At 41.9% G+C, this 72,089-nt stretch overlaps 1 protein-coding gene across 2 annotated transcripts; it reads right to left on the bottom strand.

The window, feature by feature from the left end:
• Positions 1-26,036: 26,036 nt before the first annotated feature.
• On the bottom strand, positions 26,037-59,150 carry ERCC4 (ERCC excision repair 4, endonuclease catalytic subunit). Of its 2 annotated transcripts, XM_059693207.1 has the most exons (11): positions 58,828-59,149; positions 57,219-57,399; positions 53,809-54,004; positions 52,464-52,671; positions 50,059-50,239; positions 48,957-49,085; positions 47,218-47,328; positions 44,047-44,644; positions 42,207-42,299; positions 35,124-35,236; positions 26,037-30,404 (listed from the first exon to the last, which is right to left on the bottom strand). In XM_059693207.1, exons 1-11 carry the CDS (start codon positions 59,032-59,034, stop codon positions 29,671-29,673), a joined length of 2,751 nt encoding a protein of 916 aa, XP_059549190.1. In that variant the 5' UTR covers positions 59,035-59,149; the 3' UTR covers positions 26,037-29,670. The 2 variants fall into 2 exon arrangements, with proteins under 2 accessions (XP_059549190.1, XP_059549191.1); XM_059693208.1 differs by lacking the exon at positions 48,957-49,085 and having other exon boundaries at positions 58,828-59,150.
• Between the last annotated feature and the right edge of the window lie 12,939 nt (positions 59,151-72,089).

The following is a 72,089-nucleotide window of genomic DNA, read 5'->3' as shown; positions in this document are numbered from 1 at the left end:
AGAAACCATCATGAAAAACCACCATAAAACCAAATCTCCAAACACGCCTGGGTCTGAAGCCCACCCCAGCCCAGCAAACGAAAGTGGCTCACCTTCGAACTACTGAGTCCCTTCCAGAACCCGAGGAGAGGGGAAGGGATTTATGGGTCGTCTCAGAGTTGTAGCCTCTGGCTTGCCCCCAGGATGAGTTCATTATTTATTCTTAGAGACGGACTCAAATAAAAAAAAACCAGGGCCTATAAATAGAGCGGGATACACTCAGCTCAGTGTCACCGAAAGGTCCTTTCCGCAGGGACAGACTCGCGTAAGGGATGTTCTCGAGTTACCCTGGGGATATACTACGTGGGGTAGGGTTGTCCCCCCTGTGTTTTAAGTGTGGTCCAGGAGCGGTGGGGGAGAAAGCCAGGTGAGTCAGACACGGGGGTTCAGCCCGATTCCGTCTCCATCTCTTTTTCTAAAGGTTCATTCACGTTATAACCGAGGAGCCGTGGAGGGAGGGTGGTACTCTATCAACACCCTGGCGGGGCCCTTTGGCAGCTCCCCCTGGGAATGGCTCCTGGTTCAGGCTGTATTTGACACAGTGTTCTGGCCTCTTAGATTAGATTGCAAACTCCCTAAGGGAAGGGACCAACTGGTAGGATCTCCTCTTGGTTTCCTCCATGTTGCCAAGCACAGCGATGTCTGGGCAACATGAATGAAAAGGACCTTCTTTGGCATGGCCATTGTGTTCCAGGCCTGGGGTGGCTTTGCTCTGAGTGGCACGGAGAGGTGTGCTCGAGGGGTGATGTACTCACCTCACCAAGATGGACGAGGGGAAGGAGGGGTAGTGAAGACACATGGAGTGATGGAGCAACAGAGTCAACAGAGTAACAACAAGAGCTGCCATCACCCCAGCACTTGGCCAGGTCATTGTAGGCGCTATTCTAAGCACTTGGGGGAAACTCAACAATCTTTCCCAAACCCCTACAAGGTGGGGACCATTATTGTCTCTATTCTACAGCAGAGGAAACGGAGGCACTGAGAGACTGTGTATGTTGCCTAGGTCACACAACTGGGAAGTCGGGATTGGAAGTCAGGCAGTTTAGCAGCAGAACCTGGTGTTTTGTAGTAAAAATGAAGCATTTGGGGTACATATCTGTTGGTTTTACTGCCTGGTACCCACCAAGCTCATAACTCCCAATCAATGAGAGTCAGGCAGGCATGGCCATGGGAGCTGGGTCAGGCCCGTGACAGTGGACCTCAGACTTTGCTGGGAATGCTGGGATGGAGACTAGTAACTTCCCTCTGGATTTGCACTGGAGGCAGGCGGCCTCGGAAAGGGCCTGTGTGCTACCCCAGGGGAGCCTGGCTGAGCGTTAAATCAGCACTGGGAGAAGGAGAAGCTGAAAAACAGATCCTGGTGACATCTGAACCCTGAATCCAGCGGGTCCCAATACTGGACCCTACTCTTCCATTTTGTACTTTCATAAGCCAATTGTTTCCCCTCACTGTACAGGCCGTTCAAAGCTGATTTTCTATCACTGGCCGCTGAAAGATCCCTAACAGAGAGCCTGCCTCATAATCAGACAGGATTTTGAGAACCCTGTTGGGTTTCGTGTTCAAAAACATGGACCCTCCTGCTTCCTTCTGTTCACTGAAATCCCAAATACCACCTCCCTGTTGGAGCCTCCTCGGGTTGTTCTGAGCCAGAATTACCTACCACTTCATTTGTTGCCACAATAGAGAGAGTATACACTGATTTAGCACTGGTTTTATTCTGCCTTGAAACACAATAGTTCTTTACAAGTCATTCACCAACACATATTAAACACTCTCTAGGTGTCATTTGCTCAGCTAGGTGCTGGGGATTCAGAGCAAATCAGATCAGCATAGATCTGAGGTGTTTTTGTGTCAGGCACTCTGCTTAGCACTTCACATTCAATGATTACATCATTGCGTCTCCTAAAAACCCCACAGGTAAGTATGAATAGGGAAGTTCTCCCCTAAATTAGAAAGTGAAGGTGAGACACCAAGATCAAATAGATATGAAATTGCAAAATGAGTTACCAGATGAAGATGTAGCTTTAAAAAAAAAAAAAAAAAAAGCAAATACTTCAGAACTAGTTTTGCAACTCTAATCCTTGCAGTTTTGCAATCCACAAAGAGGCTATCAAAGACTCAACAAGTACTAAGAGGGGGTTTTAGGAAGACTTTTTTGTTGTTGTTGCAAATCCCATGCTGTCATTCACCTGCCAACACACACACACACACACACACACACACACACACACACACACACAGTGGAGATGTTTAACCTATTCCTGAACCTCATAGCCAATAAGAGAAGCTTCTTTGAGATCCTATGGGGTTTGATGAGTGGTCCCTGTAGCTGGAGAGATGGAGGCATAGGGCACAGGGAACTGAGCGGTCTGGAGGGTGAAAGACGTGGCTATGAATCTGATGTCAGCTGGGCTTGCACACTCAAAGCTTGTTCTGTGGAGAAGACCATGAGTGTTTCCTACAGATCATCCATGGACCAAGCCAGCCAATGGATCGTATTAGATAGTGTCTCACAGGGTGACCTAGAGGGTCAATGAGCTCTCATCAACCAGAGGCTGGAGGTGAATCACCAGGTGCATAGGAGCACGAAGGGGCTGGTGGTGTGAATAGTGCTGCCCCAGTGCGGGGGTCTTCCTAATACCTGCCTATTACCCCATGGAAACTTTCCCTGAGGGTGCAATGCCAGCCTTAGACTAACAGCCAAGTAAGTACTTTCCTCCCTCTCTCCTACTTGCCTTGCATTTTCTCTCTTCCAACCCCGTGCATGTGTATGTTGGGTAAGATAGCATCTATTTCCCTCTTTCCTGAAGGCCTGCTACTGTGGGCCACAGACGGAGGGAGAGGAAACAGGCTTACCTTTAAATAACGTTTGACGAATTGACTAATATATTGGATGGGCCTTTCTGATTTTAGAAATGAGACTAATTTGTGATTTAGAAATCATAGGACTTAAAAAAAAAGTTGTCAAAGGAAGATGGTGGAGCTTACCTGAAGTTTTCATCAGAACCAGGACAAGGACCTACCCACTGAAACGGTAAAGAGACAATAGGAGGCAAAACTAAAGCTGCCTTGGTCTCGCCTTGTGAGTTCTCCTAACCAGTGGTGGCGAACCTTTTGAGCTCAGCGTGCCAGCATTTTGAAAAACCCTAACTTAACTCTGGTGCCGTGTCACATATAGAAATTTTTTGATATTTGCAACCATAGTAAAACAAAGACTTATATTTTTTGTATTTATTTTATATATTTAAATGCCATTTAACAAAGAAAAATCAACCAAAAAAGTGAGTTCGCATGTCACCTCTGACACGCGTGTCATAGGTTCGCCATCACTGCCCTAGACAGAGGGCCAGGAAGGTTGAGGGACCTCCTCAGGGTCCCGGAGCTGGTGAAAGGGTAGAACCATGTTCTTAACCACAGCACGATGCTGTTCCTACCCTCCAGGAAAAGACTGTCTCTCCTGTCACTCACTAGCCCATTCTTATTTGATTCTCTCACTCATCATCTTCTTTTGAATTCCCTTCCCTTTCCCCAACTAATCATACATGGCCCTGTACCAGTGTTGACAGAAGTAGGGCATGATGACAGGTGGGGAAGGGTATCCAAGGGTCATTTCCATCAAGAATATGATTCAAAGGCCAGCAAATCCCTGAGAACCAAGTCTGGAGAATTTCCTATTGCCATCTACCCGAATGCTTTGATGATGACTATACTGGTATTGGTGTCATTAACACAATCACCTAGGCTCGCCGAGTTCTAAGCACCTTGCTATGTGCTCTTCAGACACTTCCTGAGTAAATCCTGGCATCCCTGTGAGATGGATTCTTCCCGCAGGAGGGAACTGAGCTTGGAGAAGCACCTCGCACAAGTTTCTAAAGCCACTCAGCAGAGCCAGGTCTCCAAACCAGGTCTGATCCTGGAGCCTGTGCTCCTGGCCACTGACTACACGGCCCCCAGCGCTTGGCTGTGGGCCAGACACCACGGGCACCCTCTGTGCAAGGCACCGAGCCTGCCGACGGTTACCTGCTGCAGTGTCTTATTCACGAACATGGAGCCTCCCCCAGTGTTTTTGTTGCTTTCGAATTAAGTTTATTTTGTCAGATCCAATCACATAGGGCTCTTAGGTCTTGAGTTTTTGAGAGCAAAAACATGGTGCATATGTGGCGGGGGTGGGGAGAAGGTGCAGAGGGATACGATTTGTAGTCAAGAAAAAGGTGACTTCTCTACCAGGGGTCTTCTCTTCCTTTTAGGAGACGGTTACCTGGTGCCTAAAGCAGGCACCGATATCCAGTAGAACTCGGTGACTATGTTGAGGATCTCTCTAGATCTATGATCTACCCACTCTGGGTCAAGCAGAGTCCTTTTCCCCGACTCTCCCAGTGGTGATGCCTCAAAAATCCATCTATAATCAATAGTAACAGGGAATACAAGCTTGATTGCCTTGGTTCAGTTTATTAGCTATGTATCCTCCATCAAGGCACTCGGGCTCTGAGCTCTGGTTTCCTAATGTGTAGAAGAGCGATGGTTGTACCTTCCTCTTAGTAGTTGTGAAAGGCATTCGTCTATTCACAATATTTCAATTATGATTTTCATCCCCTTTGAAGTTAACCATGACCATATGACTTGCTGGCCAGCGACATAATAGGGAAGGTGATTTCTTGCTACCAGGTAGAAACCTTCAGAGTTGGTGTGCAGTTCACTTTTTAACTCCAAGAGTTTCCAGCAGCCTGAGTCTCTGGATGTCTTTGCTAGCACTGCCCTACCTCCCTGGTTCTAATGATTGCTGGACAGCTAGCATGAGTGAGAAATAAACCTTTTTTTGTTTGTTTTAAGCCAATAATGTTTAAGGTTTGTTTCTTACCTCAGCATAATCTAGCCTATCCTAATATAAAACTAAACACCAGGTAAAACTCAGATATCTCTATACACCCACAAGAATGGTTATAATAAAAAAGACAGATAATACCATGTATTATCAAAGATGTGGAGAAATTAGAACGCTCATATATTGTTGGTAGGAAGGTAAAAGGTTGCAGCTACTTTGGAAAACAGTTGGACAGTTTCTTTAAAAGTTAAACATAAGCTTGTTATACAACTCAGAAATTCCACTCTTAAGTATTTCTCCAAAAGAAATGAAGACATATTTCCACACAAAGACTGGTCAGTGAATTTCACAGTAGCATGATTCATAATAGCTAACAAGCTGAAATGGTGCAAATGCCCATCAACTGGTCAACAGATACACAAAATGTATATATTCATATAACGGAATACTATTTGGCAATAAAAAGGAACAAAGTATTGAGATATGCTACTATATAGACAAATCTCAAAATCATTACACTAAGTGAGAGAAGCAGATGCCAAAGATTTCATATTGCATGATTCAATTTCTATGACATGTGCAGAAAAGACAAATTTGTAGAGACCAAAAGTTCATTGGTTGCCTGGAATTGAGGATGGGAATGTGGATTGATTGAAAACAGGCTTGAGGGAGTGTTGGGAAGTGATGGAATATCCTAAAACTGGATTATGGTAATGGCTGTGCAACCTTATAAATTTTTTGAAAATCACTGAATTGTACATTCACAATAAGTCAATCCTTTGGTATGTAAATTCTATCCCTATTAAGTTGCTAAAAATAAAACTAAGCGCAAAATCTGGCACACAGGGGCAGCTAAGTAAATGTTTATTTCCCCCATCATTTTAGCAGTGAAATGCTAGGACTGAGATTCTGCAATGAACTGACTGGGACTGAAGATCTACATTCAGTGAAGAAGGGACCCCCCATTCTTCTGTCTCTAAAATTTTGTATTTCCTCTGTGCTGACCTCTGCCTACAAAAGACCATTGGATAGGTACACTGTCCTGCACCAAGTTCCCCCTAGAGACCAGGTAGCAGGGTCAGGTATCCTGGCCCCAGTCTACTCCTGTCCTCTGCTGAGGTTCCAGACAGCCTTGAAACTGAGTGTTTTCAAGACCTCATTGCAAGCAGACTTAGCCCACTCTGGCTGAAAAATGTGTTTCAGTCCCTACCGTATGCCTGTACTTGCACCTGTGCCAACAACGATTCATATTTCCAGTCAACACCCGTCACAGGCTCCCTGTCGTCTTTCTCTTAATGTTCTCAGGAGTCCTTGCATAAGTTCACCCAGAGCCAGAGAGCTCATTAAGGAGGTGAAAGTACGGGTGGGGAAGGCTTTTGTGCCAGGGTGTGGGAAACACACCCAGGTTGTGCAGCTGTCTGTCATGCAGCCATAGCATTCTCGGGTTGGCTGATGCAACTCCAAACAACCAGCATGGAGCCCCAGCCACCTCTCCCCCCACCCGAAGTAGACAAAAGTGATTCAAGGAGGCCATGAATCCTACAGGGAAGGATAAAGTTTGAAGGGTCACAATTACAGTATCACTGCTGGAAAGATGGCTTCCAGCCCTTCACTAGTGTTTTAGTCCTTTCCAGCTGCTATAAGAGAATATCATAGACTGATGGGTAGTTTACAAGCCACAGAAATAGATTGCTCACAGTTCTGAAGGTTGGAAGTCCAAGATAAAGGGGCAGGCATATTTTGTGTCTGGTGAGGACTCTGTTCATAGATAGTCATCCTTCCACTTTGTCCTGGCATGGTGGAAGAGATGAGAGAGCTCTCTGGGGTCACTTTTATAAGGGCACTAATCCCATTCATGAGGGATCCACCCCCATGACCTAATCACCTCCCAAAGGCCTCGCCTCCTAATACCTTCACACCGGGGGTTAGGTTTGAACATATGAATATTTTTAGGGGGAGGGTTGTGACAAACATTTAGTTTCTAGCAACTAGAGTTAGTATTCAGCAGGAAGCAACAATAGACAAGAAGTGATGCTTAAAGCAGCATTATCTCAGTAACGGGTGTTTTGGATGCATAACCAAGTCCCAACGCAGATGCGTGGTTTTGATTTTTTCTATTTCTGGACCCTCTCTCCTAGCTCAGATGTTCTCACAGTGCATCTATCTCTCTGGCTACTCACCGGAGAAAAGATATAGCTTAAAAGGTGTTTATTTATTTATTTATTTTCATTGTCAAGAAAAACTATTTTAAATATAATAATGGAAGTTGCCCTCTTAGCGCAGTAGGCAGCGCATCAGTCTCATAAATATAATAATGTTACATGCAATAAAAATTAATATTTCAAGAAAAATAATTTTAAATATAATAATATTACCCGAACTGTATTAACATAGTATAATGTCACAAAAGTTGTAGGAAATATTAAAGATCTGCAAATAACAGGATTCTTCTATTATGTTTTAAAATATTTTTTTTCCTCTGGCTCTATTTTGGCTCATCAGTTTATGTTGTTCATTATATTCCACAAATGAGTGAGATTGTGTGATATTTATCTTTCTCGCTTAAAAGGTTTTGCTATTAAATAAAAATGAAAAAAGGTCAATTAACTAAAAAACTGAGATTAAAAACGAATAAATCTAAGGATGGCAGAAGGAACAAATGAAAGATAAAAGCAGACATAAGCAAATTAGAAAACAGAAAAACAATAGAATTCATGATAAATCGAAGAGCTAGTTCTTTTAAAAGACTCATAAAAGAGACAAACCTCTGGCAAGGTTAGACTAGAAAAAAAAAGCCCAGATAACTAGCACTAGAATATAAAAGGGACCTGAAACAAAAACATGGAAGAAGATTAAAGTTAAGAGCATGCTGTGTTTAAATTTATGCTAATAAAATATTAACCAAAAGAAGGCAATAAAATTCACTCGAGAAGAGGTAGAAAAATCCCACTGGAGGGGAGATCCAAGATGGCAGTGGGCTAGGTGGATGTTACACTCACCTCCTCCAAGGACTAAACTGGAATTACAACTAAAATATAGAACAATCAATCTGAATAAGCAACGGAAGACCAGGTGAATAGAAGTTTTATAATGAAGGATTTACAGAAGAAGCTACATTGAGACTGGTAGGAAGGGTAGGGACATGAAAAGGGCTGGCCCTGTTCCCATGGTCAGTTGCTGAGATTCCAGAGGGAAAACCCAGCTGCAAAGGTTCCCCGTGAGGAGTATGGGGTTTTCAGCCCCATAACAGACTCCCCAGCCCAGAGCACCAGAGCTGGGTTCTTTATATACAGTATCATGTCATCTGCAAATAATTACAGTTTTACTTCCCCCTTTCCAATCTAGATACCTTTTATTTTTTCTTGTCTGATTGTTGTGGCTAGGACTTTCAGTACTATCCTATCCTAGAGGCCAGGTGCATGAAATTCGTGCATGGGGGTTGTCCCCTCAGCCCAGCCTGTACCCTCTCCAATCCAGGACATCCCTCTCATAATCCTGGACCACTGGCTCCTAATCGCTCCCCTGCCTGCCTGCCTGGTCGTCCCTAACTGCCCCCCCCCCCCCGCCGGCCTGATCACCCCTCACTGCCTCTGCGTACCAGCCTGATCACTCCTAACTGCCCCTTCCCTGCCGGTCTGGTCGCTCCTAACTGCCCCCACACCGCCGGCCTGGTCACCCCTTACTGCCCCCCTCTGCTGGCCTGGTTGACCCCACTGGCCCCCCGCCAGTCTGGTCACCCCTCACGGCCTCCCCAATGGCCTGGTCACCCCATGCAGCCTGCTGTTCAGTCGCTTGGTCGTCCCTCACTAACCCCTCTGCCGGTCTGGTTGCCCCACACAGCCTGCTTGTTCAGTCGTTTGTTCATCCCTCACTAACCGCCCTGCCGGCCTGGCCATACACAGCCATCTTTGTGAGGGCCTGAGGGTTAATTTGCATATTACCTCTTTATTATATAGGATAATAAAAGGGTAATATGCAAATTGCCCGAATGGGGCAACAACTGGTAGTTATGACATGCATTGACCACCAAGGGGCAGATACTCAACACAGGAGCATCAACACATGGGAAGCGCTGCTTGAGCTGAGAGTTGGTGAGCGCAGTGGCAGTGGCAGGAGCCTCTCCTGTCTCCATGGTAGTGCTAAGGATGTCCAACTGATGGCTTGGGGAGCGGGCCTAAGCCATCAGTTGGACATCCCCCAAGTGCTGCCGGACTGCGAAAGGGTGCAGGCTAGGCTGAGCCCCTCCCAGTGCACAAATGTCATGCACCGGGCCTCTAGTCTATAATAATAAATGCATAACATGCTAATTAGACCAGACGTCCTCCTGGATGACCTTCCAGATGAAGCCAGGTCTGCGAAGGAAGCCCAGATCCTAGGTGCCAGAGGGAGGCTGGTGCCGGCAGCTGGGGGAAGGAAGGCCTAGCCTACTCTTGCATGATTTTGTGCATCGGGCCTCTACTGTTGAATAAGAGTGGTGAAAGTGTACGTCCCTGTCTTGTTCCTGTTCTTAAGGGAAATGCTTTTAGGTTTTGCCCATTGAGTATGATGTTGGCTATGGGTTTGTCTCATATACCCTTTATTATGTTGAGGTATGTTTCTTCTATTCCCACTTTGCTGTGAGTTTTAATCATAAATGGGTACTGAATTTTATCAAATGCTTTTTCTACATCTATTGATATGATCCTGTGATTTTTTATCCTTCATTTTGTTTATGTAGTGTGTCACATTAATTGATTTACATATATTGTACCAACCTTACATCCCCAGAATAAAGCACACTTAATCATAGTGTATGACCTTTTTAATGTATTGCTAGATCCAATTTGCTAATATTTAATGAATGAGATCAGTAAAGTAGCAGGATACAAAATAAATATCCAGATATTAGTTTCATTTTGTACACCAGTAATGAACTATCAGGAAGGGAAACTAAGAAAGCAATCCCATTTAAAATTGCCTCAAAAAGGATAAAATACCTAGAAATAAATGTAACCAAAGATTTTAAAAGACCTGTATTTGAAAAATTATAAGACATTGAAGAAAGAAATTAAAGAAGATACAAATAAGTAGAAGAATAAAATTTTCATGGATAGGAAGAATTAACATCATTAAAATGTCCCTACTGGTCTGGTTGGTGTTGCTCAGTGGTTAGAGTGTTGGCCCACCCATTGAAGGGTTGTGGGTTCGATTCCTGGCCAAGGGTATATACCAGGGTTGCAGGTTCCCTGGCCCTGGTTGGGGTGCATGTTGGAGGCAACCAATTGGTGTGTCTCTCTCACATCAATGTTTCTCTCTCTCTCTATCCCTCCTCCCTTCCTTCCACTCTCTCTAAAAATCAATGAAAAAAATATCCTTGGGTGAGGATTAACAACAACTGTCCATACAAATGTCCATACTACCAAAAGCAATCTATAGATTCAACTTAATTCCTACCAAGATACCAATGACATATTTCACAGAACAAGAAAAAATATTCCAAAAAATGATATGGAACCACTAAGACCCCAAATTGCCACAGCAATCTTGAAAAAGAAGAGCAAAGTTGGAGGAATCATGCTGCTTGATATCAAACTATACTACAAGGCCATAGTAATCAAAACAGCATGGTGCTGGCATAAAAGCAGACATATAGACCAATGGAACAGAATAGAGAGCCTAGAAATAAACCCACACTTTTATGGTTAATTAATATTTGACAAAGAAGGCAAGAATGTGCAATGTAGTAAAGATAGTCTATTCAACACATGGTGTTGGGAAAATTGGACAGATATGTGCAAAAAGATGTAACTAGACCACCCTTTTACACCGTACACAAGAATAAACTCAAAATGGATTAAAGATGTAAATGTGACTTGAAACCATAAAAATCCTAGAAGAAAATATAAGCAGTAAAATCTTAAACATTTCTTGTAGCAATATTTTTTTCTGATATATCTCTTCGGGAAAGGAAAACAAAGAAAAAATAACAAATGGGACTAAAAATCTTTGCACAGCAAAGGGAACCATTAATAAAATGAATAGACTACTCACTGAATGAGTGAACATATTTGCTAATGATACACCTGATAAGGGTTAAAGAACTTACAAAACTTAACACCAAAAACCCCTCCCCCCAAAACAACCAAACAATCCAATTAAAAAATGGACAAAGGACCTAAATTAACTTTTCCCATAAGGGGACATACAGATGGACAATAAGCATACGAAAAGATGCGCAATGACATTAATCATCAAAGAAATGCACATTAAAACAACAATGAGATATCATTTCACACCTGTCAGAGTATCTACGATCAATAAATCAACAAAGAGTAAGTGTTGGCGAGGATGTGAAGGAAAGGGGACCTCCATGCACTATTAGGAATGCAGATTGGTGCAGCCACTGTAGAAAACAGTATGGGGTTTCCTCCAAAAATTTTAAAGTGGAACTGCCTTATGACTCAGTGATTCCACTTCTGGCAGTTTATTGGAAGAAACCAGAAACACTGCTCCAGGCGGCTTTATTCAGTGGTTAGAATGTTGGCCTGTGGACTGAAGGGTTGCAGGTTCGATTCTGGTCAAGGGCACGTACCTCAATTGCAGGCTCGATCCCAGTTCCAGTCAGGGTGCATGCAGGAGGCAACCAGTCAATGTGTCTCTCTCTGTGCGCCCCCCCCCCCGCCATCCCCCCACCCCTGTTGCTTCCATTCTCTCTAAAAAGTCAATGGGAAAAAATATCCTCAGGTGAGGATTAACAAAACAAAACAAAAAAACAAGAAACACTGATTTGAAAGAATATATGCACCCCTGTGTTCATTGCAGTGTTATCTACAATAGCCAAGATTTGGAAGCTGCCCGGGTGTCCATCAGTAGATGAATGTATAAAAAAAGCAGTGGTATATTTACACGATGGAATGCCACTTGACCATAAAAAAGAAGGAAATCTTACCTTTTGTGACAGCATAGATGGACTTAGAGAGAGTATTATGTTAAGAGAAATAAGCCAGTCAGAGAAAGACAAATACCATACAATTTCACTTATATGTGGAATCTAACAAACAAACAAACAGAAACAGGCTCATAGATACACAAAACAGACTGACAGCTGTTAGTGGGGAGGGGGTCTGGGAGGCTGGGTGGAAAAAAATGAAGGGATTAAGCAAAATAACCCCCAAATCCCCATAGACATAGACAACAGTATGGTGATTACCAGAGGGAAAGGGAGGTGGGGGGCGATAGAAGAAGGTAAACTTCCTTACTCTTATTTTGTAATCATTAAATAAAACAAAGTATGGAATACAATAATATCTTTAAAAGAATGATGTAACATGACTAAGTACAGCTCAGAAATCACAGGTGCAAGGATGCTTTGATATTAGAAAATTTATGGATTCATAGCATTCATAGATCAAAGAAGAAAAGCATACCAGCCAATAGAATTCAATTTCTTCTCTTCCTACAACCACCTTATCAAATTGGAGACAGAGGCTTAACATGAAAAATAATAAATCAAGAGTCTACAAAATAGCTAATTGGTCAAGTAATGGAAGCATTTCTACTTAAACCAGGATAAGGCAAAAATGCCGGGTATTCCAACACAGTACATTATTAAATTCTATAAGCTCTAGTCAAAGTGGGGCACACTGTGAGGCCGATAGTCTATATTTGACTTGCCTGGTTTTTTAAAATTTTGAGTTCATTTCCAACATTTAAAAAAAGAACTTTGGTATATCTCTTTAAGAAATCTGACCATCTGTCAACACCAGGCCTATTTTCCAAATGGCAGAAATTGGATGGAGCTGAGTAAGAACTTCCCCCTTTAGACAAGATCCGTGCTCTCTCATTTGCTAAAGACCTCCCCTGGCCCAATTCATTCGTTTATGCTATTGCCTGGGCCCATGGGCACCTGAATTCCTGAACACATGCTGTAAGACAAATAATAGAAAAAGAAGTATAATTATTGAAGGGGGACAAGACTATCAATACTAGTTCTGAATGAAGTGATGCCCTACTTGTAATATCCCAAAGAATCAACCAAAATACCACTGAAATGAAAAAGAATTCTGTAAGATAGTCAGTTATAAAATCCATAAAAATTAATAAAGCAGAATGACTAGGGTTTGGGAAGGAAAGAGAGTTTAGTCACGATTTGCACTAACAACAAATAACTTTGAACTAAATTAAGCAGGAAATGTGCAGCATTTACGACTCAAACTACAAAATACGGAAGAACATGAAAAATGACCTCAACACAAGTTAAACACACCGTTTTCCTAATATTGTAAGGATACCCATTATTACCAAAACAACATACATGCAATGCCAGGCCAATAAAAGTCTAACCTTTTCGGGGGGAAATTGGACCAAAAGAGTCTTAGCGGCTCATCTGGAAGACTACTTAAGGGTAGCAAGTTAGCCAATAAAAATTTCAAAGGACATAATAATAAGGAAGCATCTGTCCAACAAGTTATATGATAATCAGACGTATAAGATACAATTGTAGGAACAATCAACATAATAGGAACAAAATTGAAAGTATGGAAATGCATCCGAGTGTTCGCATAAATACAGTGTAAGACAAAGGTGCTAATTCAAATCAGCAGGGAAGGAAAATATTTTCAGCACCCAGTGTTAGGTTAACCATTTTGAAAACAGTTAGTTACATACCCCACATCACAAACAGACCTAAGTTTTCAATGGCACAGAAATTTAAATATATATAAAAAAAATGAAACGCGTACCAAAGAACATTTAGGTGAGTTTTATATATTCTTAAATAAAAAATGATTTTTTAAAATACTGAGCAATTTGACAACATATAAAATTTTAAAAATCTGGAAGGCAAAAGCATAGAAAAAAAGACAAATTTTGAAAAACATATGACACTTGTGAAACCCCTCAAAGATATAATTCTCACAAATAAATAAAAGAAATATTTGCTAGATGACAGGGGAAATGATACCAATAAGCAATTCACACACACACACACACACACACACACACACACACACACCAAGAGAGAGGAGAGATAGAGAGAGAAATATATACTAAAAGAATGGTCAAGAAACATATGAAAAAATTTAACCTCAATAGTAATTGATGAAATACAAATTAAAATAAAGAAGTGGAATCTGAATTTAGCGTACTGATGATGGATGATAAAGGCACAAAAATATTATTCTTAGTGAGAGTGTGGAAAAATGGGCTTTTTTATACCCTGCTAATCAGTTTATAAATTGATAAGACCTCCTTGGAGAGCAATGCAGCTGTATGTATACAAGAAAGTTAAAATATGTTTTTAACCCATGATTAGGAATTCTCACTTATCAGAATTTATCCTGAAGAACATTGTCATGGATATGCATAAAAGTTTAGTGTGAAAAAGTCTCATGTCATCATTGCTTCTAAAAGGAAACAATTGGAAATGTAAGGGTCCACAGCAGAGACATGATTTAGTAACACCCAGGGCTGATAGGAAGTGTGAGAGCACTCACTAGCCATCATCAGTTTTCATTGTGGCTGTGATGCACACTTTATAAGCATTTAGATTTCGCCAGCATGAGAAAGTACTCTTATCACTCAAATAATGATGTGGAAGAACATTTGTCACATTAAAAAAACTATACAATGTCAGGCAAAAACTTACAAAATGGCATATGTAGAAAGATTCCATTTTAAATTATATAAATTATATATGTAAGTAACAAAAGAAAAGATGCCAGAAATACATCTCTGGCTAGTAAAATTAGATACAGTTATTTTTGCCTAGTCTTACTTTCTAACAATCACAGAAGCGTCTAAGTATGCTTTCTTTTCAAGTTTTTAAAAATATTTTTATTGATTTTTTTTTGAGAGAAAGAGGAAGGGAGAGGGATAGAGAGATAGAAGCATCGATGAGAGAGAAAATCATCATCTCTCGGCTGCCTCCTGCACACCCCGACTGGGGATCAAGCCCCCAACCTGGGCATGTGTCCTGGCTGGGAAACAAACCAGTCACCTCTTGGTTCATGGGTCAAGGCTCAACCACCGAGCCACACCGGCTGGTCCTAAGTATACTTTCTTTAATAAAAGCTCAGTCTTCTTTAAGGTAACGTCAACACTGGTAGAGGCTACTCCTATGTCAAGGACGGCAATATCTGGAGAGTGTCCATGGCTAGGGTTGGGGTGCTGGTGACCAGGTGAAGGGTTAGAGGCTTTCAAGAGAACAAGATATGTGTGTATCAGGAGACTTGCATATGAATAAGTACTACAGAAAACACCTGAGTGATAGGAGGGTGGTTTTTCTTTTCTTTCCTACACTCTTTCCCGTAGCCCAAACTTGACGAGATTATGTTTGTTTCTGGCCAAAGGAAAAAATACAGTTGCCCCTGAACAACACAGGTTTGAACTGTGCGGGTCCACTTACACACAGGTTTCTTTCAGTAAATACTATAAATATATTTTCTCTTCCTTATGATTTTCTTAATAACATTTTATTTTCTCTAGCTAACTTTATTGTAAGAATACAGTATATCATACATATAACTTAGCAAATATGTGTGAATTAACTGTTTATGGTAGCGGTAAGGCTTCTGGTCAGCAGTAGGCCACTAGTTGTTAAGTTTTCCAGGGAGTTAAAAGTTATAGATGGATTTCTGACTGCATGGCGGGGGGTTGGGGGTGGGAGGAGGCCAGCACTCCTAATTCCTGCATTGTTCAAAGGTCAACTGTACACAACTAATTAATATTGCAAAAGCCTAGCATGGGTTTAAATGGCACCAGGGCCTGGCCCTCCACTCACCGCATCTCAACCCCTGCGCCCTGCAGGTGGCTGGGCACCAATGCCTGGGATTTGGTTCCTTCCTCTTTCCCACCTGTACGTTCACAGTTTCTTAGCCTTTCCATTTTCAGTTAAAATACAGATAAATAGCTTGTCGATATGATGACAGGAAAAGATTTATGAAATAATTTTTTAAAAGATTTCTTAAAGAAAAAGCATTCCTTATAAAAGATTGATGCATTTTACTCTATTAAGAACTTTTATTCATAAGAGATACCTCAGAGAAGGTGGGTAACAAACAAAGGATCAGTGTTGAGAACATGTTAAGTGCTCCTTTAACAAGGTCACAAACTACTGGAGGAAAATGGACCAAAAACCTGAACAGACACTTCTGAGAAGGAGAGAGCTCTGTTTGGCCAATCACATAAACGAGATGCTCAGCATTATGGGTCAAAATGCAAATCAGGACCATAAGGAGGTACTGGTTCATGCACAATCAATCAATCAACAAAAATGTAAAAGTCTGATGTTAGCAAGTGTTGGAGAGGATGTGGATCCATCGGTTCTCATACACATCATTGATGGAGTGCAGATTGGCTCAACCACTTCAGACAATAGCTTGACAAGGTCCCCTAAAGTTGAACATGCACATATACTACTTAACTGAACAATTCCACTTGCAAGTATGTACTCATGGGAAATGTCTGCCCGTGTATAGACTAGGTACGAGGATGCTCAGAAAAGCACTGTTTACATGACCAGAAGGAGCTGGTGATCTCGACCTGACTACCCTCTCTCCCCACAGGAACACTTGTTGACCTTTCCTTCTCCATGAAAATCGCTCTTGTGTTTTGAGGCTGTGGGACCAGCAGTAACCCACACAGAAGCATAGTGGAGAAACTGTGCCCCTGCCCAAGCGATTCAAAAAGAGCTGTTTCTAATATATGATCTAGGAAGTGAAATCAGCACCTCCTCTGCGTTCCCATGTTCACTGCAGCATCATTCACAGTCGCCAAGGTGAGAAAACATCCTCAGGGTCCATCCGGGGATGAGCGGATAAAGAAATGGTGGTGCATATACACAGTGGAATATTATTTGGCCTTAGAAACGAAAGAGACCCTGCCATTTGCAACAACATGGATGGACCTGCAGGGCTGAGTGAAGTGAGCTAGACACAGAAAGAAAAGAGCTGCATGACCTCGTTTGTATGTGGGATATAAAAAAAGTTGAGTCCATAGAAGCAGAGAGTCAACGGTGGTTGTCAGGGGCGGGGAGGTGGGTGACATAGGGAGATGCTGATCAAAGACACAAAGTGACAGCTATGGCTGATGAATAAATCTAGAGGCCTCATGTACAGCGTGGGGGGGAAAAGCACTGTATATTAACAAGCACCTGTGAACAATCCAAATGACCAAAATAAAATATAATAGGATGAAATATTAAAGAGGAGCCAAAACAAATGAGAGACAGCCACACGCGACAGTAGGATGAATCTTAACATTATTAGTCCTACCAATAAACATTCATGACATATTTTCTATAAAGTCAAGAACGAGGCGCCCACACTTTTTGGAATACATATAAGAAACAAAGAGACTAGACAAAAAAAGAAAGCAAGGAAATACTGAACATAAACCAGGAGGAAGACTCACTTTGGCTTGGGAGAAGCAGGGAGATAGGGTGGGGGTGAATGTATATGGTTATATGTGAATTATAATCTTATTGGCAAGGTTCTAGTCGTGTGTGTGTGTGTGTGTGTGTGTGTGTGTGTGCGTGTGTGTGTTGGGGGGTGTTTCATGAGTACTTTCTGGATTATTAAATATAACAAGCTAAATAGATGAAAGCAGGTCATGCATGGGTCAACAGTGAGCGTGTTCCATGGACTGAGGATTAGAATGACTCCAATTCTGTGTACCAGTGGTCCAATGAGAAAACTGCACGTTAAACAAAAGTTAGAATAGGGCACAGGAAATGAGACTGTTCACGAGAGGAAACTTGGGAAGCGATGATAGATTGAAGAGTCAGTTTGAAGGGATAGATCCAAGGTTTGGAGCGCCAACTAAAAGCCGCATACAGAGGTCTCTCCTAAACTGCTCGAAGGAAGAAGTTGCACAGACCTACCTGGAGACTGTCTTTCCTTTTACAGACATTTTTGTCCATTTCAAGCGTACCCTCCAACCCCACTCAGCGACACCAGGGGAGAGCCCAAAGGTCTTCAACAACGAGGGCCTGGGCTCTGCGGCTTTTCAAGATAACTAAGCTCGCTCGTCTGCAAAGACTGGTCTCACGCTATCTTATTCCTACAAGGCATTAAATGTGAAATAAGGCCTTGCTTGGCGGCTTGCCACGAAGGATCCTTTTACAACTTCTGTAACCTACGCTAAAAGCACCCAGAACTCTGTAAGGCATATCACAGTGCTTTGAGGGCTTGGTCATTTCCAGGCCATGAGAGTGTGTTTTGTAAATATGCGTAATCTTTACTGTAATTCCATGATTGGACAAATATGAAAGCTGGCTCTGCTTTTCAGACTCTCTAGGATCTGGGGGAAAACAACCATCTGTAACGTCAACCTCTGGGCTGTGTCCTACTGTTGTGGCACACAGTAGGCACTTCATGAATGTTCGCTGAGTAAACTGGCATTGTCTTCCAAATAATAATTTTTGAAGACCCTGGGTTGCAAGAGAAAACACTTGTCGAGTGTTTTCAACAGATCATATTTTGTACAGCAAAATGTGACCGAAGGAGATGTCTTTCTGGGGCTTTGTCAAAAGAATAGTTGAAATGTGGGATTGTCTCTGAAATTAAGGACACAGCCATTACATGTGAGATCAGTCACTGTGGCAAAGACACGCCTCCACAGTCTATACAGAATCCAGGGAGTCAGAAAGCAACACACATACACCCCTCCACCCAGATTTAGCAACAGCGACCAAGAGATTACAACATTAATAAGACAAAGCCCTCCTCCGTGAAGGACCATCTCGTTCAGATGACAAATGCTCCAAATCACTTTGATGTGTACGTCAAATCTGTTAACCAAAGGCCAGCGACAGGAACAGACATATGGGAAAGTGGAGGAATGAATCCAGACCTTCCCCATGAGGCTATCAGTCAGAAGGAGGCATTGGTGAGAGACTATAGCAAGAGGAAGATGAGTCACATTTCCCGTCCACTCAGCGCTTACTATCTGAAAGGAGAAAACTCTCACGTACTTTGCAGAAGATCATAACCAAGTCCGTGCATAAACACATGATCATACTTTCCCAACTGAGGTCGTTTACATTAAAAAAAAAAAAGCAACAACAATAAAACTCTGAACTCCTCCTCCCCTCATTGCTGCTCTTTCCACTATTAGTCCCACTTGCCAATAGATTTCATTCTTTTTGCCATCCAAGCACATGTGTGTTCATTTCCCCCTAAATCAGCGGTTCTCAACCTGTGGGTCGCGACCCTTTTGGGGGTCAACGACCCTTTCACAGGGGTCACCTAAGACCATCGGAAAACACGTATATAATTACATATTGTTTTTGTGATTCATCACTATGCTTTAATTATGTTCCATTTGTAACAATGAAAATACATCCTGCATATCAGATATTTACATTACGATTCATAACAGTAGCAACATTACAGTTATGAAGTAGCAATGAAAATAATTTTATGGTTGGGGGTCACCACAACAGGAGGAACTGTATTAAAGGGCCGCGGCATTAGGAAGGTTGAGAACCACTGGTCTAAATGAACTTTCTCCCTGGTGTGCTCGTTTCCAAGTGTTAAGTCATTTCACGTGTGTGTGTGTGTGTGTGTGTGTGTGCGCGCGCGCGTGTGCGTGGAGTCTGCCTGCACAGCCCACCAGCCAGGCTCTTTCTTGAGTGCCATCATGCTGTTGGCTTGACCTGACTTGTATTTGCTGAAATCTGAAGGCACCAGAGGCGTAAACAGACTTCTCCTGGCTCCCGGCTTCCCGGGAGAGGGTGGGGCAGACAGGGTAAAGGCGCTCCTTTTGTCCGTTGCTCCCCAGCATCTCCCCCAGCTCCAAATTTGTTGCCAGCCTGTGCTTTATGTGCCCATCCCGACTGGCTCCATTCAGTAAAAACAAACTCATCGACCAACGCACACTCGGGGAGCTTGGGCTCAGCATGTCAGTATTGGATGATGTGACATCACGCGTCCTTCAGGCATGTCCCCTTTGTCTGTGTTTGCACCCAAAAACAAAGCAACAGAGGAGGAAGTGAGGGGGTGTGCAGAGCTTCATGATAAATCACAATAAACATAGGTTGGCCGGGGTTTCCCCCCATGAAACTGTTAGTATAATTTACATACAATAAATGACACATACTTAAAGTGTACCTACACTCTGAGGATTATTGGCATCTGTGTATGTTGTGAAACCGTCCCCGTGGAATTCCTAATATTTCTACCAACGCCAAACGCGTTACCTTGTGAGTATGGCCAGTTTTTTTCTTCAACCTGGAAGGGGAAATCTGACCTCACCTAGAAACCCAGAGCTTACCATGGGGTCACTGATAGTATTTAAGATAGCAATAGTACCCCCCTCCCCCCCTGCCGCCCCCCACCTCCCTGCCACCTCTTCCGCAGGGAAAAAAAAATCTCTGCAGCCAACAAAAGACTTGCGACTTGCAGTCTGACTCACCCTCAGTCCTGGGGCGCATACTCGGGCTCTGATAAGAGGCAGTCAATCTGTCCTCTCTTTGTTTATAATGAGTCATGCTGGAAATCAGGCAGCTACTTTTTTTTCTCTCTCTCCCATGTCATGGTTAGGCAACAATCAGAGGCAGATGCATCCCCATTCAAAGTGCAGTCATCGTTAGTGTCGGGGACTCCAGCGGAGCTAGGTTAGGACCTGTGACTCAATGGAGACGCCTACCGGTGAAGACGGGCAGAGCCACGCCTTGGCGTTGAGTCCTGCCTGCCTTTCTTCCCACAGGTCAAGGACAGATCTCTTAGGGAGTTAGAGATTTGCAAGAGGAATGGAAGAAGCAGCTGACATTTTTGTGCATCCTGTCCCCTCTTCCTCCCAATTATTAGTGACAGAATGGGGCGTGAGTCACAACTTTCAGGTTATGCCCACACTGGGGCAATGAAACAACTTAATTGCTTCAATGATGAACCTTCTGCAGCTGCAACCACCCCCGTGGTAGAGCTCTGGGCTGTGAGCCAACAACATTCTGCGGTTCAAATTGTGAAGGCCCAGGTTTAAAAAGCCACAGTCGTGATTCTTTTAGCCAATGCCTTCTTGGCAACAATGCCAAAGTCCTCCACACACACGTGTCCTGATGGGAGCGTGGGGGATGTTTCCACCAGCATTAATGTCACGATCAAGTCAGCATAAAGTAGACTCATCTGCTGTTTCAATGTATTATGGCAAAGGGCTGTTTTGAGAACAAATCACCATAGCAACGCAGCCACCCCGGTTACAGTAAGCTCAGGACGACCAAAATAAAAATCCTTACCAAGTCTCAGGATTGGCTAGTGACTTTCAGTTTCCAGAAAACATCAGCCAGCACATATTTTGGTTTCATAAATTGCTGAAAGTGATGCTTTAAATAATAATAAAACTATACGGCCGGGCTACCAACAGAGGGTTCCAGGCCATGCCCTCTGCCAGCTTAAACACAAGCAGGCCTCACGGCCAAACGGCAGCGTTTGGTTGTGAAAATAGAGGCTTCAAAAGAAGGCTCCGTGCACTTGATTGTGACTTACCCGTTCCCATTCCAAGTTGGAGGCACCTGGTACCGTAAATGCTGGTTTTTAAGCGGAGACAAGTCCATGCAGAAACAGGTTTTCTGTTGATGTGAAAGGAAGACAAGCAAAACCACTCTTTTTTCCCTCCACCCCCAACACTGAGTGTTGGTTCCGTTAATTACCTGTTCTCTCTCTAGCACCTTCCTTCCCTCGCCCCACTCTGTTCCTTCCTTCTGATCACCAGTAAGCAGAACCGCCTTTGACGTGCTGCTCGCCCCTCCTCTTCTGCATCCGCGCTGGTTCATGGCTTCCCAGCCCCTCAGCCGGGCCTGTGCCCGAGGGCTTCCTAGACCACCATCCAGGGTGACCAGAGCTCTCTGCAGGGCTGGACCCTGAGGCCACCAGTGTTCATTCTGCTCAACTCCCAATCCTGGGAGTCGCTCCCTTGAAACGCTCACTCTCTCCTGTTTTGATCCTGGTTGTTGCATGATTCAGAATCTTCTTCTAATAGTCTGTCTCCTCCGTCTTCTCACCTAAATCTTGGCACTTTCTAAAATTCTGTCTCTTTCGTACTTCTTTGCTTTTAGCATTGTCTGATGTCTTCGATTCTCACTTCTATTCGGATGCTTACTTCATCTTAAAAGGAGGCCGTCTGCCTGAGTATGGGTGATCGCACAATCAAATTGATAAAAATGGAACTTCGTCGTCTTCCCCACACAATCAGGTCCTTCTCCAGACGCTGTTTCTGTGAACAGCTCCGTCGTTTCCTGAGCCTGGGCTGAAACGCTCCGTGTTATTCAGACGCTTCCTAGGGGTATATTTTCATTGCCACAGCCCACAGACTGTCCTTTGATGCTTCTTTAATTTACGTCCTTCACTCCATTTTCGGAGCTATAATCTCCGCCCTGGCCCTCATCACCTGTGGCTTAGATTGTTACAACAGTTTCCAAGATGGTCTTCGCACCTCCAGTCCTTGCTGCCAGGCAGCAAGGTTTGGTAGAAAGAAAGTAGGCTTTGGAGTTGGAGCCTATCTCTGCCATTTTCTTCAGCGGTGGCTTTAATTTTTTAATCTCTCTTTATCTGTAGTGCAGGTGTAATCCCTACTTGTGGGGGGTGCGGGGGGGGGGGGGGCGCGTGAGGATTTATGGGGGAACACATCGGGCAAACTCTAAGTGCTCAGTATCAATTCCTTTCCGTTTCACAAGCACTACTGCCAGATGGAAATTTTAAAACAGACTTCTTGGTTCCTTATTCAGACATTCATTTTTCTACTGAAATAAGAACAAACTCCCCAAGCCCAGCGCTAAAGAGATTCCTACCGTCTGGCCCGTGTACTGCTCCCATTCTGTCGTTCGGGATTCTTCCCTCAAGCACCGCCATTCTATTTCCCGTCTGTTTCTTGGCTCACACTCTGGACTTGGCCTGAAGGACGCGGCCTGCATCTCCGGCTGATAAAATACTAGCTCTTCTTTAAGATTCGGCTGAAACTGTACCTTCCCCCAAGGCCATTCCTGGTTCCTACAACTCGGTATGTCATCTTCCTCTGACCTCCAGAGCACGTACGCCTCTCTGGGGGCATTTGTTATTATTCCACTTGTTCATGTTCCTCCCCTGGCGTGTCTTCACGGCAGGACTGAGCGCCCCTTGATGGCAGGGACCGTGTCAGCCTCAGACCTAGAGAGGACCTCTGCCCTGTGCAATGACTGCCTTATGCCGAACACAAACCTGCAATTCACACTTCCCTCCGTCTACGAAACCATCTTTTCTTTCCCCTGAAGCTTCTGTTGAGTGTCACCCTTCCCAGAAACTACACAGGGGAGCACATCTCTTAGTGAGGGGCATTCTCTTACTAATACCAAATTCTGAAGCTCATAATTACAAAAAAGTATCCCCAAATATCATCACCTCAAATATACAGTGCCAATCATTTCATCGGACTTGGTTTATTTACATGTTTCATGAATTCCTTGGTTGAAATCACAAGTTGATTTTGTTTACCTGTCTCCTGGGCCCTGAGGGCACAGCATTCTTTTGATGTACAAACATTGTCATCATGCAAACCGACCCTTGAGAATATCTAAAATTCCTTTTCTTTCTGATTCATGTGTCAGTGTCTTTAATACAGATAGTGAGTGGTACACAGAAAAAATCAAACTCAGATGATTCAGTTGTGCTTAAGAAAATAAAACAAGAAACAGGGGTCTATAGAATCAGTTTCTTAAAATGAGTCCATAGTTCTTAAACATTTGATCAATTTATAGTTTTGAATATTGAGATCTTTATAGTCTTTAATATTGAGTTTCAAAGTATAAAACACACACACACACACACACACACACACACACACACACACATATATCCCGGTTTATGTTATCCATCTTATAGTTTACAAGGTTTAACTTTAGGATGAATGAGGCTGGAAATATGGTCTTATCATTATATGAGAGCTCATGTTGCCAATACCATTTGCAAAGTATAATTTTCAAAGAAGTGACAACATTGACTCATACAAACAGAAAAAAAAAGTCAAAGATTTTACTCAATTCAATTAATGAAGAAAACAGTAAATTCAGGGACCTAGAGATCTGTAGTTTGTCAAAGGAATCCTATATAATAAAGAGGTAATATGCAAATTGACCCTCACACCCTCACAAGATGGCTACCTACAACCAGGCTGGCGGGAGGGGTTAGTGAGTGATGACCAAATGAATGAACAAGCAGGCTGTCTGGAGTGACCAGGCCAGCAGAGGGGTTAGTGAGGGCCAACCAAACCACTGAGCAGCAGGGTGTGTAGGGCAACCAGGCCAGCAGTGGGGGGTTAGTGAGGGACGACCAAACAACTGAACAGCAGGCTGTGTGGGGCGACCAGGGCAGCAGGGGGGCTGTGAGGGGTGACCAGGCCAGCAGGGGGGCAGTTGGGGGAAACCAGGTCAGCAGGGGGGGAAATTGGGGGCGACCAGGCCAGCGGGGGGGGGGGGGGGCTGTTAGTGGGGATCCTGTGGATTGGGGTAAACTGGCAGTTGGACATCCCTCAAGGGGTCCCATATTGGAGAGGGTGCAGGCTGGGCTAAGGGGACCCCCCCCATGCACAAATTTCATGCACCAGGCCTCTACTGCAGAAATAAAAATACAAAACTGTTTTATGTCCCTCCAGGCAACAGCTTTTGCGATGCTACTGGGCAAGAACCCTGCCATCTGAAGGAAGAGTGTCCCTATGAAAACTTTCGTAGGCTGAAATGGCGTAAAGCAAAGAAGCAAAGACCAGTAATTTATATGGAAAAGTTTTTGAGCATTCCCAGACCCGAATTTGACAGGCCCATAATATCTCACTTTGTTTAACACGATCAATACACTTAATTACATCCAGTTTTCTGATAAGAGTAACACCCTTACACGCTCTCCCAGGCTTTTTCTGACACGGTTAAGGCCTCATCTTGCTGATGGATGTGCAGAGTGGATCCAGATGAAGCTCAGAGGCTCCCAGACACAGTTCAAAGCTGTATGGCTCGATGCTGAGTGAGTTCCTCAAGGAAGGAGCTGACGGGCCGCTCTCACTGCCCGGGGTGCCTGCTGCCTCTGTGAGAGCTTGCTGTGAAATAAATGCTAAGTGCTATTTTTGCTTTTTGCCTTTTTTCGTAAAAGTGAAAATCCCCGGGTACTATGAAGGTCTGTTGCAAAAGCGAAGTGGCGTAATGTGAACTTTCCAAAAATGTATACCTGTATTGCTATCAGGTTTTCTGCAAGTTAACCCGTCTATTCTTACAAAGATGCACAATAGCCTTCCTAACCAGCCAGCCTGAGGTTTACTGCCCTAGAAAATCAGATAATCCCCGGGAAGCACAGGCTGTGAGGCAACATCCAGCTCTTTACAGAGAGGGTGCTCAGAACTCACTTTGACCTCTTTCCAAGTTTTGCATACTTGCTCTTGACACTATTAACTAAGAGGTGCATGAAAACAAACCAATCTGCTTTTTCTGTGACTATCTGTAATTAGATATGTAAACGTGGACACTAACCAGTCTCCCATTCTCTCCTCCCACCACTCACCACCAGTGTTTCATCAGGGACTCTGGAGTCAGACCCTAGGGTTCCATCATTTACAACTGGGTGACGTTAGGTAAATTACTTAACATCTCTGGTGCCTCAGTTTCACAGAGTAAAATATTTTAAATACAAGTACCCTTATAGCTTTGTTATGAGGATTAAATGAGATAACATACCAGTTCCCAGTAAATATGAGTTACATTACTACTACAAAGAAAGGGTTAATTATTCTAGTAGGGTCTTTATTACGACATGACAACATTTTGAGAAATAACCTGTCTTACCCCTTGTTAAGAAGGGATTTGGTTCTACATTTTAAAGCAGAAGCAAAATAATTAAATCAAATTAATGAGCCAATTAGTTAACTAATAATTAACTTGTTAAGGGATTAATAGAGTCTAGATGTGTCAAAGGATAATTCACTTCTTTCAACTTTGACGTTAAAGGAACAAAAATGTATGAGTCAGGGGTGGCAGGAAGTTAATCTCCGTTAAGACATCCAGGCATTGTGCTAACCACATAGTCATTATATGTCAACAAATGAGTATTTCAGAAGGAGAATAGGTTTTTTTTCTTCCTTAAGGAGAATTGCTACAAAATAATAATAATAAAAAAACACCAAAAGAAAAATATGCTGAAGCCTTAGAAAGTGGATTGACCAAGCACGTCACACGCAATAGCAGTGGTTCAAAGAGCAGTTCAGCTTTAATCATTTATTCTACAGAACAAAAAAGAAACCAAACTAAATACTCTCTGAATCAAAAATTATATTTACTAACACAATGGTAAATATAATGCACTGGGAATTTATGCCCTTTCAGTATGTATTGTTATTTTTACTTTACTCACAGGGTGCTGAGGAAAATACTGAATAAATACACATTTTATTAAAAACACACAAACTCTGTTACAAATTGATATAAATCAGTTATGTCTCCATCCCACCCAAATTTTGGCTTCCATACCCTTAAATAATAAAAAAAAAACAGTCCTGTAAGCCACGGAAAACCTGTGGATAAAGACGGTAAATTAAATACTGAAGTTGAGAATCAAACAGGAAAGAGCTACAAATCAAAATACAAAGCGAAATAATTTAAGAAAAATGACAACTCATGCAGAAGTCTGGCTACATTTTTATATACTTGAGTCCGAGAAGAGAATTTTCCTACAATGTTGGTTTTTAAGAGGACATTTCTAGGTTAAACTAAACACCAAAGAGAAGGGAATTTCCCTAAAGCGTTTTCTGAGCCAAAGGAAAATCAAATTATGCTTGAAAAACAAAAGCAAAGACTAACGTCTGCCGCTTTGCCCCCACCCACTTCTTCAGATTTGCTTCAGTGTAGGCTTTCCTGGTCAAGGCCATTTATCAATTTGATGCTCTCAACACAACCAAATCCAGAGTTAACCCTCTATGTTCCCAATGGGTGAGGAATGGGACTAAAGTTACTTTTAGTGCCCCATGAGCTGGGAAACTGCATCCTGGCTGTACTAACACATATGTAAACATGATAAGCCTCAGATTGAAGAAACAGATAGAAGAAAACAGCAACTTATTGTCAAAGGACATTATTTACAGCCACTATTAAAAGTGATTTCTTCTTGTATAATTTTAAGGAAACATAGAGGCACAATGACATAAACAAATCAACTTATCACACTATCTCATATGCTCAAGTTTTTATGTAAAAAACATGAAGTAAAATAATGTAAAAACTTGATCTCAAGTTTTTAAAAAGCTAAGCGTGAGTTCATATGTATACTGGATATTTCTGACTTTCAAAGAAAAAGGCAGAGCTAACAAAACGATGCTAGGATATAAAGTGGTATAGTAATTTTTCAACTGTGCCTTTCTAGTTCGTTTGCCACAAAAAAATATTTGATAAAAGTAAACACATGATGGTGTAATAAAGGCTTCCCACAACGGGAGACACATTTAAAATACATACATTTAAGTTGGGAGAGGACGCGGTGGGGAGAGCCTTTCATTCATAATGACCACGTAGAGTCATTAGAAACTATCGCTCATACGTCAAATATACACGAGACGATGCACCTGTTTTCAAATGTCCACTGGCTACAATGGCAAGTAACAGCACTTGAGAGTCAGGGGCCACTGGCTTTCTAAATACAATGAACACTATTACCTCAGTTGTACTAATAACTCGGATTGTTTAAAATGGTAGCTTTAAAAGCTTATTTTTTGAAAATTTAGCTTGTAATAAAACCCTTATCAAAGAATGTGCTGTCAGGTTTTTCCTTTTATGTAATGAAAGAACAATAAAAGGCAGGTGGAATGTACAAGAAGAAATAACGAAATAATAGAAATTACATACCTCAAGCTAAACTGATAGGATAGGGGTGAATAAAAATGATATTAACCATGATTATTTGAGGTGGTACGACTATTTTAAAGTTCCTTTTAGTTATGATTTTAATGGTATGTGTATCTGACATTTTTGTTTTCTATTCTCAGGGGTATATTTTAACCCTATTTTAAACAAAATTAGTAGCCCAAATCTTTAATCTATCTTAATTTTTTGTTTCTTGTCCTCTTCTCTACTCTCCAAATCTCTGAACAGGGTTCTACAATAACCAATAGGGCTCTTTGATGCCCCTCATTCATTTTTGCAAGTATCCTTGCAAAATCTACATATACTGTAACTGTATTAACATTCGTTAACACACCAAGAAACCAAAGAATCAGTATGGTTCCGTTTGGAGAGGACAGTTAAAAGCAGTGCTTATGTTAAAGTTGAAGCCCATTTTGTGTCACATGGTCCCGTGTCCTCTGAGTTGAGACTTAGTGCGACAAAGAAAAACATGGCTGACACTAAAGAAACATTACACTGTGGGATATGGCTAGTGGAACTGATGTCTACATCAGCTCTTGAGGTAGAAATTTTACTACTCATTATTAAATATGTGACTAAGTCAGCGGTTCTCAACCTGTGGGTCGCGAGCCCTTTGGGGGTCGAACGACCCTTTCACAGGGGTCGCCTAAGACCGTCAGAAAACACATATATAATTACCTATTGTTTTTGTGATTAATCACTATGCTTTAATTATGTTCAATTTGTAACCACAACATGAGGAACTGTATTAAAGGGTTGCAGCATTAGGAAGGTTGAGAACCACTGACTTAAGTTCATAATGTTTAAATATAAAAGTTTAAAAACTGCACAAAGATGGTATGAATGCCCCTTATGTACACCTTAAAAGTCAAATGAAATCAATCAGGTTTACAATGAGATTTTTTTTTCTTTATGAATTTTTAAAAATATTTTTTTTATTGATTTTCTTTTGAGAGAGAGAGGAAGGAAGAGGGAGAGAGAGAAAGAAGATGAGAAAAACATCAATCGGTTGCCTCCCACACGCACCTTGACTGGGGATCAAATGGGCAACCTTTCGGTGTACAGGATGTTACTCAACCAACTAATAAGCCATGTCGGCCAGGGTTCTTTATAATTTTTTAAATATATATATATATATATATACATATATATATATATATATATATATGTATAATTTCTTTAGAATTTTATATAATCTATGAATTGATTTTCCAGTTACTTCCAGTCCTTTTAACTCAACTTAAGGAAGGAAAACAAAATCTTTAGGACGTTAACTATCAGTAAAAACAGAATTCTAAGCGTTCCTCACCTACACCATAAACTTCTGTAAATAGGTAATTCATTTTATGTTTTAAAAATACTGGTTTGGAACAACTGAGTGCTACATCTGTATTTATTCAGGTGTCTGGAAAATTAATCGGCCAGTTTTAGAGGTGGTTGTCTTAAATTAGTAGGAGGACGCCCCCATGAGTTTTCTTAGGGGCAGACAGGTAGCAGAAGGGTGTCTGAGGAAGGTGTGGGGGGAAACTGGCCAGGAGCGGAGAAGAAATGTTTCCTCTCAGAGTTCCAGGGGCCCTCCACAGACAGAGGGTGAAAACACGATTGTGTGCTTTGTCAGTCTGTGCAGGACACATAAATTCCAGCTTGCCTCACAAGTGGCCGTCTATAAGCACTTATAGAAACTTTACCTGATCCTGATACACCCTATTCAAAAACTGAACACCCGGACCCGGGCACGGACAGCGCAGGGAGGGAGAGAGAGCTGGTGGGAAAAGGTCAAGAAGGTGCTTAAATGCCAAGTTCAGGGAGAAATCTTGGCTTCTGATCCACTGAACTACGAAACACAGCACAATCATTAAAAACATGGGGAGAGAATGAAATACTGAGCTCATCATTAACAACGACCTATTACGCTGGCAAAGAGCAGTTGAAAAGCACAGTCGGGAGGTAAGTAAACAGCCACCATTGTTCATTTTTTCCCTTTCCCTTTCGATAGAATCTCTGCGTAAGAGGTGTGAATGAAGTCATAAAGCTGCTTGGCATTTGCAGCGTTCCCCAGGATGCCTGCGAGCTTGTCTTGTGACAGGCTTGCTAATTCTGCAATGTTCTTCACGTGGCTCATCAAGGAGCGACAGTTTTTGGCATTCACCCCCGGCATCTTTAACAAGAAGTCCTGGGGGCCAGGGTTATACTTTTCTGACTCAGGGAGGGTTCCAGAATCCGCTGTGACAGCCATGGCTGTCGCTGCATCAGGCTGCGGCTTATTTTGTTTCAGCTCCTCAAACAGCTCCGCGGTGGCATGAGGGGACGGGCACCAGAGAAGCCGGAGTTTGGGGAAGTGCAGGGTGAGGAGGGTGAGTTTGGAACTAATGTCATTGCTGGAGATCTCCTGATGGAAGGCACCTCGGGCAACGAGAGAGAAAGGCTTGCTGGGGTCAAACTCGATCAGCAGCACTGGTCGCTTGTAGTAGCGGGACATGGAGATGCACTGGCTGTAGAGGCGGCCGTTGTTTAAAGAGCCGATCAAATCGCTGATGCTCTTGCGTTCCACACACATTACTGGGGTCAGAATATAATCTCCAACCTCTAAGGTCACTGGCTCAATGTCAATGCCCCGGCGATGGATCAGAGACGGGAGTTCACTTCGAAACTCACGCATATCCACCACTATAGTTTGCTGTATACTTTTCTGTTCCTGGCCACCTATTAAGAGAAAGTGGCATTTTAAGTAATGTTCCTGAGGGAGAATTTGTAGAAGATGGAATACAACAAGTAAAGTTTAAAATTATTTTTTTATTAATCTACGATGCATGGTTACATAATACTGTTAATACTCCACATTTTTCTATATTTTAAAAAGGCTTGTTTATAAAGTAAACAAAGGCAATTTCTCTTGAGCTAAATAGAACGAATAGGGAAGTTAGAATCATTATTTCTAACAGTGATCCATAGATACCAGCATGTGCTGTCGCGCTCTCTCTGCAGTCCCCTCTGCAGTCCCTCATCACTGCACTGAACACATTTCACTGGTTCCGCATTCCCAGTTCCTAGGGCAGAGCCTGGCACACTGCAGATGCCTAAAAATACTCACTGAATAAATTGCCTCACGAGCTGCTGGGAACCATTTTGGAACTTTGAGTGCTTATATCAATGGGTCCCGAGGTGGGAAAACGGAAGACGGTAGGAAAAGCAAGAACACCGTGGAACAGAGCCCCTCACACTGTCATGTGCATGTGAACCACCAGGATCACGTTAATGAGCAAATTCTATTGTGTGTGTTTTTTTAATTCCTAATACCCAGATTTATTCTTTTTTTAAGTTAAACTTATTGAGGTGGCATTGTTTGCTAACATTATATGTGCCAGGTGGCTGATTCTATAACACATCATCTGTATAGTGCCTTGTGTGCTCACCACCCAGAGTCCAGTCTCCTTCCCTCACTACGTATTTGACCCCTTGTACCCTCTCCCTCAGGGGTGGGCAAACTTTTTGACTCGAGGGCCACAATGGGTCCTTAAACTGGACCGGAGGGCCGGAACAAAAGCATGGATGGAGTGTTTGTGTGAACTAATATAAATTCAAAGTAAACATCATTACATAAAAGGGTACGGTTTTTGTTTTTTTTTAGTTTTATTCATTTCAAACGGGCCGTAGTTTGCCCACGGCTGCAGTCTCCCTCCTTCTTGTTACTTTCTGTTTTATATCCCACATATGAGTGAAATCATATGGTAAAGAGCAAATTCTAAACAGCGGTTGGCAAAAGTAGGATTACAGTTGTGAGACTACAAAACAGTTTATTCTTGTATTATTATTTATTAACTAGAGGCCCGGTGCACAAAAATTTGTGCACTCGGGGGGGGAGGGGGGGGTCCCTCAGCCTGGCCTGTGCCCTCTCACAGTCTGGGACCCCTCGGGAGATAACGACCTGCTGGCTTAGGCCTGCTCCCGGGTGGCAGAGGGCAGGCCCAATCCCTAGGTGCAGCCCCTGGTCGGGCTCAGAGCAGGGCTGATTGGGGAGTTGGGGCGCCGCCCCCTGTCACACTCAAGGCAGGGTCGATGGGGAGGTTGTGGAGCAACCCCCTGTCACACACAGAGCAGGGCCCATCAGGGGGGTTGGGGCTCTGTACCCTGTCACGCACAGAGCAGGGCCCATCAGGGGGTTGGGGTGCTGCCCTCTATCACCCACAGAGCAGGGCGGATCAGGGGGTTGGGGCGCCGCCACTCTCACACTCAGGGCAGGGCCGAGGGGGAGGTTATGGCTCTACCCCGTCACACACAGAGCAGGGCCCGTGGGGGGGGGGGGAGCTCCCCCCTATCAGGCACAGAGCAGGGTGGATAGGGAGGTTGTGGCCCCCCCCCCTGTCACACACAGAGCCGCAGGGCGATCAGGGGGTTTGGGTGCTGCCCCCTGTCATGCTGATTCCAGTGCCGGGAGGCCTCACGGCTCCGCTGATCCCGGTTCTGGGAGGCATATTACCCTTTTACTATATAGGGTAGAGGCCTGGTGCACGGGTGGGGCCGGCTGGTTTGCCCTGAAGGGTGTCCTGGATCAGGGTGGGGGTCCCCACTGGGGTGCCTGGCCAGTCTGGGTGAGGGGCTGAGGGCTGTTTTCGGGCTGGGGGTGACTGAACTCCCAAACGCTCCTTTTTTCCTTTTTTTTTTTTTTAATTCTGGGCCAGCTTTAGCTTGAGGCTTGGCTCCAGCTCTTAGGCCTCCGGCTGAAAGTAGGTTTCTGGCCTTTGCTTACAATGTTGCGAATCTGCTGGCTGAAGTTGGGCGTATTTGTTACAGAGTTTCTTAAACTGCCCGCTCAGAGGCCTGCAGCCGCAGGCGGGAACGTTGGTTTCCTCCGTCACTGAGGCAACCAAGCCTCATGTTAGTTTCAAGCTGCCTGGCTGCCAGCCGCCATCTTGGCTGACAGTTAATTTGCATATCTCGCTGATTAGCCAATGAAAAGGGTATCGGTCGTACGCCAATTACCATGTTTCTCTTTTATTAGATAGGATTATTGCATTATTTGTATTACAACTATAAACCTACTTTTGTCAATCCCAGGCTCTGTCTGAGATAGGGTCTAAGACTGCCTTTATAATAAGCTCTCAGGGGATGCTATTGCTTCTGGGTTAAAGACTTCACTACACAAAGGCTGTGGTAGGCAGAATAACAGCCCGTAAAGAGGTCCATGTCCTAATCCTCGGAACCCGTACATATGTGACTTTATATGCAAATGTGATGAAATTACAGAGCTTAAGATTGGGAGACGACTTGGGATTATCCAGGCAGGACCAAGTGTCTTACACGTGAAAGCGGAAAGCAGGAAAGTTAGAGTTGGAACTACTGCCTTTGGAGGTGAATGCGGGGACCATAAGCCGAGGAATGCAGGCAGCCTCTAGAAAGAAACTGGAAAGGAAAGGGGTTCTCTCCCAGACCCCCAAGGAGGAATGCAGCCCTGCCAACACCTTCATTTTAGCCCAGAGAGACCCACAGGACTTTGGAATTATCTATCTATCTCTCTATATATAACCCTAATATGCAAATAGACCGAACGGCAGAACAACCGAATAACCAGCTGCTATGACATGTGCTGACCACCAGGAGGCGCACGCAGAACATGGTGGGCATCGGAAGCAGGCAGCAGAGCGCGGAACACGGCAGGTGTTGGCTGCAGTGGGATGGTGGAGCAGGCGAGCAGGGGCACCAGACCAAGGCAGGGCACCGGTTGCTGTCATTGGGGTGGGCCTCTGATGGTTACTGAAAATTCTTTGCTCCCGTGTGCCGCAGTCCCACCTGGCGCTTGCACCTGCTGCTGGTGCCAGCCCTGCTCGCACCCGCTGCCGGTGCCTGGTGCCGGCCCCGATCACTCAGTGCCATCAGCAGGTGTGAGCGGCAGTTGCCGGCCCCGATCGCCCCTCAGGGCTTCTCCACCTCCCCCTGCTCCTGAGGGGTGATTGGGGCTGGCAGCCGCCATTCACACCCACTGATGGTGTGGAGTGATTAGGGCCGACACCAGCAATGGGCATGTGGGAGCGGGAGCGGGGCTGCCGGTAGAGAGGGGACTAGGGGCTGCGGTGGGAGGGGCTGGGTGGGGGCGCGAAGATGGGCCGAGACCTGCCCCTGTGCCCACCACAGCCTCGCGGCCCACAGTTCCTTTCAATGTGCACGAATTCATGCACTGGGCCCCTAGTAAGATAATAATTGTAACATAATTAATGTGTGTTGTTTCAAGCCACTAAGTTTGTGGTAATTTATTACAGCAGCCATAGGCAACTAACACAGGGCTCAGAGGACTGAACTCAAAAGGACAGATTTCAGTGAGTAGCTTTCTGAGTGGTACCTCCACGCTCAAATCTATCTTCCTTCACACTGCCTTACATTCTAAAGTTCTGCATGAAATGCCACCAACCTGTTCAAGATAAAAGGAATCTTCTTCCAAAAGACCTAGATGCTCTGAGGCACTGTTTCCCAAAGGATGATCCAAGGACCACGGAGACGCTTTCAGATCTACTGAACTGGAATGCCTATGAACTGAGGCCTGTAAGTCCACAGTTTTAACAAGCATCTGGGGTTATTTTTATTTCTTAATAATCCTCACCCAAGGATATGTTTTTATTGATTATAAAGAGAGGAAGGTAGAGAGACAGAAAAGAGAGAGAGAAAAATTATGTGGGAGAGAAAGATTAATCAGCTGCTTCCCATACACACCCCGACCAGGAATCAAACCTGCAACTTTTTGGTGTATGGGACGACACTCCACCCAATGGAGCCACCTGGCCAGGGCTGAGGTTATTCTTAATTACACTAAATTCTGAGACCTACTGTTCTGACTGTGCTCGACCCCACCAAAGGTTAAATCCACTCAATCATACTGCTTTTCTCTGTCACTTGACTGCTCTCAGCTGCTGCCATGGGGAAATGGATGTGGGAATGGGAAATATTATTCCTGGGTCAGGGTGCGATTGGAATTCAGCAGGTCTTGGTGGTCTGCTGCAGTTCAGATACTGCACAGCAATGAGAGTGCACACCCCTGGGATCTGGAGAAGCTTCAAGAAGCAATAAACAAATCCAGAAAGGTAAGTGGGAATGTACCTAAACAACTCTATCTATCTCTGGTTAAACTGGCTTCTTCCAGTTAAGATAAGAACCTAATCACCATTTACAAAAATTTCTTTGCAAAAGTACATTCAGTCTCAACCAACCACATTGAAAAGCAGTGCTGGAACATAGCTGATTTCCAAGCTGGGGCGCATCAACAGGTGAGGAGCCTTAGGCTCAGGAAGGACACAGGGTTACTCAATGGCAGAGTGGAGACTAGGGTTTGGGAGCAGACATCCATTTTTAAGTTTGTTGAGAAAACCAAGTCTCGGCATAGAAACTCTGGAATCTCACAGCCTCCTTTAGAGGCAACGGGAGGGCAGGACTCACCTGCTTTCCGAGTGTCGGTGGGATCACCTGCAGACACGGAGCCTCTTACCAGGTCTAGGTTGGTTTCACTTCTGCCTTCCCTTTCTTCCGGGACAACCATGCTAGCCTTTTCCCTGCAAGAGAAAAACACTTTAAACATTTTGGAATTAATTTAGAAATTCCAGACTTTAATCTTTTGTAACTTATAATATAGAAAACGACAACATGACTATAGTGGTAAAAAAGAATACAAGAACTACTTTAGAAGTCAATATGCCCAGACAAGTGATGGGCAAGAAAAGGATTTTTTGGTTGGGTACTACTTCCCATCTTCCAGAGTTAAAAAAGCTGCTGTTTATTTTCTATTTTATATGTTCTTTAGGCACTTTCAGACATGAAATAAGCATGTAAAAACACTGCAGATAAATTACTGAAACATTTAATTAAAAAACATGCTAATATGTTGAGCATTAAAAAGAATTTAAATAATTTATATTCCAACTAGAGGCCCAGTGTACGACATTTATGCACTGGGGGCATAAGGGTGTCCCTCAGCCCATCCTGTGCCCTCTCGCAAACTGGGACCCCTCGGGGGACTTCCGCCTGCCGGCTTACAGTCAGACATCCACCAAGGGGTCTTTAGTGCTGCCACGGAGGCGGGAGAGCTCCCGCCACCGCCGCTGTGCTCTCCAGCCACGAGCCTGGCTTCTGTGGGAGCACACTGACCACCAGGGGGCAGCTCCTGCATTGAGCATCTGCCCCCTGGTGGTCAGTGCTCGTCTTAGTGACTGTTTGTTCTGCCATTCAGTTGATTTGCATATTAGTGTTTTATTATGTAGGATACTTTCGGAGTAATCATAAATACTCTGATGGGTAAAAATCAATGATTTTAGAAAATAAAAACATACATGATGGAACTCCGATTTAAAAAAAACCCATTAATCACTCAATTTTAAAGGAAAAATCAGGGTTGATTCAAGAAAGCAAATTTCCAACTGAGATTTAAACAAAAAAAATCAGCATCTCAGCACTGATTCACCCACTGGTGCATTTATTTAAAAATATTTATCAGTGTGCCTATGTGCTGTGCTAGGTACTCTAGATGCAAATATAGTTACACGATAATTCTTGTCTTCAAGGTAGCTCAGTACCTTATACTGCTTAAATCAACAGAACTGCACATTCATAAGAAAGATTTGTAATCAGGAACTACAATCATGATAAGATCATCTATAACCAAAGAAAAAGTACGTTATATTCTTTGTGTTGTTTTTTTTTCAGAGAGGAAGGGAGAGGGAGAGAGAGAAATATTAATGATGAGAGAGACTCATTGATCGGCTGCCTCCTGCACGCCCCCTACTGGGGATTGAGCCCACAACCCGGGCATGTGTCCTTGACTGGAATCGAAGCCAGGACCCCTCAGTCTGGAGGCCAACACTCTATCCACTGAGCAAAACTGGCCAGGGCCTTGAAACAGCAAGTACTGTTTGTGTCCAGTTAGTACAAGATATGACAGACAAGAAGAATAAGGCTGTTCTCTTCCCTGTAGGGCTTGCTACTGAGTTGAGGAAACAAAGCAACCATGAAAGATGGGGGGACATGGAAAAAACGGCACTAAAAGAGACTAGGGTGAGGTGAAACAGAAGAGGAATCTTCAGTATTAACTAATAATTTCAACAAGGGTTAAACAGCAAAGACTTTCCAAACAGAAGGAAATGAAACCAGATGAACCCATTCTCCAACCACTCTGGATGACAAAGGAGATTTTAGAGCAGGGTACCACTAAATGATACCACTGAACAACAGATATTATAATTTTAATTTCCATTCTATTTGAAATGATATACAAAAGCACAGTTATAATCAGTACACCATTTTAGACGCAAGGTGTTAGATAGCAGTTCCGGTTCAATTTTTCCTCCTTATCCTCAATACCAGTGCCAGGTGTTGCCTGCTGGAAAATTCTTTACAATGACAATGGCTCTGGCAGCCGCTCATTACGTTCTATTGTATCTAAGACTCTAGTTGAGGACAAAGGACCAATCATTCGAAAAAATTATTGCTCTTAAATTTCTTTTTCTTTCACATTTGGGTTAACACTGAGGATTTTCTCTCTTTATTTCTATTCTTTACATTGGCTAAGCTGCACATCACACCTGGGAGCACTCCCGTCTCCTGACGGATTTGTAATCTGTGAGTGGCGGGACAGCACGGTGCAGTGCAGACTCTGGAGAATTCTTATTTCCTGGATTTGAAATCACTTTTTGAAATTACTGTCTGTGTGGTCTTAGGCAAGTCATTTAATGGCTCAGTGTCTCGATTTCACCTGTAAAATGGGGATAATAAAACCTACCTCAAAAAACTGTTACAAGGATTACACATTCTATGTAAGGCACTCGGAACAGTGCCTGGCACATAATTAGTACTATAAAAAAGGTTAGCTGCTATTATAAGTGCACTTTTCTTTGTTTAATCTGTTTTTATTGATTTTAGAGAGTGAGGAAGGAAGAGGGAGGGAAACATCGATGAAAGACAAGCAGTGATGGGCTGCCTCTTGCATGCCCCCTCCTGCACAACCTGAGCATGTGCCCGAACAGGGAATCGAACCAGCAACCTTTTGGTGCACAGGACAACGCCCAATCAACTGAGTCCTACTGGCCAGACCTAAGTGTACTTTTCTTATAATGTGGTAACCTTATCCCCTAATTATCCATGATTATGCTAAAAAACTGAAGATTACTTTTAAGTGATTCCACAACTGTTTCAATCAACACTGTTAAATAAAACAGCTAGTTTACCATTAAATGTTATAACATAACTGCAAACCGGGTCTGAGAAAAAATATACTCCTGAAACCACAGCTGTGAAGAAAATATTGTTTTCTCAAATTAATTTAACAGAAATCTGCCATAATTATATTCAGTCCCTTGCTTTCAGCATTTACATAATTATTCAAGTACTCTCTGTGACAGACACAAAATAATTTAAAAATTCAGATGCCTACTTCCATTTAATCTAAAATACTGAAGTTTCTTATTTTCCCTTCAACATCTTCAGTGATGCGTGAATTGCTTGTACATGACAATATAGGGAGGAGGCGCTGAACTGAATTCTCTTCCGATGGGCCTTTACTCAAGCCCTCCTACTAACCCATTTTATGATCATATTTTCTAGTTGTAACATTTCAGATAATCTTGCCCCTTCCTTTGAAAAGCAGTGACCTTTCCAAAACTATGTGTACTCAGAATGTTATTACTAATTTCCCGATCCAGGGAGCATTTTTTATAAACACTTAGAAGTGCAATCTTTTTTCTCTTTACTCATCTGTAATCTACTCATCTTCAGTCCCATCAAACAATCTTTTCATCACCAGCTCGCTCGCTTGATTCGTTCTCTGGCTATTTTAAATAGTCGTACTGCTTTTACTCTTACATCACCCATGAAGGAGGTCCTGGCAAAAGCACATTTTCTGACTCTGACATTAAATTTTTCTCCAAGTACAGGTTCAGTGCAAATGCTCTTTCAGTAATGCACCTCACATATATTTTGCTTTTCAAAACAAACACTTCTCAAATTCCCCAGGTTTTCTGGGAAAGTAAATATTTTAAGATTCTAAATAGTGTGACTCTCTAATTGCTATTTAATATGGGAAGATCTAACTTATAATAAGTAGACAATCACCATTGAGAGAGTTTAGAAAATTATGCCAGACCTTATATAAAATTACATTAACATCTGCTATGGAGACTATTGTATAGATTGAAATGTAGGAGACAGTCCACATTCCGGGTTCTGCTGAGTAAGATTTCCAGTAAGCGCCAGGCTCATCCACACCTCATCACCGAGCCCTCTGATCTACAGAATCACTTACATAAACCAGGAAGGACCTGGGGCCCCCAATACCATGCTACAATCTGCTAAGTACTCTTCTCCTTGCTGTACCAGGGAAGAGGCAGCCTCGTGAAGGAAGCCTGGGGCATAAAAACTCACCTCCTCAGTACCTTCCTCCCCTCAGGGGACAGCCCTGTGCAGGAAGTGTTAACTCAGCAGGCTCGGGCTGCTCAAACCCTGCACATTCCTAAGAAAGGCCTGTCTCCTGGGGACTGGCCCGTGGCCAGCTTCTGGGAGATGAGCTCTGAGCCCCTGGAGCATTCTGTCTGGTTTCTGTACGCCTGAGGCCTGGGCCACACAGCACCAGTTGGATCAGATGCTTTATGCTAACATGTGTTTTTGCTTCAGGGGTAGAGGCTGTCAGGTTGGTACTCTGTGTCTGTGTGACTGACCCTCCATAACGATGCTCAGCTGGGCGCCCTGGGGACAGCACCGCGTGAGCCGTCATGCACTGCTGCTGCTGGAGAAGTAAGCTGGGCTGTGTGACTCCTCTGGGAGAGGACACCCAGAAGCCTCTGCCTGGATCGGCCCGGGCTCTCCCCAGGTGCTTTCCCTCGGCTGATTTCCATGGGTATCCTGTTGTAATAAACCGTAACTGTGTGAGATACCCGTGGGTCCTTCTAGCGAATCACTGAGCCTTAGGGTAGTCTTGGGGATCCTCAACAGGAAGACCAATGTGAGTAACCTAATCTGCATGTTTTAGCTTTATGTGCTCATTTGTAACGTGGTGGCACTTACTTTAATCACAGAAACCGTAAGCAAAGGATGTTTTAAAAAGAATGAGGGAATGTTTAGAAGGTACCAGCCCACACCCAGGATCACCAGTTCTCTGACTCCAGCTCCTAAATCTCTCTTAAATCTGTTCCTCTCTCCTCACCAAGTGGATCCTGGCCACCACCTTGTCAGACAATTGCAGTAGCTTCCTGGCTACTTCCCCTGCTCCGTCCACTCCTCAGCTGGATGCCAGAGGGAGCCTTTAACGGTATACTTAGAGCTCTTCAATGGTGTCTCACTGCCTTCGGAGTCAAGTCTTAAATCTTTCAACAGCCTTCTTGCACCTCTGAACCTTCATACACACCCTTGGTCAACACAACCCCCTTGTCCACCTCGTCTACCTAGCGACTAGCACACATTCATGTATCAGCTTAAAGATCACTTCTGCAGTGAGGATGTCCCTAGTCTAACACTGGGTTAGATCTCTTTGACACACTCTCTTGTTACACCCATCTCTTTTACCATCATAGCCTGCAACACTCTGCATGTGTCAATTTATTATAATATTCATTGAATGCTTAATTATTTAATGTCTGTTTTTTCCACTAGAGGACAAGTTCTTGGAGGGCAGAGACATTTTCTGCACCATTGCTGTAACTTAAGCACTTTAATATAAGCACAGGGCTTGGCACGTAATAGATGCTCAATAAATATCTGTTGACTGAATCTTGGGAAAGTAAAGATATAGAAGACACAGAGACGCACTAAAAACTTTGGACCAAGAACAGATAGCCTATATAATACCTTGTTTGTTATAATACCTTCCTCAAAAAACATGCAACCCCCCAAACACATACCATATAAACCATTCCACAAAACATGTTAATAGAAAATATATTTCCATAGGCTGAAAGGACTGGCTAATAATTGTATGACTAGAAGCTGGAAGACTCCATGAATAAGGCACATCCCAATCACAGAGGAGGGGAAAGATATATCCATGTGGTATGCTGAGCCCCTCCATAGGGACTCAATGGCACTGATTCACTCAACACCCCTGGACGAACTGGGTCTGTGTAGATTTTATGCATATACTGAGAGTCCACAGCCAGTGTTGGAGGATGGTTGTCAACTCTGAAATTTTGCCCAGGGCCCTGGCAGGCTAACTACCACTAAAAAGGGTCTCTGCCTTCTCATTGCCATTGGTACACTGACAATGTCAGAGGCCTGGAAGATGGGTATAGCCGTTATTCTCAGCTCAGGTCATAGTCTCTTCTGGCCTACCCTTTTCTCTGCCTCAACTCCAGGATGCCCAGTCCAGCCCTGCCCTGGCTTCTGAGGCCCCTAATGGGATCATTTGATCCATTTTCCCTCACCAAGCTGTGATCTCCTTGACAATGTCCCTGGTGGGAGGTTATCAGATTTCTCAAACACCACCAGGGGTGAGAGGTAGCCATCCTGCCGGGAACCAATTCCAGCATGTCATAATTTCAAGAGATGAAACTTGGGAACTCAACAGGGTTGAGTCACACATGTAGTCACCTGTTGGGAATGGCTAAAGGCATTTCCCCAAACCTGAATAGGAAACTGACTGTGGCTGCCAGACAGTTAAAGGGCATCTTAATCTACATGTTATTGCCTCCTACTGACCAAACACCTGAACAGCCGTAGGCTAATTCCCCAAACTGACAATGCTTCTGTACCCTTTGAAGTGTAATATCTCCACCTTGCCTTAGGACAAATCGTATTAATAAAAGCAAGGGTCCTAGAAAAGGAGGAAGTCTTCAGTTCCTTTAGCTGAAGGTTCTCTGACCCCCAATGCCTTTCAAAATTTTATCTCATCTCTGGGCTCTTTAATAGTCTCTGGATTCCTATGTCATCTACGCGCAGCCTTTTCCAGATTCTTGAACCCTTCTTGATGCTGGGACATATACCCTGGCACCATCCAGTGTGTGAATATCTCACTGAGAAACATTTTCCTTATATTAAACTAAGAAGCCTTTTCTATTTAGATGTAGAACACTCGTAGGACGAGATGTAGGACACTCGTTCTCAAAAGCATACACTTATGTTCAGATAAAGATCATACCTTTTTAAAAATATTTTCCCAGAGCGATCTACTGATCTAAACTGACCTGGATGTAAAAAGTATTTCTCAGTAAATAGTCAAGCAGTCACGCACCACAGACAATGCAAATTGTATAGGGGTTTTAAAAAAATCATAGTTCAAAGGAATGGGAGAAATCTTGTGCATGGGGAGAGGAAGAGAGAGTTTTAAGAACATATATCTTAGAAAAGCAGTGTTTTAGTTATATTTCTTTACAGGCACATTTCTAGTATCCTATGAAAGCACTGAAAAGCAATTGGAGATGGGTTTACCTACATGTGATCCTCCCCAACCTCTTCTCCTCTCCGTCCTCCCAGAGGGCTGTTAGACATTGGCCCGCCCAGAGAAGCCTTTCCAATAGAGTCCGTGCTTTCCGACTGTCTATGCATTACCTGATGAGTTTTTCAAAAGCTTCCTTTTCCTTCCGCAAAGCAGTGAGATAGCGTTGTTCTTCGGTCGAACCTCCGTATATGAGAAAGTAAACCCTGCAAGTGAGGACAGAACTCTTTTAGATTGCAAAGACGTAACTTGTAATCCCTGAAAGGAAGAGCATAGCATTTGAAATCAGCAACCTGAAGTGCTCAAATAGTAAATATTGGACTAAGGATACAAGTTCCATTAACCATACTGAAATTCAGCTGCCTGAACCCCACATGTTAAAGGTCTCACTGCCATATGGGTCCTTTTCTTTTGCCAAAGGAAGAACAGAGTTTAGGTAAACAGTGAAATAGAACGGGAGGGATAGAATAACTACAAACAAACCAGAAAACACAAAATCTCAGTGGCTTCTCTATTTTCAATGTTTCTTTGCATCTTTGCCAAACAAGCATTTAAGAAGTTGGACAGTCGTTGTAAAAAGCAGCTTATGAAAGTGCATATTAGTGAGAAATAAACAAATGAAATCTATATGAACTTTATCTTCACCAAGCAATTTCTCAGTTCTTTCTTCTTTATGTCTCAACAGCGCTGAGTCATCGCACATTTTACATAAGCACACAGACACTGAAGACATAAGGATTACAACAGGCTCCTCAAGGAATAACTTGATCTATGCTTTTCTTTTAGAAAAGGTCTGCTTTTCTACCTTGCTTATTGCTATGAAGATGAATTAAGCACCGTTTCTGTCCCTTTCCTGCACCTTCTATCAGAGATATTTCCCTTTTGCAGCCCTCGATTTTTCTTCTAGACGCCACCTTCCTAGATTCTGTGAAGTGTGAACAGGGAAGAGACCGCTGGGCAAAGTCCAGAGGCCGTGGCTCCCCCATGAATGTGCCACATGGCTGAGGGAAGTCGTTCTCCACTTGTGGGCTTCTATTTCCCACTGACACAGTGAGCGGCTCAATTCCCAGGTTCCTTCTGATTCTGCCATTTTGTTCGCAAATATCACACTATTTTATTCTCAGGCAATAAAGAACAGACAAGCTATCTACAAAGTTGATCAATAGCAAAGTATGAAAAATTTACCAGCCTATAATTATTTTACCAGCTTCATCTAATCTCTTCATTCTGCATTATTTCTGATCCACTTCCTCCATTCATCTCTACTCTGAAAGGCTGCATTCGTTCAACTGCTGGAAAAAAATTTCTTTGGCTCTGTGTTGTGGTTCAGACTGTGTTCAGGATATTAATTTTGTTGTTTATTTCCCCCTCAGATAACTGGAGAGCCAGAACACTATATTCTTTGGGAGGCATCATTTTCTCATCTGATATTTCTGTAGATTGTTCACCTGATTATTTCTTGAAACTCAAGAAAACTTGGCACAATGATTCCTCAAATACTTTAGTTTTATGTGAATGTAACTCAGAGTCACTTCTTAAAATTTATGAGAAAGACATTTTAGAAGATTGAAATTATTTAGCTGAGTCATAATGACATTAATTTTGGGGAGAAGTCAGGATATAAATTTCCTAGACTTGTTCAGATAGAGCACCCCATAAGGTACAAACCAGTGCATAAAGAATATAGAACAAAACAACAGAGCAGCAAGTAATGAGACCACGAACAGTCCTCTGGACTCACTGTTATGCTACATTGGCTATCCTTCCTATGCACGCTCCCAGATTCATCAGAGAGCAAAATAAGGTTTCATAAAGTAACCAACACATAACAACAGAACGTGAGAGACAAGAAAACCCACATGCAACAGGTATAGTTTCGGTGCTAAATCCTAAAGAACTGTGAATGTGAAGCCTTACAGATGCAGTTCACACTCCACACTCTTTATAACTTGCCTGAGCGGTTTCCCGGGCCTACTTGCCCTGTAAATTTCGAGCTGACGCACGAACGTTAGCTCTGCGTCATACAGAACCACGTATCTTGGCTCCACTTCGTGGAGTACCCTCGTCAGAGCATAGGGGTCGCTACAACCCAGAAGCGGGTGGATGATGATGAGGGGGTCTTTCAGAATTCCATAAGCGGCATCCGATGACAAGTTTAACTCAAACTCCTCATGCTTGATTTCTTCTAAGCAGCTCTCTGGGCTGCTGCATAAGTCTCTAGGGTATCCTTCTTTGCTATCCCCTTCCTCCTCAAGTTCTTCAGGTTTCTCCATCATCTGAGTTAACGTTAACTTTTGTTTCTTCTTTTTGAGAGCCCGTTCTTTGGCAGGAGCTCTTTCTTTGTTTTGGGGGTCTTTGGGTCTTTTGTTAGATTTCACAGTTCTCTTTGCACCATCCTCCTTTCTGAAAGCCACCCACACTTCCTCAGCTTTGCTCTCCTTCTCAAAGGCTTTCCTGTAGAGTCTCAGCAAGAAGGCCTCTGCTCCCATGGTGATATACTCTCTTAGCTGGGAACACGTTCGGTCATCACTTGCACAAATAAGTACTTGACCTAAAATTAGAAAACAGTATTATGTCACTATTCCCTATGGGCCCCCTCACCCCTTTCCTCACAAGGAAGACACATTTTATCTCTTGGTGCTAAAGACAGAACATTTATAATTTGTTTAAAAAGGGTCTTAGATGCAGGATCATGTAAAACTTTAAGTTGAAGCCAGAAATATTTAATCTTATGAAAGATTAATGTATAATGGAGGCTTTTAAAAATCTCTTATTAATTAATAATTCCCAGAGAATCTTATACACCAAAATAAATTCCAAGTGGATTACAGAGTCAAATGTTAAATATTAAATTATTTTAAAAAAGGTGACTCTTTTTCATCTGTCTGGCTACAGATGATTTTCTAGGCTTAAAAGCAACAGAAAAAAAATCTCAGGAAGATCGATATCTATAAGTTAAGACCGACTCTATAAGAATAAAACACTGTGCATTAAAACACAAAAGACAAAAAAAGAACGTTATGCAGCAATGATAAATGTTAGTATCTTTACTGTGTAAAAGATGATATAAACTAAGGACAGAGCCTAAGTTGGCAAAGAAAACTAAGACAAAAGAGGAAATGCATTTGAGAAAATACTGAACCTATCAAACATCAAAACTTAAAACAAGATAACATTTTTCTCCAATCAAATTGATAAATTACACCTACACTAGAGGCCCGGTTCAGGACATTCGTGCACTGGGGGGTGGGATGGGTGGGAGCCTCCCTCAACCCAGCCTGTGCCAGTCCGGGACCCCCAAGGGGTCCTTAGCGATGCCACGGAGGTGGGAGAGGTTCCTGCCACTGCCTCTGCATTCACCAGCCTTAAGCCCGCTGGGGAGCCTGGCTTCTGGCTGAGCAACGCTTCCCCTGTGGGAGCGCACTGACCACCAGGGGACAGCTCCTGCATTGAGCGACACTCCCCCTGGTGGTCAGTGCACATCATAGTGACCAGTCGTTCCGCTGTTCGGTCAATTTGCATATTAGCTTTATATTATATAGTACGTGCACATATACACACAAATAGATAGACTTTCTAGTCATTGTTACCTAAGTGAAAAAGAAATAAACTCTTATACTGCTAGAAGAAATGAAAGTTGATAAAAACTTTTTGTAAATCAATGTGGTAATATGTTTCAAGAACTTTAAAAATGTTAGTATCATTTGCCACATATGACTTTATCAATGTGAAATAGAAGATACAGGAAAAGAAGGCTGGAAGGAATTGTGCCAAAGTTAATCAACACTAATAAAAGAGAAAAATGGTAATTGGCGTACGACGATACCCTTTTCATTGGCTAATCAGGGCTATATGCAAATTAACTGCCAACTAAGATTGGCAGTTAACTGCCAACAAGATGGCGGTTAATTTGCAGATGTAGGCACAATGCAGGGAGGCAAAAGGGAAAGCAGGAAGAAGCCCCCTGCCACTGACAGTGATCGGAAACCCAGGGGGGAGCTAAGAGCTGGGGGGCAGGGCAAAGGCAGCCCTGGGGCCGCCTTTGCCCTGCCCCCCAGCCATGATCGGAGAATCAGGTGCCTTTTCCACCCTGGCCAGTGATAGCAGGAAGTAGGGATGGAGCCAGCAATGGGAGCTGGGCACGGTCGAAGCTGGCAGTCCCAGGAGCTAGGGGTCCCTTGCCTGGGCCTAAAGCGAAGCCCACGATCGCGGGGCCGCTGCAACTGCGGGTCCCCGCTGCCCGGGCTGGACGCCTAGGCCAGAGGCGTCAGGCCTGGGCAAGGGGCCGATCCTGCGATTGGAGGGTGATGGGGGTCAACGCCTGAGGGCTCCCAGTATGTGAGAGGGGGCAGGCTGGCCTGAGGGACACTCCCCCCACACACACACCCAGTGCACAAATTTCGTGCACCGGGCCCCTAGTTTTGTTAATAAAGGCCAATGCTAATAACATGGCTGCCAGACACAATTTTTGCCTTCTCTTTTTTCTGTATATTTTTTATTTTTCTAGTTGAACATGTGTGACTTTGGTCTGAGATAATATCACCAACACATTTACTAATAAAAGGATTGTATGCTTGACTTTATTGCTTTGCAGGATTTCAAAGATTCAATTAGTTTAAAAATCTAGTTTTCTTTTATTTTCTGTTTGGTTTTATTTTTTTAATTTAGGTCAGGCTTAGTCTATGTTAATCTAGTATACTCATGTTTGAAGAAAGCAGCCCTAAAAGTTGGAATTTTTGTAAGGCTAAGTCAATGTCACTCTATATAATAGTTTAGGCTTCCCTGAGAAGATACTTGCTGAGGAAATAAAACATAAGACCCTTTAGCTTGCTCCTTGGGGATTCCAGATTTCAAGCCTGGTAAATATATATGTGGAGATTAGCTGCGTCTTTAAATAGAATTCCTGGGAACCCAACCAGTAAAAGCACCTGCTTTCATGAATACATAGTGATTTAACCTGGAGAAAGTCATTCAGATAGGGGACTGCTGCTAGATTTCTGTGTTCATTTGGCAGTTATTCTCCTACATTTTATAAACAAAGTAGTAAGCTATTTTTAAAGAGCTAATAAAAAAGACTCATTGGCTTGATTTTGAAAGCAGATGTCAGCATCTTCCTTTTCCTACCTGGACCACCAAGGGCTTCACTCTCCGAATTTTCTGCTTCAATTTCTTTCAGTACTTCAGTCAGTGCTTCCCACTTTGGGTTGCTTTCCAGGACCAGTTCCTTTTTTGTTTCTGCATAGAAATAAAAGATAATCTCATTCTATGTGATAATTTTTACCCACGAAGTATTCTGAAGATTTTCAAATCAATAGATAACACAAGCATCACTCCATAAGCCCATTCCTTTGGGCTTCCTCCATAATGTCAGGGAGAATCTGTTTCCTTGAAAGAAGTCTCCTTGTGGTTTAAATCAAAGGCACTTCAAACCAACATTAATACAAATTTCATAATGCCTTGATAGAAAGTGATATTCAAGGTCACTAATAAGAGATAAGTCTGTGTTAGCTGTCAATTGTGATGCTATATATGACCTGCTATACAAAAAAAAATCAGTAGAAAGGAACAGTATTCACTGTTTCTAAAATCCCCATGATTTTCACAATCCTGAACATAAAATAGAATTAGACACAGTCAAATTTTTATTTCACAACACTAATATGTTTAAGTTTTAAAAGAGATCTTTGAACCAGAAAGTAAGCAGTAACCTTATCCCATGCCTTAAGAAACCAATGATTTTTGTTGTTGAGCTGTATGAGTTCTTCACATATTTTGGATATTAGCCCCTTACCAAAGATATTGTTTGCAAATATCTTTTCCCATTCAGTTGGTTGCCTTTTTGTTCTGTTGGTTTCTTCTGTGCAGAAACTTTTTAGTTTGGTGTAGGTTGAGAGTATCATGCTCAGTAAAATAAGTCACATGGAAAAGGACAAGAATCATATGATTTCACTCACACGTGGGATATAAAACAGAAAACAACAAATGAACAAACAAAATAAACAAACTTATAGACACCGACAACAGTATGGTGGTTATCAGAGGGGCAAGAGGTCAAATATATGGTGATGAAAGGAGACTACACACTGCCCTAACCGGCTTGGCTCAGTGGATAGAGCGTCGGCCTGCGGACTGAAGAGTCCCAGGTTCGATTCCGGTCAAGGGCAGGTACCTTGGCTGCAAGCACATCCCCAGTAAGGGGTGTGCAGGAGGCAGCTGATCGATGTTTCTCTCTCATCGATGTTTCTAACTCTCTATCCCTCTCCCTTCCTCTCTGTAAAAAATTAATAAAATATATTTTAAAAAAAAGAAAGGAGACTACACAATGCAGTATACAGATTATGTATTATGGAATTGTACACCTGAAACTTATATATTATTAACCAATATTACCCCAATAAATTTAATTTTAAAAACTTAATGATATTAATTATATTGGAATAAAATATACATTTGCCTCATTCTAGTACATTTATGTTCTCTAAAAACTAAAGGGATGTTAAAATGTTCCACTAAGACTTTAAGTGCCCCAACTAGTAATTACTCTGAAGTTAAAATAAAAATCTATACTTCTTTTGCAGCAGTAAGAATACACTCGATTGATACTTGGCATTTGTTACTTGGAACTCCTTGATTATGGATTCTAAGGATTTGCCATGGTGAATACGTTTTTCTTTTGTTTGTTTTTTGCCGTGGTGAATACTTTTAATGTACATTACATATGTTACATATAACCTACACTTAACAGACAGGTACACATTTTCACATGGCCAAAAAGATTTAAAATTTCAGTGTAACTTGATAAGCAATTCCACACCAAATACTGAAATAAAAGACACATTTAAAGACTTAAGCCTACAAGATACCTTGCTCTTCTTTAATCTCCACTTTTTCGGACATTTTGCCTTTTTTACTCATTTTGGCATCTGGAACACGATAAACCCTTGCTCGAGCATTTACAAACATCGAGGTGCTGGAGTCAAGAAACAGCCAACCTAATATAAAGAGTTAAAAAACACACAAACACCTTCAAATTTTAAAGAATCTCTCATGGTCCCATGATCCATATATACACCTGGCTGCCATCTTGTTCTTCTCTGAACCTGTGGCCTCTATCACGGTTTGGTCAGACCAGTGGTTTTCAAAGTGTGGCCTATAGGCTCTTGGGGGACCCCAACATATTTTCACGGGGTCTATCTTCATAATAACACAACTTTTCTCATAATAATACTAACTCATTATTTGACTTTTTCCCACTGCATTGACATTTCCTATGACGGTGCAAAAGCGTTAGTACGTAACACTGCTGGTGCCTAAGCACCATCAAGGCAGTGGAACCAAAGTGTACTAACCATCAGTGTATTCTTCATTTCAATGCATTTGCCGTTTATCACTCAAGAAGGTCCCTGATGGAGCAGTAAAAATTATGAATCCTATTAAGTCTTGGCCTCAGGGGCCTATGGGCCATACTTTGAAAAGCATCGGCCTAGGCCACAAGAGTGAGGGAAGGGTGCCACTGAGAGCTAAGCAAGACAGTGCCCAGGCATATGTGATGCTACGCTTCCTTACAAATATCTCATCTTTGGTCTTCAGCACTCTAGCTGAAACCCCATGCTGCCTTACTGTTTCTGCAGGGAAAATGAATTTTAAATTCTTAACAACTAACCTTCCAGAATGCAAGCTATTTCTAGGTTGGGAACTGCTTGTATTATACAGATTTTTTTTCTAGAAATAAAATTGCCCAGAATGGATATGAATATTTATTACTATAGAGAACAGAAGTTAAGTAGGCGGGAACATTAGCTATCAATAAAACCTATATCCTTGTGCTAGGAATGTAAAATGTAATTTGAAGCCTAAGTATATCATGTAGGTGAATATAGCACTCCCCACACCTGATTCCGCAACGAAACCCAGAACTATATTCAAATCAGCTCCGAGGAGAATATTAGTATTTTTATCTCCCACCTGAATTTTGACCGAAAGCCTTCTCTGTTGCCCTCAGGGATTCCAGAAGATTAAGAAATGTGATGCAATCATACTGAGAGAGATATTGCAGTAAAGTTCGTAGTATCTTCAAATCCTGAACCAAGGATTTAGTCTTGGCTCCAAGCTGGTGCCACAAAGGATCCAGATAATGGCGGATTGTCTAAAACAAGAATAAGATTTAGTATTGCTAGAATATGTTCAATATAGCTATTATTAATACAGATTATACTTTCAAAAATATCATCCCCTATATACCTAAAAAATGGTTAAAATGATTTGTTATGTATATTTTATCACAATAAAAATATCCAAAATATTATCTTCCAAGGAAGTAGATAGAAATTTCAGTTCATAAGATTCTAAAAATAATGTTTAATTTTTCAAATACAATGCAGAGCGCCTCATCAGTTGAATCTTTATAATCAGATAGAGTCAATTCATAATTGTCCATATGTACAGTTTTAGTCAGAAGAGAAAAGGCCTCATAAACATCAGATAATCAATGATTTATTTTTAGGAAGAGTCAAAGCATGTAGCTCAGACATTCAATTTCTGCCAAGTTCAGCTGTGACCTTATCCTGGATTGATAAATTGTGGGGTCCAGTTGGACAGTGGAGCAGAGGGCATAAACCAGGGAAACTACATGGCATTAAATTAAATAATTGTACCTTAATTTGTTAGTGCAAAAGGTCTTGGCTTTTTAAATTTTTTTAGTGTGATTCATGGAAGGGAAAATATTGTTAAATTACTAACTGACTAAACTGTTAAATTGACTAAATTGTTAAATTAACAAACTGACTAAATTTGAATTTTTTAAAATATATTTTTATTGATTTCAAGAAGAAGGGAGAGGGAGAGAGAGATAGAAACATCAATGATGAGAGAGAACCATTGATCGGCTGCCTCCTGCTCACCCCACACTGGGGATCGAGCCCATAATCTGGGCGTATGTCCTAACCAGGAATTGAACCGTGGCCTTCTGGTTCATAGGTCAATGCTCAACCACTGAGCCACACCAGCCGGGCTTGATTGCTTTTTAAGATAATAAAAAGTTGCCTAAAACACACAACAACTTCATGTACTGTAAATACAGTGCAGATATCTACATATCCACAACTATACATGAACATTTCCTCCATAAACTGACTCTGTAACTAAAAAGGATAATACTGGTAGCATCACATGGAAGCAGTATCACTACATGGCATCTTATCTAACAAATTTATTGTCCAAACTAGGATTCTTGTAAAAATGAGATGATACTATTAATAATTATTCCATAATAACCAGCAGATACTGGAACTGTTCTAGACAAACTGGGACATGTAATGCCTGTCTCTTTTGTAAGATCATCTATAAAAGTTAAATTTTCTAACAAGATGCATGTTATAGCTATATTTAGTTTGGTTACTAAAAGAATACCTAAAACAATACTTTGACTATTACTAGCCAGGGGATGTTAAACAGAAATTTAATGCAAAACATATTAGACTATGTTTTGTTTTTCTAAGGATATAGACATTCTATTAAAAGAATGTGAAGGGTTTTTGTGTGTGTGTGTGTGTGTGTGTGTGTGTGTGTGTGTGTGTGTTTTCACCACACACTAAATTATAATAAGCTTTACTTTAATAACAGAGAAAATTCATTTTATGTATCATTACTTCACAGTAAAAGATATGCTTATTTGGGGGGGGGGAAATTAAAGAAATGAGGATTTTAATTTTTCCTTTTTTATAACTATTCTGTATTACTTCCAGTGACAAAGAAACTGATTTAGAATTTTAAAGAAAGGAACTTAGTCTACCAAAATATGAAAAAAAAAAAAGGTGCCTGGAATCCTTAAAAAGTGAGCATTTTACAGATCTACAATTCAGTCTCAGACATTTACCTATCTGTATTAATATTAGCCTATGATGAAAAAATTAGAAAAAAAAAATCCTTGAACTAAAGTCTTACCATTTTCTCAATTCAGAATGTAACTTTAAGGCAACAAATTCCTCACTAATGAAAACTCATCCAAATTATTCTTACTCTAAACAAGAGATTATACATTCTGAAGCAGTCTTATGTAAAACTCTTCTACCTGTAGATATCCTAATGCTGTCATTTAAGAGCAAAAAGGTTACTTGTGCTCCTCTTAATTATATTTAAAATGGGATAATCACTGCAAGATCAGAATTGTGCTTATATGCCAATCCACATATTTTACTACAAATGATTACTTTCCGGTAAACCAAAGAAGCTATCTGTACTTTAAATCACCTCCAATCTAATTATAAACAACAGCAAATTCCTATGAAGAACACTGCAAATATTAAAATATCTGGCATTCTTTAAAATTATAACATAATAAACTGTGCTTAAAAAGGAAAGAAATAGAGTACCTTGTCAAAGGGCTTTCCAATGGCATTTTCTAAAGACAAATCTTCGACTTCCAGCGATGGGTTATGGCATTTTAGTTCCTTTAGGCATGCATTTAAAATGTCCAGGATAGCAGTCTGAATGGCAAGCATGGCAGGCGTCATAGAAACATGAATTTCTACGACTTCAGGTTTGTGCTGCTCTAAAAATGAGTTTACTGCGACATGGAACCTAAAGAGACAAATATTTTTCAAATATTTTCTAGAGTTTCAACAGCTATGTATTTCTGGTTTAGGTTTAATTTTCTAATTTTTTTAATGCAATTAAGAGACAGACAATATAGAAAGCAAAATGACAATGTTTTCAGGAATACTTTTAACCTCCATGAATGGAAATTATTCAAATAAAGCAGAGGTCAGTAAACTATGGTCTGGGCTAAACCCTGGGCCTATTTTTAAAAAATATGTTTTCATTGATTTTTTTGAGGGAGAGGGAGAGAGCAACACTGATATGAGAGAGGAACACTGATTGGTTGCCTCCTGTATGCACTGCGACTGGGAACCGAACCCAAAACCTGGGCATGTGCCCTGACCAGGAATCGAACTGGCGACCTTTTGGTGCACTGGATGATGCTCAACCAACTGAGCCACAGCGGCCAGGGCCGGGCCTATTTTTATAACTAGTCTTACTGAGACATGGCCATGCCCACGGTTCATGTATTGGCTGTGGCTGCTTTCATGCTAGGACGGCAGAGCTGAAGAACTGACAGACCTCATGGCCCACAAAACGTAAATCTTTACAAACTGGCCCCTTCCGGGAAAGGTCTGTTGATCCCCAAAATAAGGTATAATCAAGAAACAAAAAAGATAACAACTACTCTTAAATACCATAAGTGTAACCAAAATACCTATTAGCATAGGTTACAAAATGTTTGAAAATTGAAGCCTTCTGTTTTTCCTAGAAATTTACTGAAATTCTTCAAAAATCTCTGGGCATTATTTCCCTGATGGGTTATTTTCAAAGTGGAAGCGGGAGTCTTGGCCACTGAATCTGCAGTTCACCTACTGCTGCTGTGTAGATGAGTCTCTAGATTGCTCTCTGGGAGTTTTATTAAGTGGATGAGAAAGGATAACATGGCTGCATTTGGATGGTTTTGATGGGACTACCAGAAAAATAACTATCAAATCTCTTTCTCCTTTTAAAAGAATCACAAATGTGGTGACCATACATTATTTATATTTGGATGCACTTGTTACGAACCTGACGAGCATGTATCAAGTCCAATGACAGTACATTTTACATTACATTAAAGTGCAAAGTTAAATGACAGCAGATTCCCTCAGAAATTGATCACATAATGCTATTTACCTTGGCCACAGATACAGCTTCCTTACGAAAAGATTCCTCATCACTCTTTCCACATGACAAAAACCAGTATCAAAGGCGACAGCGTTGTCTGTGAAAGCTTTAATAAAGCCACGTTTGTTTTTCTGGCGAAAGAGGCGCAAGATGAATGCTTCTTGACAAGACTCGATTATTCGGTGAGCTCTATACACCAAGATGCCTGAAGGGGGAAATTAAAATTTCAATTACGAATAGGCATAGTTTTCAGGCTCAGTTTCATTCACTTATTCATCACATTTTTCTTGAGTGCCTACTTGAGCATGGGCAAGCACTGCTTTGGCTATGAGTATAGCCTCAAAGAAAACACGTAGTCCTTATGTCACTTATATTAACAATGTAAATAAGTAAAATATTCAGTCGGTTATAAGGTGGCAAGAGCTGAAGAGAAAAAAATATATCAGAGGAGGGGGAGTATGTGTGAAGGGTGTGGTTTGAAATTTTAGATAGGGTGGCCTCGCTGAGGTCATATGAATAAAGGCAGATGAGGAGATGAGCCTTGCAGACTCTGTGGGCCAAGAGAGTTCCAGGCAGAGGAATTCATACGAGCAAAGGCCCTGGGGTAGGGCATGTCTGGCACAGTGGAAGCATTTCTGAAAGCTATGTGCGTTACTAATTCTCCTTTTATTGTGAATGAGACGTGCACTACACAAAATCGCTGCATTTTAGAAGTTTCGGCAACATCTGCAACACCTATTAAAATAATTCAATTTTCAGAATCAGAGTATTCAATTGAGAGGTAAATTAGTCCAGTTAAAATAAAAACTTTTAATGAGTATGTTTAATACATATATTTTTTTAGTTGTGGGTGTAGTGACAACTCCTCTGAATCACAAAAATATGGACAATTATACATGTTTTCTTATTTATAAACAAGCACTGGACCAAATGATCTTTTATATATATATAATAAATTTGTTGTGGTATGATTAATGATAAATTAGGGACAGACATGAGATGGTATAAGAATGCACAGACATCATTTCTGGGTCAAAAACTCAATTATTCTATGATGATTCTCAGTCTTGTAGACGTAAACCAAGCCTGTTATATATACTGTTACATATATTTGCTATAAATGCACTTGCACATTTTTGCCCCAGTTGTCATCACTCCTAGTTTTTAGAAAATGACACCAATTGCAATATATGACCCCTTCTAGTAGTTCAATACATTCAATTCAGATTCTACTATTTTAGTGTTTAATTTTTGGATCAAGGTGGATGGAGCTAACATTTATTTGCCTAAACAAGTTGTTTTTCAAATATGGTAAAAATTAATAATATTACTTAAGAATTTGTAAACAAAGGATTTTCCAATCACCCCAGTACATGTACATAATTAATTTACTACTTAGAAAAGACTCTGTACCTAGTAGGTGGGTTGTTCCAAGTACTCTACTGGGCCACATTTGCTGGCCTGGATTGAAATATTATATAAAATTGAAAATAACTTCTAAAGAAAAGGTGAACCTCAATTTAAGAAAATGATATCCTCTAATAGGCTGTCATTTTTTTGGAACCCAATGGAGGAAGGGGAAAAGAACTAATATCCGAGGCCCTGGGGTTAGGCACTTTTATAGAGTTTTATTTAATTTAATCCTCACAATAATTCTATGAGGTAGGCATTATTGAGACCAGGAAAGGAAAGCGACTTAATTAAGGTCATCCAACAAGTAATGGGAGACCAAAGATTCCAAAACCCAGTTTTTCCTACCAAGTGTCACCATCTGAGAACCCCACTTTTTTTAAAAAAGAAATAAAAACAACACAAGCAGGTCATATTTCTGGGGGCAATTTTAATCCCACAAAAGCCTATTGAATTCTTTTATGCTCCCATAACATCTCGGATCTCATCTCATACTGTACTGTAAATATTTTTTTTACATTGGTCTCCTCCACTAAACTGCTTGAGGACAGGAACATTCACAACACATAGTAATCACAGAATGCTTACTATGGGCCATGCACAATGCTAAGAACTTTACGTAAGTTATCTCATTTCATCTTGACAATAATCCTAGAAGGAAGGTAGTATTACTGTCTCCAATTTACAGATGAGTTAACTGGGTCATACAGAAATTAACTTTTAATTAGAAACTACCTACACGCTCTATATTTATTGGACTCAGATTGCTCAAGTAGGTTGGACTATTATTGAAAGAGCAATACTGCCATCTAGTGGTAGTTTCAAGATTTTTTTTCCATTTTATCAACTTAAAAAATAAATAAAACAACTTATAGGAAAGGAGCAAACAGTAAAAGACTTTATGATCTATCAAGATTTCTGGTTATAAAATGCCAATATACTTTTTTTTGATATTATTTATTAAGTGTTTGTTACATACCAGGCACTAATACTAAGCAATTAAGAAATGAGAAAACTGGGACTCGTGAAAAAAATTAATGAAAACTTAAGTAACTTGCTTGTAAGCAGTGGCATTACCAAAGTCAGGTGATTCTGACTGCATGGTCTGTGCCACAGCTTATAACAATCAGCTCACCATGAGCCATAAAAAAAATTCATTCATATGTTTATTCATTAAATATGTTTTGAGGGTCTCCCAGGTTCAGAGTAATACGATAGACAAAGTGGAAAGTACAGTTATGAATTTCCTAAGTCTCTCTGCCCTCCAAAAGTTCACCACAGAGCACAGTACACCCATGCATCATTCACCCAACAAATATGTGTTTAGTATCTACTGTGTCCCAGTTACTTGTAGCCTGGGATGAGCAAGTTGTTCCTCGTGCCTACAAAGCTTGTTCTCTCATGAGCCAGACAGACAAATAAATAAGCAAATATTATATGGTGCTCTGAGTGCTATGAGAAGCACAGGATAACCTGAGGTCACAGAGGCAGAGCCTCTAAATTAGTTTTGGGGAAATCAGAAAGGGTTTCTAAAAAAAACAAGTAATAATAGTAATAATTCCTTTTCTATATTAATTCTAGCTAAGAAACCATTCTTCTCAAAATAATCAAGCAACTATTTGGTCTAACTCACATCATGGGAAAAATACTCTTTATAGAGGAAAACCAAATATTTTAGGAATTATACAAAGAATATTTACAAACATTTCAAGTCTGATTAGGTTCTAAAAGCAAATGCCATCCAATTACCACGCTACTTACTGAATACCAGCTTAGAAAACAAGGAAAAGTCAACCTTACATTTATTTGTTTACTTATTCAGGCCACATATATTTATTGAGCATCTATCATGTGTCAGATATTGTGCTAATGGCTAAAAGGACAATGTTGAGAAAATACATACAATGCTACTCACACGAAGGTTCTAGCTTAGAGTAGTTTAGCAGAGGGGACAGACACACACACACCAAAAAGGCAAATTTACATATGACAAAATTTCAAATTCTTACCAGTAATTAAATCTGAAGGTATTCTATCAGTCAAAAAATCAACCACGAGAATTCGACTTGTTGCAAATATCACACCTCCTTGTGTGTAAACCTCATAGCGGCCATTGCTTGCGATTTCATTTGTTACGCGGCGAGGGAGGTGTTCCACTCCTTCTATCTTCAGCTGATTGATGAAATACTCCTAAACCAAATGAAACTGAATTAGTGGGCTGCTTAATACCAGGGGCAGCTTTGATGCGGTGGCAGGGATTTGTATTTAAAATGATACGCTGCTTTCCTTGGCGATAACGAACGTAATAATGCATATACAAACCAAGTTACTACTTTACGTTGATCAGCCAGCCAGTCTGCACTTAACTCGGCTGTTCTGGTTTTTGTTTTGTTTTGAGGCTTACACTAGCCGTGGTCGGCAAACTGCGGCTCTCGAGCCACATGTGGCTCTTTGGCCCCTTGAGTGTGGCTCTTCCTAAGCCTTAGGAGTACCCTAATTAAGTTAATAACAATGTACCTACCTATATAGTTTAAGTTTAAAAAATTTGGCTCTCAAAAGAAATTTCAATCGTTGTACCGTTGATATTTGGCTCTGTTGACTAATGCGTTTGCCGACCACTGCTCGGACTAAGGAATCATTGCACTTGTTATTAGCATTTTAATAACAATTTAAAAAAAGGCTTTCAAACTCTGAGTTAAAAGAATTCTGCTACCTAGAAAAAAATACTTCCCACCAAAGCCAGGTTTGCACGAGTGAGAGTGAGAAGATCCTTTTCCCAGGCAATGTTTAGATTATTAGTTCTGTCAAGATCTGCCCTAGAGGGAATTTCATCATGTCCATGGGGCCCCGGGCCCTCACACCTTCAGTTCAATGCTGCCTTTACTGGGGCCTTGCGGGGGGGGGGGGGGCAGGGGGTGAAGTTGGGGGGTTGCTGTGTGGTGCTAAGGCCTCTGTTCAGCACAGGGGATCCCTAGATGGATGGAGACTGTGGTCACTCTTCTCAGTCGACACGTTCCTCCTGCCACCTGCTCATCAGCCTTGTCAGACCAGGCTGTCACCTCTCAACACCCCCAGCCCAGGTGGACCCCCTCCTCAGCCCCAGTTCCCCTGCCCCAATATTCTCGGCTTCCAGCTCCCTCCCCTCTGACACCATGCCCTCCTCCCACAGCTCTGGGGAACCTCTTAGTCCCTCCTCTTCCTTACAAGGCTCTCCCAGCCTCAGCATCTGCACGTCCCCCCACTATCCTCAGAGATCCCTCCATCCCCATTCCCTCCCCTTTCCCCAATCCTACTCCTTGGACCCCAGCAAGCCCTTTGCATAGCCAACTATGGGATTCCATCATTATCCCTACCCTCCTACAGACCTCCCCTACCCCTCCCGGGGCCCCTCCATCCCTCTCACTGTCCTTGGTCAGGGACCTGCATCCCCGCGGGGTCCCCGCATCCGAGTCAGAGACCTGCATCTGCCTCCGGGCCCCTCATTCAACGCCTCCCCCATCCCCGCGTCGGGGGGCCTGCACCGCCCTCAGAGGCCTCGCATCCGCGCCCGGGCCTGCATCCGCTCGGGAGGCCCCCCTCGCTCTCGGGGTCCCCTCTGCCCCGCGCCGGCGGCCGCACCTCCTCGGCCGGCTGCGTGTTGAGCACCAGCACCAGGCACGCCGGGTGGCAGTGCAGCCGGAGGAAGTGGTAGAGGAGTCTGTCCGCGCCGAGCCCGCGGGCGCACACTACCAGCCCGTCCGCGTCCAGTAGCTCCAGCACCAGCTGCCGCTCATATTCCAGCAGCGGCGCCATAGCCGTCGGTCGAGCCGACAGTCCCCGCTCCATGGGCGCCCTTCCGGGCCGCCGCCGAACGCAGACGAAGAGAGCCGAGCCCGAGAGGACGAGCGTCAGCCGAGCTCCGCCGAAGAGGAGCTGAAGCCAAGACGAGCGTCTCCCGAAGGGAGCCGAAAAGAGCCGAGCCCGAGAAAACGAGCGCTGGCCGAAGGGGAACCGAGGCTGCGACGGGAAGCTCCCGAAAGTAGCCGAAGAGAGCCGAGCCGAGCCGAGCCGAGCCGAGAACACGAGTGCTGGTCGAACACAGCCGAAGAGGAGTCGAGTGGAGCGAAGATTCGTAGAGTCACAGGGCGGTGCTAGCACTCCAGACAGGTGGCCCCTGCAAGCCTCAGGCTCCACCCCGGAGCCTTCAGTCGTTCTACCTGTTTGGTATCTCGGATTTGAAAGTCCGGCGTCCTAGACCTGGAGCTAGAAAACAAGCTACCAAAAAGTAGGAGAGGAGAATGAAATTGAAGGAGTTTAGATCCCGGACCTTTACAATTGAGAAAGTTAATCTTGTCAATCTTCTAAGTGTTCTTGTTCTTCAAGAATGTTTCGAGTAAGTAGAATAGCTTACTAATTTCAGGGCTCTTGCTTCTCTTGGAAGGTCTCGAATACAATAAGCTATCTAAAATAAAGTCTCAACCACGTGTTCTGCAGCAGCCCTGTACCGCCTTCCATTAGAGCAGTGGTTCTCAACCTTGGCTGCACATTAGAATCACCTGGGAATCTTTTTAAAATCCTGATTTCTGGGCCTCATCCTCTGGAAATTCTGTTTCTTTGTTACTAATGTTGTGCCCCCCCCCCCCCCATAACAAAAAAAACAACAACAGAATTTCCGGAGGATGAGGCCCAGAAATCAGGATTTTAAAAAGATTCCCAGGTGATTCTACTGTGCAGCCAAGGTTGAGAACCACTGCATTAGAGGGACGCCTTTGGTAGTTTTTGTTCTATATCTAGAATTGTTCTGTGTAGAATTCCTTTTCCCCCAGCCTTCATTGTTAGAAAATATAAGTAAGCCCAAATAAAAATCATTTGTTATCCCATAATCCAGAAATAACCTCTGTAACATAAAATATATACTTTTAATATATACAGTGTTTCCTCAAAAAATGTATATACACTTTAACAGCTGATAGCTCAGTGTTGAAAATGAAATGTTTTTAAATAAACACTGCCTTTATAATTAATTATTCAAAGTGTATTCATATATTTTTGGGACACCCTATATACAAATATGTACACACTCTTTCACCACACAAAGTTTTCTTTTTGATATGAGAGAAGAAGTAACCCCGATTTAACCCCAAGTTTGTCACTAACATTTGCCAAACCTCTGAACATGGTGTTTAATATCCTTTCACAAAATCCTTTCATATGGTGAAATTTCTGTAATGAGGCTGTATGATACTTATCTCCCTAATTCCTTATTAGTGAACATTTAGTTTGTTTTTCCAACCAATGGTCTTTGGCACCAATTCAATGTCAACAAGAATCTCCAAGTTGGGGTGTGGTGAGGAAGGAAACTTTATTCCATCCACTCTGGATTGCTGAGATGCTTCTTTGGTGGTTCAGCTCCAGCCAGGGAAACTCAATCACCACTGGTGGAAGGGAAAGTGTGCTGGCTGAGCCCTCGGGCAGTAGACTTTTAAAGAGGAATGGCTCGGTTCCTGGTCTCTGATTTGTCCATCCTCATGCAAATGAGGGCTGCAAATTGTCACAGTTTGATTGGTCCCAAAAGCACTGTTCTGATTGGTCAGAATGGAGCCTCTCTGATTGGTCTGTGAAGGTGCTAATGATATAGCTGAGGAACACTGAATGAGGGGGGGAGGGGGGGGTGTCTAAGTCCTATTGGTCAAAATATGACTCCAGGAACTCCTTTATAAGGATTGACTCAGAAGTTAGGAACACAGTGAAGGCAGTGTGGGAGGCAGGCCCCTTAGTGCAGGCTTCTCCCTGAGTTGTGGCTTTCATAAGAGGCCCCTGTTTAGAAACGGCTGTTAGGCGTTCTTTTTAAATTTGAGCCCAGCGAGCCACCTACTAAGCTCTTCTTAGTAGGTATCTTCTTTCTCCCGTTGACAGTTTCCACTCCCTCTGCCCCAGTATTATAGATGATATTTCACTGAACATCTTTATGCATAAATTCATCTGTGCCCCTAAGGTACACTTTAGAAATGGATAATTACTGGGCTAAAGAGAAAAGACATTTATAAGGCTTTTCATTACATTCACAGTGCCACACCGCCCTCTAAAAAACCTGCGCCAATTCACATTCACACCAGTTTACAAGAGCATCTGCTTCTCTGCCTCGGTACTGCTTAACCCAGTAGTTTATTTACATTTTGTCAAGATTAAAACAGCATAGAATCATTCCTGAAGGCTGGTTAAAGGGAATGGAATGTCTGCAGACATTCTACATACAGCATTTTCAATGAGAGAGGTATCAATCTCTCCAGTTCTGCAAGTGAGAAAATGAAGGTTCAGGGAGGCTATGTAACTGGGGCAAGACCACCAAGCTAGTTAGCATACTACTTAGATTTAGGTCAGGACATGGTAAGCTAGGTCAGGAATCAACACATAGTTAGAATATGCAGTTGAAGTGACGATGCTGAAAGTCAGACCTGACTGCTAAGCTGTGGTAGGCAGAATAATAATGGCTCCCCCAAAATATCCACATCCTAATCCCTGGAACCTGTGATAATGCCCTTCACATGGCAAATAGGGCTCTGCAGATGTGATTAAGATGGAGATTTCAAGATGGGGAGATTATCAAGATGAGCCCAGTGTAATCTCAGGGGAGGAGAGAGACAAGAGGCTCATAGTAGATGTGACTATGGAAGCAGAGGCTGGAATGATGTGGGAAGAGCCACACACCAAGGAATGCAGCCTTTAGGAGTTGGAAAAGGCAAGGAAATAAATTCTTCCCTTAAGCCTCCAGAAGGAACACAGCCCTGCCAACCCATTTTGGACTTCTGACCTCTAGAACCAAGAGACAATAAATTTGTGTTGTTTTAAGCCACCAAATTGGTGGTAACTTGTTATAGCAGAAAACAAATACACAAGCATTCACTATTTCTATTACACTGAGCTCTAAAAATGAAGTCCCCAACTGATCAAAACAAAACATAGATAGGAGTACATGGTGAGGTAATACTTTTGGAGGGTGATTGGTCAATACATGCAGAAATTTAAAATACCTGTGGAGGCACATACATATACATGCAGGCATATTCATCCGATGAGTGCTTACTGAGTATCCACTCTGTGTCAGGGACTGCACTAAGTGCTGAGGGTTTATCAATGAGCAAAGCAGGCAAGATCTTTGCCACCATAAGACTTATATTCTAGTGGGGAGCTTGTGTACAAATGTAATGATGTTTACTCATTACATTATTTTGTGAGCTACCATTATTTCTCAGGAAATTAGGAGGCATCAGGAGGTATTTTTACTAGGAGACTAGTCAAAATTTCTTCATGCATCCCTAAAAAGTGGGGTATCATGCAACCAGCAAAAGCCGTATGTGGCAAGATACACAACACATGCTATTATATACTGAAAAAAAAAGCATTTGCAAAACAAGAATGCATAGTATCTTCCCATTTGTCTAAAAACATCAGCAAACAAACAATACTTTCTCGTGACTGCATAGAAAAGCTATTAACAAAAGCAGTTATTTCTGGGGTGTTGAAATGAGTGGTTGGCATCAGGGTAAGACCTTTATATCTCAGTTCATTCCCTTCTGTTTGACTTTTTTACAATGAACTTAAATTGCTTATATAATAAAAGCCAAAGAATAAATTTCCCGGGTGCTATATAAATATTTCATCATCACTAAAATATATCACCAGGTGAATTCTACATATAATATATGTGTGGTGGGTAATACTTAATGTCAAAAGTTGGTATCTGGGGAGCAACTTTTGTAGATTCTAACAGATTGTGTCTAGACATTTTAGTTTTGTCCATGGGGAACATGAAGGGACTAGCCCCCTTCCCCCACTTTCCATGTAGCTGTCACAATAATTCTCCAACTTTCTTTTTTTCCCCCCCGATAATCTGGTCACCAGAGCTGCCGGAAGCCGGTCCACCCTTGCTGCTTGACACAGTCGCTGCAAGGAAGAAACATCTGCACAGCATATGTTTCAAGGGACCTGGCGTATATGGCATACTGTTCTTAATATGTTTGCTCCCCTTCTTGGCGCTATGTGTTTTAACCAAGGTCACCTCTCCAGGAAAGTTTGTTTCCCCAGGTGGGGATTTTTCCCTGGAGTTAGGGAGGGAATAAAACCCCTTAACTAAGTGCCAGGCGGGTAGTTAATCACTTTAACTACGAACAATCATGCTTCAGCTACATAATCTTTACTCCCTGGAATGGAGATAAGAAACGCCCTAACCTTTAGAATAGAAGTTGATAGGATTAAAATCAACTGGTATAAATACAGATGTAACAAGACAATAAAACACAGAACCTGGCTGGAGATCCTAGCTAGAGAAGCCAACTATGCTGATGAACTGAACGCTGCCTCCATGTCATTCCTTCTTCGCCGACTCCGTCCACACCTTTGGGAACCCCTGGACCTGCTGGGGCTGGATCCCAACACAGAGCCATCTTCCCTCCAGGTCACTTTGCAAGTTTCAGTTTAGCCCAGGAGGACATAGGGCAGGCTGTCATTTTTGGCCTTTGGCATTGGGCTGAGAGTGAGATTAAGCATCATTTTCCTCCTGACCTGAGATAGAGCCCAGCACATCTCCATTACCCTTAGCTTGGCTGCCATAGGAGGCCATCGTAATTTCTCTTAGCCATCTCGGTGTTTCACATATAGTGTGTCCCCAACAATGTACACACACACTTTGAGTAATTATAAAGGCAGTGTTTATTAAAATACGTTTCATTTTCAAAATTGAGCTGTCAGTTGTCAAAGTGTGTATACATTTTGGGGGGACACCCAGTATATGTGTTAATGCCTAGTAAAGCCAGAAGCTGGAGAAAGGATAAAAAGCTAACACTTCCTGGAATTAACTCCTCTCCTAAGCCTTAGAGTTTGCTTGTATGCTTTAAAGGTTCAGGTGCTCAGTTTGGTTGTCTACTAGCTGTGTGACCTCATACAAGTTACTTAACCTCTCTGTGCCTGAGTTGCCTCATCTTTAAAATGGGGCTGATAATATGACCAACCTCATGGGTTTGTTGTAGATTAATTGAGATGAAGAATATAGCAGGATATGGCTATTCAACCAATTTTAATTCAGAAACATAATGACAACTGCTTAACATGATGCACCCTATTCTAGGACATGAGGCACATGTGCCTCTAAGATGGAAACCAAGCCTTCCTCCTTACTTCTTTTTTAAAATATATATTTTTATTGATTTCAGGGAAAGGGAGAGAGAGATAGAAACATCAATGATGAGAGATAATCATTGATTGGCTGCCTCCTGCACCCCTACTGGAGATCGAGCCCACACCTCAGGCATGTGCCCTGACCAGGAATTGAACCATGGTCTCCTGGTTTATAGGTTGATGCTCAACCACTGAGCCAGGCTGGCCAGGCCCTCCTTACTTCTAAGGAGCCTTTGATGCCTGGATCTCTAATAAGGAGAAAGTAGTTTGTGGTTGGGAGTCATTTGAGCTCTGGTTTTAAAATGTCTTAAAGATGATTGTGAGAGGAAAAGAGGAAATTAGAACTAAAAAGAGTGTGGGGAAAGACTGTGGGTTAAGAACTTGAAGGAAGGCCTGGGTGTGGGGAACGAGAAGTAAGCAAGGAGGTTTCTATGGGACTGGAAAGTGCCGTGACCAGCTCTCAGGGAAGATGTCTTACCCTGTCTAGAAGGACAGGACTGAGAAAGAGGCCCTGAGGCCATGTGTCACAGTCTCCCTTGCCCAAGAACCTCCCTACCCTTACTGCCAGCTCAGATGCCTACTATTGCAAAGCTTTGAATGCCATCCTGAGTCAGTTAGGTTTGAACACGTGTCTCGGATGGTCCCCATCCTTTAACATAAATTCAGAATACTCTTGGATCAATCTCTCAGGATGGCAGTCGGAGTTTTGTGTCTACTGGTTGCAACAATACTTGTAAGAGGCTACTGTGAATTCAGCAACACTTGCGTATAGATTTGGGACGTATTCATCCCAACAGCATCTACAAACATTTGCAAAGCGTTGGTATATAACGTTGAGAAGTGTCTTACTGATTCTGTCTGCAAGCAGTGGTTGGTACACACCGGACTGGGGAAGCAGAGTTCTCCCAGGACCTGACATCCATAGGCAGTCCACTGGTGTGTATCACTTACATGAATTCTCTGAAAATGGAGTCACCGGTGTGCCAATACAATACGAATTCTGTTTCATAAGTCCCCTGAGAGAAGTAGTATTTAGTTAACTAATTATTCCTCATGGAGGCAGAGGGAATTTAATCATTAAACGAATCTTTCCTCTTGGAAGTAAGGAATTTTGATGACTGTAATAAAAATAAAACTACTTTTACTGTTTGACAAGCCATCCACCATTAACAGAAAAGGGAAAAAAAACAGTAAGAATGAAACTCAATATGAAAACTAATTAGCTGCCCCTCTTTGCAATGACAAATAGGCTGTTCTGAAAATGATAGTGGTTCTTATGGATTAGGCAATAAACCTTTTGTAGGGATTTATGAGCAGCCCAAGGAGGCTCTCCCACAGGGAAAATAATACCCAAGTCAGGCAAGCTCTGTGAGGTGTGTTTTTCCCTTATTTATAGAGTTAATGGGGACATTTCTTTTCCTTTACTGCATCCTCTCTCTTAGAATGTCTTTGGAGAAGGGGCAGTGGACGGGCCCAGCTACATAATTTGTGGGGACGAGTGGGAAATGAAAATGCCGGGCATCTTGATAAAAAATTATAGAGAATTTGAAGATGGCAACAGCAGAGCAATCAACCAAACTTAGGGCCCTTCTGAGCATGGGGCACATGCCTGGGAGCTGGTCCGGCAAAGAGCTTTGACCTTGCAAATGACAATGTTCTCAGAGTTGTCAGTCTTTGTCAGTAGGCACTGATGATGCTGTTGTTATAAATATTTGTCTGATTTTGAAGTTAGAGGCTCTTGTGGAGGAGGGGAAAGTTGGTGGTGACGGGGGTCGTTTCTTTGGGCATTTAATTCACAAGGGGATTTAAATGTAGATGTTTGATGTTTTCTCTAACTTTAGTTCTACCTACAGTCTTGTAGAAGCACAGATAGGAGAAGAAGCACCGGTGGAAGGAATCATTAAATTTGGGTGTGATTATTGGACCACATTACTTGTGACCTGTGACTTAATATTAAAAGGACACAAACCATGTAATTTTAATTGTAGGACCTTGTCATTGAGGTGGAGTATGTACACAGGATAAAATTTATAAATTTAAGCAGTAGATATCGTCCCAAGCATACATGCAATGATACTATGATTAACAAAAATATCTGAAGAAATAATATTTTGCTGCAACCCCTGTCCCCAAACCTTGTGGCTTCTCATTAATCAGAAAGAGTTGCTTCAGAAAAAAGCAAAGTGCAGAGTGCTATGTAAAATAACTTTCTGTGATTTATGCTTGACAATACATAAATATCCCGGCAGCATCTATAAGAAGCCAAGACGCAGGTTTTCTATTGGAAGAAATTGAACAGATGGGAGTGAGAAGGAGAGAAAAAAATCTCCCCCCCATTGTTTATCTTTTATTTTTTTTTAATCATATAGTTAAGAATGTATTAAAAATATAAACAAAAATAACATATAAAAACTGAATTCAATAAAAAAAGATATCAATGATCATATAGTGTATTACATCTTGGATTAAATAAATAAATCTAAATTATAGCCTATTTGAAAAAAATGTTCTGTCTTTTAATTTTTTCATGGCCTGGTCCTTTTAGCTCTGAGGTGCTTGATTTGGAGTTTGCTACTTATATTTTTCTAAGAAATACCTTGGGGTAAATGCGTCCTCCATAAAAAATAGGTTTAGAAAATTCAAAGTTGGCTCATTTCAAAAGTGGAATTGATAATTACTTAACATAGATCTACTCATTGCCCAGTTTGACCTTCACAGGAAAGTATGATATATAGCATCGACATTTAGCGCAGGAATTACGTTTAGAAGCAAGATAACTGCTTGGAATGACAGAAAGGAGGAAATAGTATGATAGTTTCTGTATCATTTCTGTAGGAGAATTGAGGTTGTGGAAAAGCCTATTTGTGGGAATTACTCTAAGATAAATGAATCAAAAGGTTAGTTCTTTACCCAATCTGGAAAAACGAAAGTAAATGGCATTCTTTCTCTTTTTATCTCCTATGCCACTTTCCGATAAGTCCTTGATTTTTCAACAAGAATTTTATCAGAGAATATGTGGGTCAGTCAGCGCAGTGGATGCTGTGGGGTGCCACCCCGGTCCCCATCCCCACGGCCTATTCGAAGCTAGTACATTCGTTGTCCTGTCTGCTGGAAATGCTGGAGGCCAGCAATCCTCATCTGAGTCTCTCTAAGGCTTGCTCTCAGCTGAAGAGGGCCACCTTGCCCAAGGTCACTTCTTCCTGGGCCAAGCTGTGTATAAGTGGCGTGGACACATTTTGTGTTTGGCAGAACTCCACATCGGTTCCTTGGCCTATGGAATAAAAATGGTCATGGTGGGAGCAGGCCATCAGCAAAAAGCCACCTCCCCTTCACTCCAGCCATGTAGTAAATAAAAGCCAATACTGCAGAGGTAGCCATACTCATCATATCTCACATAACTCACTGGTCTGTCCCCTACAGAGTCAGGTGAATCATGGTGGGTGAGAGTGAATATTGCAAACTCAACACAGTAGTAGCCCCGACTGCTTTGGAAACCTACCTGCCAACTCTTTGACATTCTTCCACCAATGGGTGCTGTCCAGGTCTCCTGCCCTTGATCTGGATGAGGCTTTGTAACTGCCTGGATGAGTGAAAATGTGGCAGAAGTGATGATACTGTGCCACCTCCAAGTTTAGTTGAGTAAGGACCATGCTAGTGTCTCTTGGGACACTTACTCTGGGAGCCTTCAGTTGCCATGTAACAAGGAGTGTGTGTGTGTGTGTGTGTGTGTGTGAGAGAGAGAGAGAGAGAGAGAGAGAGAGAGAGAGAGAGAGAGAGAGAGATTGAGACTAGACATTTCAGTCCTTGGCTGCTTGAGCTTTCCCAGCCCAGGGGACAGACATGTGAGAGAAAAAGCCTTTGCGATGACCCCAGCCTGTCACCAACTAACTGCAAGCACACGAGAGACACTGAATGCGGATTGCTTAGCTGAGCGTGGCTGGCCTCCAGAACTGGAGCAAAATAAACGTGTTGTTGCTTTAAGGCACTGTTGCGGGTTGTTGCGCTGCGACAGATAACTGGAGCACAGCTGCCCTGCTGATGCGGGTCCTTTTAAAAGTCTGTAGCTGTGTATCTTGGGTGTACTCACCATAGCCAAAGGAGCCCCAGCCAGGGCATTTCAGCCCAATGGGCTGGCAAACACAGGCTCTGGAACCAGATAGGCCTGCTTGGCGTCCTACCAACTACGCAGCTGCGGGCAAGTTCCTTGAGCCTCGGCCTTTTTTCATCTATAAAATGGGTATACAGAGCATGAGTGGGAGGGGATAGGGGGTAAGTTAGGGATAAGGACGCATATGTAATAACTTAATCAATAAAAAAATTAAAAAATGGATATACAGACATGAAAGGCAACTCATGAGAATGTTTGAAGATTAACTGAGCTAACCTGACACATAGTCAGAGCTCGGTAAGTATTAGGAGAAGGATATTTTTGAATGAAGGAATTCCTGCAAGAACAGAGCAATTTGGTGAGTGGAGATGTCAAGAGACAGTACATGGGTAATTTTGTCACTGTGAGCTGCAGCTTCCAAGAACTATATTTCATATCAAATTGTCAGCACGCTGAGGAAACATATTTCTCTTCCAAGTTTTTTATTCACCACACAATTTGTTCCTAGCATCTGTTGAATATTAAAATATATTATTAAAATTAAGTAAAGAAAATACATTAGGATGAAACTTTCCCTCAGTTTTTTTTCCATTAAAATTACTATGGTTCCAAAGAAAGAGGATTGATATTACATAAATGGAAACTAAATATTAACTCTTTGGGTGAACTTATTTTGAGTGAGCAATAAATCCAAGGGAAGGAACTGAAGGTAGATATAGAGATTTGACTTGGCTTAAATGTAGATGCATTTTAGCAGTCAGAACCAAAGTCGCCTAGTGAACTAGAAGCGCTTCAAAAAATGGGAGAATACATCAAGTTTAGAATATGTCTAAATTATGTTTTTAACACAATTCTTGGAACATTACATATGTAAACACTACATTTGCAGATTTTTTAAAGAGGAAAGAGGTAGAGATTGGTAAAGATTGCATGGAGAAAACATACATGACAGATAAATTAAAATCAGCAATGGCCACAATTGTCTATTAATAGGTCATCTATTGCAGAAAATGGAACCAGTAAAGTGGGAGATATGCTAACATATTTTTTCCCGAAACTAAGAGGTTGAGGATAAAGACATGAATATCAACTGAAGAAAAGATAAAAGAAGAGAGGGAGAGAAAGAGAGAGAGAGAGAGAAAAATTTAACCCATATATATTTATTGTCACAACAAACGAGAGAGAGAGAGAGAGAGAGAGAGAGAGAGAGAGAGAGAGAGATTGATTATAAGGAATTGGCTCACATGATCATGGAGAGTGGCACATTCAAATTAACAGTGGGTCATCAGGCTCAAGATCCAGAAAAGCCATTCATGGAGATGAAGTCCAGAGGTAGTCTGTTGGAGACTTCCTTCTTACTTGGGAGAAGGTAATTCTTTTTGTTCATTCAAGCCTTCAGTTGATTGGATTAGGCCCACCTACATTATGGAGGGTAATCTGTTTTACTCCATTGATTAAAATGTTAAGCTCATAAAGAAACACTGTACCCTTGCAGAGACTTCCACAATAATGACCAAATATCAGGGTACCCCAGGACCCAGTGAAGTTGACACATAGAATTAACCATCACAATACATTAAGTTCTCTAATGATAATAACCAGGATCTAAAAGGACAAATTATATTCATAAAACTGGGAAATGTTGAGGAGTGAAGTGAAGAAAAGAAATACATACATGGTGTGCTGGTAAACCAGCTCTCCCAAAACAATGTGATGTCACCAAATGTATAGGTGGAAAGATGTGTACAGTCGGCTCTGTGAGCCAGTACAAGATGCCTCAGCACACCCTGTCTATAGACATGTGCAAAGATGCTGAATTCTCACCTACTTTTTCTCTCATTCATGCTTCATTTTTTTTGCTTGCATTTGCCTGATAGATCTTTCTCCATTATTTTAATCTTCTCTTTTGGTATATATAGTTTAAGTAAAATCTGTAAGTTTTTTTTTTAAAAATCTTATTTAAAATTCCTAACCATTTGACAGGGAAATTTAACCCATATATATTTATTGTCACAACAAACATGTTTGGTCTTATATCTGACCATTTTTTTTGTAATTACTGCTTTTGTACTTGCATCTTTCAAAATATTTTTTCATTGCTGTTTTTTCTACTCAGATATTTTTTAGGGTTTTTCAAGTTTGTTCTCTATGACAGTTTTCTACAGTGTCCTTTCTGCTTGAAACGATCCCTAATGTTGATTTAATTCTTCTCTTAGAATTTAAGTTCTTTTAAAAAAATGTCATTTGGCTTTTTTTTCTTTTTTTGTCTTCATCTCTTCTCATTCCCTACTTTTACTTCATAGGGGATTATTGATTTTCTTCATTTCTTTTCTTTCTCTCTTTCTTTCTCTTTCTTCCTTCCTTTCTTATGTATTTGCAGATAGATATAAAATTACTATTTACCAAAATATATTTTAAAAATTCTATTTTTTAGACAATCATTTTTAATTTATGCTTTTTCTCTGATCTTGAGGATAAATAATTCTCTTTCTTTATGCTTTATTACCTTTTTTATAGGCCTCCAATATGAACAATAATTTTAAGGAAGCAAGTCATTCCATCATTTAGTTAACTTCTACCGAAATAGTGCCTATAAACAATAAGGTCTGTGATATTTTATGATAATGGATTATGAATCCCAAGTTACAAGAGCATGCAAAAAACAAACAAACATACCCTGTGTAATTTTTGAAGTTCCAGAATGAAAGCAGTTTTAAAATAACTTATGATCTGTAGAACGTATTTTCATCTACTGAGAGGAAAGTCTAGATATAAGAGGGATAGTTAGAAATTTATATAGAAGAATGATATTTGATATAAACATTGCCTCATTTGGTAGTAATAATTCATTAAATTAAAAAATTAAGTTTTATTTGAGGGTTTCCCAATAGCCTACCTAAAATTTGATATTTTAATCTTAATTCATCATATTTAGGGTGTTAATAACATAAAGCAATTGGATATTTAAAAATATGTTTAGTGAAGAACTCTCAAAAAAAGCAATACTTATTCATAGTCATCCTGCCTCTTCTCGCCTCTCTCAGGATCAGTGAATTTTAAGTGCACCGGCACCAGAAATTTATGAATATATAAGTATCTATGCTCACACATCAGGCTTAGCAAGTCCTTTGTAAAAGTGGAATAACTTCATATAAGATGTATGCCGCTTTCAAAATGTTGTTTGTTTCTTAAGTGTTCCTATAGAGAAATGTGAGAGGTGTCTATTTTTATAGTCTTAGAGGCACATACATTTTGGGCGCTGGGAGTGAGAAACACCTGCTGGTGTAGAAAGAGCCAGAGATACTCTATTTTGACTTCAGACCAGCTATCAAGATTCCACAAGAGCAGCTGTGCTGAGAATTAGTCAGTTTCTGCTCTCAGGGAGAGAGAGAATGAGAGAGAGAGAGAGAGAGAAAGAGAGAGAGAGAGAGATCAATTTGTTGTTCCATCTATTACCCATTCATTGGTTGATTCTTGTATGTGCCCTGACCTTAATGTATTGGGAGACACTCTAACCAACTGAGCTACCAGACCAGGGCCAGCCCATAATTTATTAAGAACTTTGTCTTAAATCAGATTCCCTAGAATCAGCCCCAGGAATGAGGATCCCTGTATCAGT

Source organism: Myotis daubentonii, chromosome 4 (genome assembly GCF_963259705.1).
Source record: "Myotis daubentonii chromosome 4, mMyoDau2.1, whole genome shotgun sequence".
Classification (NCBI taxonomy): domain Eukaryota; kingdom Metazoa; phylum Chordata; class Mammalia; order Chiroptera; family Vespertilionidae; genus Myotis; species Myotis daubentonii.
Note: the sequence above shows the minus strand (reverse complement) of the source record. Positions and strands in the feature narration are given on the sequence as shown.

Coding starts and splice junctions, on each gene's coding strand:
- ERCC4 (XM_059693207.1), bottom strand. CDS start 59,034: ATGGAGCGGGGACTGTCGGCTCGACCGACGGCTATGGCGCCGCTGCTG. Junction 47,329..48,956: donor GGAGATTAAAGAAGAGCAAG/GTATCTTGTAGG, acceptor ATTTCTATGCAG/AAACAAAAAAGGAACTGGTC. Junction 44,645..47,217: donor TGAAGCCCTTGGTGGTCCAG/GTAGGAAAAGGA, acceptor TTCTAATTTTAG/GTCAAGTACTTATTTGTGCA.